The following is a 72,089-nucleotide window of genomic DNA, read 5'->3' on the forward strand; positions in this document are numbered from 1 at the left end:
TTTTCACCTAAATTGTAAGTTATATGAGAATAAGATTTTATTAATGTCAGTATCATTGTTAATAGCACATTGGTAAGCTCCTGATAAGATGATTTAATGATAAAATTAATTTATAAATCTTTAAGCAATCATAAAATATTAGAGAAGCGCTACAATATTTTTATCAATTACTTTCAATTTAACGTCCTGATAGTCTTCTATGGGACTGGTGGAGCGTAAACACAAAGAAGAGAGGTCAACTGCTGTCCTCCATTCTTAGTGTAAAATCCAGGCATTCACATCCCTTGTTATTCTGACAAGGGCACCTTAACTTTTTTTATGTATATATTAATGTTCTGCATACCATTTTAAGAAGTGATTTTGCTACTAGAAAAACAAGATGTAAGATTCTAATTTTAGATGATCAAATGACTCTATTTTGAAAAGCAAAAAATGTATGTTCTAGAACTGCACTGTCCAATATGGTAAACAATAGCCACATGTCTTTACATAAATTTACAATTAAATGATAGTTTAAATTCAGTTCTTCAGTTAAACTAGCTTGATTTCAAGTGCACAATTGCCACAAGGCCTACCAGGTATCATAGTAAACACCATACAGCCTATAATATTTCCATCATCAGAAAAAGTTCTGTTGGACAGCTTTTGCCTAAAACTACTTCTGTTGAGTATAATATCAATTATTGTAAAATCCTAAAAGAATCTAAGAAACAAAATTGGGATAAATTTTTAAGAAGGTGCAAGAGATGTTTGCTTGACTTCTTTAAGAGTCCTGCTTCATACTAATTTTCTAATGTTTTCTAAGTCATAAGATAGAAGACTAGCAGACCAGTTAAAAGTGGGAGGCCTAGAGCGAGAGTTTCCAGGTTAGTAAAGCACTATGTAACTCAACCTACTTAACAATTCTAAGCATTAGTGTGTGCTCCAAAATGTGAGTAATAGCACTTAGTTCATAGGGATGTTCTGAGGATGAAATGAGACAAAGCATGCATGGATTTAGCAAGGTCCCTGATACATTTTAGTAATCAAACTTATAGCATTACCCAATTACTGTTAGTCTAGGCATGAAATTTGATGCCTTGCAGCACAACAAATTGGGGTACTTGAAGATAACTAAGGCAGCACTGTGGATGGCAATATAAACATTTATTTAATTATTTAATGCAACGTGAGAGCAACCATAATCTACCAAATGATTTATAGTCCCCAGATGTTCAGGACCTAATTCTCTCATTACAGGTCCTTGCATTATCCAGTCATCATTTAGAAAACAGACTCAGTCAAAACAGTATGATATTGATACAAAAATAGACACATAAGTCAATGGAACAGAATAGATGACCCAGAAATAAACCCACACTGTGTGGCCAATTAATGTATGACAAAGGAGGCAAGAATATACAATGGGGACAAGACAGTTTCCTCAATAAAATGGTGCTGGGAAAAGGACAGCTATATGCGTACATCAACACAAAAAATAGACTAAAACTGGATTAAAGACCTAAATATAAGACCTGAAACCATAAAACTCCAAGAAGAAAACATATGTGGTAGTCTCTTTGAAATCAGGCTTAGCAACATTTTCCTATATACGTCTCCTTTGGCAAGGGAAACAAAAGCAAAATTAAACTATTTGGACTATACCAAAATAAAAAGCTTTTACACAGTGAAGGCAGCCATCAATTAAACCAAAAAGAGAATCTACTGAATGGCAGAAGATATTTGCAAAGGATATATCTGATAAGGGATTAATATATGAAATATATAAAGAATTTTATATAATTCAACACCAAAACCCCAAATAATCCAATTGAAAGATAGGCAGAAGACATACATAGATATTTTTTCCAAAGAAGAAATACAGATGGCCAGCAGATACATCAAAATATGCTCAATATCATTTATATTCATGGAATTATCTACTGAGAAAGAGACAGAAATAGACAGAGAGATAGAGAGCAGGGGAGCGGCAGAGAGAGAGAGAGGGAGAGAAAGAATCCCAAGCAGGTGCCTGGCTGTCAGTGGCAGAGCCCAAAGCAAGGCTTGATCTCACTAATAGAACCCTAGGATCATGACCTGAGCCAAAATCAAGAGTCAGATGCTCAGATGCATAAGGAACTGAGCCACCCAGGTGCCCCATTGATGTGTTAATGATTTTTTTTTTGTTGTTGGTGATTTTCTTTTTTTTTTCTTTTTTTTCTTTTTTTTTTTTTATTTATATATGAAATTTATTGTCAAATTGGTTTCCATACAACACCCAGTGCTCATCCCAAAAGGTGCCCTCCTCAATACCCATCACCCACCCTCTCCTCCCTCCCACCCACCATCAACCCTTAGTTTGTTCTCAGTTCTCAACAGTCTCTTATGCTTTGGCTCTCTCCCACTCTAACCTCTTTTTTTTTTTTTTTTTCCTTCCCCTCCCCCATGGGTTCCTGTTAAGTTTCTCAGGATCCACATAAGAGTGAAACCATATGGTATCTGTCTTTCTCTGTATGGCTTATTTCACTTAGCATCACACTCTCCAGTTTCATCCACGTTGCTACAAAAGGCCATATTTCATTTTTTCTCATTGCCACGTAGTATTCCATTGTGTATATAAACCACAATTTCTTTATCCATTCATCAGTTGATGGACATTTAGGCTCTTTCCATAATTTGGCTATTGTTGAGAGTGCTGCTATGAACATTGGGGTACAAGTGCCCCTATGCATCAGTACTCCTGTGTCCCTTGGATAAATTCCTAGCAGTGCTATTGCTGGGTCATAGGGTAGGTCTGTTTTTAATTTTCTGAGGAACCTCCACACTGCTTTCCAGAGCGGCTGCACCAATTTGCATTCCCACCAACAGTGCAGGAGGGTTCCCGTTTCTCCACATCCTCTCCAGCATCTATAGTCTCCTGATTTGTTCATTTTGGCCACTCTGACTGGCGTGAGGTGATATCTGAGTGTAGTTTTGATTTGTATTTCCCTGATAAGGAGCGACGCTGAACATCTTTTCATGTGCCTGTTGGCCATCCGGATGTCTTCTTTAGAGAAGTGTCTCTTCATGTTTTCTGCCCATTTCTTCACTGGGTTATTTGCTTTTCGGGTGTGGAGTTTGGTGAGCTCTTTATACATTTTGGATACTAGCCCTTTGTCCGATATGTCATTTGCAAATATCTTTTCCCATTCCGTTGGTTGCCTTTTAGTTTTGTTGGTTGTTTCCTTTGCTGTGCAGAAGCTTTTTATCTTCATAAGGTCCCAGTAATTCACTTTTGCTTTTAATTCCCTTGCCTTTGGGGATGTGTCGAGTAAGAGATTGCTACGGCTGAGGTCAGAGAGGTCTTTTCCTGCTTTCTCCTCTAAGGTTTTGATGGTTTCCTGTCTCACATTCAGGTCCTTTATCCATTTTGAGTTTATTTTTGTGAATGGTGTGAGAAAGTGGTCTAGTTTCAACCTTCTGCATGTTGCTGTCCAGTTCTCCCAGCACCATTTGTTAAAGAGACTGTCTTTTTTCCATTGGATGTTCTTTCCTGCTTTGTCAAAGATGAGTTGGCGGGGCGCCTGGGTGGCGCAGTCGGTTAAGTGTCCGACTTCAGCCAGGTCACGATCTCGCGGTCCGTGAGTTCGAGCCCCGCGTCGGGCTCTGGGCTGATGGCTCAGAGCCTGGAGCCTGTTTCCGATTCTGTGTCTCCCTCTCTCTCTGCCCCTCCCCTGTTCATGCTCTGTCTCTCTCTGTCCCAAAAATAAATAAACGTTGAAAAAAAATTTTTAAAAAGATGAGTTGGCCATACGTTTGTGGGTCTAGTTCTGGGGTTTCTATTCTATTCCATTGGTCTATGTGTCTGTTTTTGTGCCAATACCATGCTGTCTTGATGATGACAGCTTTGTAGTAGAGGCTAAAGTCTGGGATTGTGATGCCTCCTGCTTTGGTCTTCTTCTTCAAAATTACTTTGGCTTTTCGGGGCCTTTTGTGGTTCCATATGAATTTTAGAATTGCTTGTTCTAGTTTCGAGAAGAATGCTGGTGCAATTTTGATTGGGATTGCATTGAATGTGTAGATAGCTTTGGGTAGTATTGACATTTTGATAATATTTATTCTTCCAATCCATGAGCAGGGAATGTCTTTCCATTTCTTTAAATCTTCTTCAATTACCTTCATAAGCTTTCTATAGTTTTCAGCATACAGATCCTTTACATCTTTGGTTAGATTTATTCCTAGGTATTTTATGCTTCTTGGTGCAATTGTGAATGGGATCAGTTTCTTTATTTGTCTTTCTGTTGCTTCATTGTTAGTGTATAAGAATGCAACTGATTTCTGTACATTGATTTTGTATCCTGCAACTTTGCTGAATTCATGTATCAGTTCTAGCAGACTTTTGGTGGAGTCTATCAGATTTTCCATGTATAATATCATGTCATCTGCAAAAAGTGAAAGCTTGACTTCATCTTTGCCAATTTTGATGCCTTTGATTTCCTTTTGTTGTCTGATTGCTGATGCTAGAACTTCCAGCACTATGTTAAACAACAGCGGTGAGAGTGGGCATCCCTGTCGTGTTCCTGATCTCAGGGAAAAAGCTCTCAGTTTTTCCCCGTTGAGGATGATGTTAGCTGTGGGCTTTTCATATGGCTTTTATGATCTTTAAGTATGTTCCTTCTATCCCGACTTTCTCAAGGGTTTTTATTAAGAAAGGGTGCTGGATTTTGTCAAAGGCCTTTTCTGCATCGATTGACAGGATCATATGGTTTTTCTCTTTTTTTTTGTTAATGTGATGTATCACGTTGATTGATTTGCGAATGTTGAACCAGCCTGGCTAGAGGTTTGTCAATTTTGTTTATTTTTTCAAAAAACCAACTCTTGGTTTCGTTGATCTGCTCTACAGTTTTTTTAGATTCTATATTGTTTACTTCTGCTCTGATCTTTTATTATTTCTCTTCTTCTGCTGGGTTTAGGCTGCCTTTGCTGTTCTGCTTCTATTTCCTTTAGGTGTGCTGTTAAATTTTGTATTTGGGATTTTTCTTGTTTCTTGAGATAGGCCTGGATTGCAATGTATTTTCCTCTCAGGACTGGCTTCGCTGCGTCCCAAAGCGTTTGGATTGTTGTATTTTCATTTTCGTTTGTTTCCATATATTTTTTAATTTCTATTCTAATTGCCTGGTTGACCCACTCATTCGTTAGTAGGGTGTTCTTTAACCTCCATGCTTTTAGAGGTTTTCCAGACTTTTTCCTGTGGTTGATTTCAAGCTTCATAGCATTGTGGTCTGAAAGTATGCCTGGTATGATTTCAATTCTTGTAAACTTATGAAGGGCTGTTTTGTGACCCAGTATATGATCTATCTTGGAGAATGTTCCATGTGCACTCGAGAAGAAAGTATATTCTGTTGCTTTGGGATGCAGAGTTCTAAATAGATCTGTCAAGTCCATCTGATCCAATGTCTCATTCAGGGCCCTTGTTTCTTTATTGACCGTGTGTCTAGATGATCTATCCATTTTCTGTAAGTGGGGTGTTAAAGTCCCCTGCAATTACCACATTCTTATCAATAAGGTTGCTTATGTTTATGAGTAATTGTTTTATATATTTGGGCACTCCGGTATTCGGCGCATAGACATTTATAATTGTTAGCTCTTCCTGATGGATAGACCCTGTCACTATTATATCATGTCCTTCTTCATCTCTTGTTACAGCCTTTAATTTAAAGTCTAGTTTGTCTGATATAAGTATGGCTACTCCAGCTTTCTTTTGGCTTCCAGTAGCATGATAAATAGTTCTCCATCCCCTCACTCTCAATCTAAAGGTGTCCTCAGGTCTAAAATGAGTCTCTTGTAGACAGCAAATAGATGGGTCTTGTTTTTTTATCCATTCTGATACCCTATGTCTTTTGGTTGGCGCATTTAATCCATTTACATTCAGTGTTATTATAGAAAGATATGGGTTTAGAGTCATTGTGATGTCTGTATGTTTTATGCTTGTAGTGATGTCTCTGGTACTTTGTCTCACAGGGTCCCCCTTAGGATCTCTTGTAGGGCTGGTTTAGTGGTGACAAATTTCTTCAGTTTTTGTTTGTTTGGGAAGACCTTTATCTCTCCTTCGATTCTAAATGACAGACTTGCTGGATAAAGGATTCTCGGCTGCATATTTTTTCTGTCTAGCACCCTGAAAATCTCGTGCCAATTCTTTCTGGCCTGCCAAGTTTCAAAAGAGAGATCAGTCACGAGTCTTATAGGTCTCCCTTTATATGTGAGGGCACGTTTACCCCTTGCTGCTTTCAGAATTTTCTCTTTATCCTTGTATTTTGCCAGTTTCACTATGATATGTCGTGCAGAAGATCGATTCAAGTTACGTCTGAAGGGAGTTCTCTGTGCCTCTTGGATTTCAATGCCTTTTTCCTTCCCCAGTTCAGGGAAGTTCTCAGCTATTATTTCTTCAAGTACCCCTTCAGCACCTTTCCCTCTCTCTTCCTCCTCTGGGATACCAATGATGCGTATATTATTTCTTTTTAGTGTATCACTTAGTTCTCTAATTTTCCCCTCATACTCCTGGATTTTTTTTATCTCTCTTTTTCTCAGCTTCCTCTTTTTCCATAACTTTATCTTCTAGTTCACCTATTTTCTCCTCTGCCTCTTCAATCCGAGCTGTGGTGGTTTCCATTTTGTTATGCATTTCGTTTAAAGCGTTTTTCAGCTCCTCGTGACTGTTCCTTAGTCCCTTGATCTCTGTAGCAAGAGATTCTCTGCTGTCAGCTATACTGTTTTCAAGCCCAGCGATTAATTTTATGACTATTATTCTAAATTCACTTTCTGTTATATTATTTAAATCCTTTTTGATCAGCTCATTAGCTGTTATTTCCTGGAGATTCTTCTGAGGGGAATTCTTCCGCTTGGTCATTTTGGATAGTCCCTGGCGTGGTGAGGACCTGCAGGGCACTTCCCCTGTGCTGTGGTGTATAACTGGAGTTGGTGGGCGGAGCCGCAGTCAGACCTGATGTCTGCCCCCAGCCCACCGCTGGGGCCACAGTCAGACTGGTGCGTGCCTTCTCTTCCCCTCTCCTAGGGGCGGGATTCACTGTGGGGTGGGGTGGCCCGTCTGGGCTACTTGCACACTGCCAGGCTTGTGATGCTGGGGATCTGGCGTCTTAGCTGGGGTGGGTAGGCAAGGTGCACAGGGGCAGGAGGGGCAGGCTTAGCTTGCTTCTCCTTAGGTGATCCACTTCAGGAGGGGCCCTGTGGCAGCAGGAGGGAGTCAGATCCGCTGCCTGAGGTTTGGCTCCGCAGAAGCGCAGAGTTGGGTGTTTGCGCGGAGCGAGCAAGTTCCCTGGCAGGAACTGGTTCTCTTTGGGATTTTGGCTGGGGGATGGGCGGGGGAGATGGCGCTGGCGAGCGCCTTTGTTCCCCACCAAACTGAGCTCTGTTGTCCGGGGGCTCAGCAGCTCTCCTTCCCTTAGTCCTCCAGCCTTCCCGCTTTCTGAGCAGAGCTGTTAACTTATGACCTCCCAGAGGCTAAGTCGCACTTGCTGTCGGAACACAGTCCGTCAGGCCCCTCCGCTTTTTGCAAGCCAGACTCGGGGGCTCTGCTTGGCCGGCGAGCCGCCCCTCCGCCCCGGCTCCCTCCCGCCAGTCCGTGGAGCGCGCACCGCCTCGCCGCCCTCCTACCCTCTTCCGTGGGCCTCTCGTCTGCGCTTGGCTCCGGAGACTCCGTTCTGCTAATCCTCTGGTGGTTTTCTGGGTTATTTAGGCAGGTGTAGGTGGAATCTAAGTGATCAGCAGGACGCGCGGTGAGCCCAGCGTCCTACGCCACCATCTTCCCTCTCTCTCGATGTGTTCATGATTTTAAGTGCCCCTTTTCTACCTCCGATCTGTGGGTTTCTTATACAGCAACTTTCCAAACAGACCAGCACCTGCTGTTTCGATACTGAGATACTACTTACAGGATGGTAATATGGTGATATGGGACCAAACTCCCGGCACAATTGCCAGAATATGAATCCTGCTCCACCAAAAGGACCAATGCTTTCTCCCTCAACAATAGGATCTTTTGTCCTTCTGTGACCTGCTACACTTAAATAACTATATTTCCACTGTGTTTTGCTATTATGCAAAATCAAATGTGTTTCTCTGTCACTGGCTGGGTTATTTCCATAGACCTGTAGAGGTTATGGCAACAAAGTAATATCTCCTGGTTTCAGTATTTCCTAAAGTGGCGTACAAATTTCATTCTTAATTGAATAATTATCAACTTTTGGAATAACTGCTCTTATTTTCACTAGTAGATTCCAACTGTGAAAATCAAATAGATGCCATATTTTCTCTTGTTTCTGTCAGTGACTTCCCTAGCTTATATTTATGAGGATTTCCAATGAGATATATTCTCAAGTCATTTAATTTCCTGAACATATACCTTTGAAAGGACGAAGAACAAATAAAACTATGGAATATCTTTAAAGAGTCCTAAACTAGTTTCATTTCCATCTTCCAAGTATGTATAAAGTAACAACTATAGACACAATATCTAGGATTTTAATTCCTCCATGGCCTTTTCTTTTTATTTATTTATTTATTTTTAATTTTTTTAAATATATGAAATTTATTGTCAAATTGGTTTCCATACAACACCCAGTGTTCATCCCAACAGATGCCCTCCTCAATACCCATCACCCACTTGCCCCTCCCTCCCACCCCCCATCAGCCCTCAGTTTGTTCTCAGTTTTTAAGAGTCTTTTATGCTTTGGCTGTCTCCCAATCTAACCTCTTTTTTTTTCCTTCCCCTCCTCCATGGGTTCCTGTTAATGTTCTCAGGATCCCACATAAGAGTGAACACCTACCTCCATGGCCTTTTCAAAGCCTTCTAAGGTATCTTTTGTGTAAAATCCAGAAAAATACATGCTGAATTTAGTGAAGGGTTTGCAGTTGGTTAAGCAAACATGCTAGGGGAGTGACAATTAAGCAATTCAGTAAGTTTTCAATGTAATAGGAGATTGTGTTTATAAGGCTCTTCCCCAGACTTCCAGAAGTATATAGCACATAAATAGATTTGATATCAGCAAGGTGCAAGGTATATTCTGATGCCTGATATCATGGGTCTCTAACCTTTATTGAGTGTTTTTGAATGAACACATCAAAAGCTTTCTTATTAAATGTACAAGTGCAAACAATACATAGTACAGGATGAAATTGTGGCTTAAAAAACATTAAAGCCTAAGTACTATCTATAGAAATAAAAGTTAAGACATGTATTCATGTTCATAAAATTAACTACACAAGTATAGTAAAAGAAGGTTCCTGGTTCTGTGGTTGTTTGTGTGAAAATATACACGAGAAGTTTCAGTTACTATAAAAACATGGTTTAAAATAGCAAAGGAATTTAACTCATTAATAGTAGTATATTAGTGAAAACAAGAAACATGCTATTGTATTCTGTATTGACAAATGCACTGGGTCCAGTTGTTGAGTTCTTATTTTGGAAACAGCATTGAAAATATATGACCGCACTGTAAGGGTAAAGTACAGAAGGAGTAGAACATGCAAGCAATACCATCAAAAGAAGGCTTAATTAAAGAAGAAAGTTGAGTCCAGAGAAAAGAAGCCCTACCATAGTCACAATACCTCTTTTATACACTTGAATGATTGCCTTGGTTGTATCTGTTTGTTTGTTTCTCCCACATTTTATAGGGAAAAGTTAGATAAAATGTAAGAAATTTACAAGGAAATATATATGGCTAATTAAAATGATATGCTTCCTTACATTTAGAATTGGCCAACAACGTGAATAATATCTCAATTCCTCATTCATGAAGATGTCCAAGTTAAGCAGGGATGTCGGAGAAAAGAATCTTTATTGGAAACAATGTGTCACTAGATGCTAAATGAGGGTGCAGAACAACCCAGAGAAGAAAACTATAATACCTCAAAACCATGTGCATCATGTCTAATAATTAAGCAGCTGATCTAAACCCTTAAACTATAATTAAATTATTAGATAAGATAACAATGACAGCTATGATATGGGCTGTCAGAAAGTATAAAATACTGTGGGATAAGGTACGATTACTAACGCTTGCCAAATGTTAATCCAGAGTACCGGATGCTAAGCATTTAATACATACATTAGAATTCACCTGACAAAATTTTTGTTTGTTGGTTTAAGTAGACTCTATGCCCAATGTGGAGCTTAAACTCACAACCCTGAGATCAAGAGTTGCACGTTTTACTGACTGAGCAAGCCAGGTGACCCTCACATGACAAATTTAAATAGTCAAGGAAAAAACTCTCAAACCTATTGTGCTGTTTACCTGAAGAAGATATACTCTATAAACCATCAGGAAGATTAACAATTAAAATAATCTCTAAAAGTTTCTATGTAATATATTGCAGGTAAAGAAAGGTTATAAAGTCTAAAATCCAAAAAAAATCCCTTCCCTGATGCTTTAAGTACTGAACGATTTTAACATAAGGTTTTTCGACGCCTTCCACATTGCAATCTTATTCAGCTCTCCTGTGCTAGAAGTCACCCATCTCTAAGTCATCTGTTGTCTCTGATGCGATCGAGTGGTCTATGACAAGAGCATTGCACTTATGTGTCTTATAGCTACCAACCCTGTTCCTACTGGCTTGCTACTAACTAGCAAGTGCCTTTAACTAGCTGTGCTTCTTTGGCATAGAACTTACTCGCCTGTGTTCACTTTCCTATCTGTAAAATTATAGGGTTAGGTTGACTGGCTTTTAAGTATAGTATATTTATCCTCTGAAATTATTTGATTCTCTGCCAGCAAAATCCAAACAGAACCTACTTTCTCGGGGGAATTTTGATGACAGATGGCCTCTACCTTTTATCTACTCTGCAACACCAGAGAGGCTTATGCTAGTCTCTCTTCATCCTGTTATGTATAGGAATCATAGCTTTTCATAGGTACTTACCAGAAAGCCTTTAGTCAGGGATTCTTCTGTTTTGCTTTCCAAGAATTCAAGGAATCTGAAGTCCACAGACAAAAATGGCCCTTTCAACTCAGTTTTGCTTTTTAGCTTTTGCCGGAACCAAATAAGTAAAACTCAAAGGCTAGTGCAGCAGACTGGGTCTTGCCCTGGTTTGATGGCAGTTTTGCCTTATCAGAAAGCACCCAGAATGAGTTTCCTGCATGATCGCCTTGCGTTTTCAATTCTCCACCTGCTTCTTAGGACATGTGTAAAATATATTTTGCGTCTGCTGTCTCCAGTTTTAGCATTTTCCCATTTCCCATTCTTAAGCTCATAGAATTTTAAAGTAGCCAATCCTTTTCCTTAATGAATATTTTTAAATAATTTGAATATTCAAAATAGAGCAAAATAGTTGAAAGAAAAGTTTTTACATAAAAACAAGAACATGTTTTACAGACTTCACACTTGTTCCTTTTTTTTGCTTGCTGTAGTCTAAAATGACTTTTGGGTACAGGCATAAACCTAGCTACCAGCTGCCTGGATTTCTTTCCCTAAATTGCCTAATTAAAATTATTGTTTGATGTCATAAGGCTAACTTCTGATAATTAGTGTTCTGCAGCAATAATTTTTGAAATACTTTCTGAAGAGATTAGAAATTAGGGTAACATTGAAAAAGTCTAATATGTCCCAACAAGTAACTTATAGATCACATTAGTCTAAGTCCAGTCAAAAGGCAGAAATCACACAGTAAAGTCAACAAAGTAAGTTTAATTAAACAATACTAGGTAAACAGAAAAAAAATTGATAACATAACAGACCTGAGACTTTTAGCCTTAGGAAGGCCTGAGTGTAAGGTTGGCCTTTGGCATCTGGGAACTTGGATTTTGCGTTTTTACCATTGCATGGTAACAATAGTGCACTGTACTTAAACTGTTGATACGAACAATATGTTTTAGATTGAACACCTGCTGGAAATCTGGAGTTTTGGCACATATTCGGCAGACAGTGACTATGTGACCAGTCTCTAATGAAATCCCTGGCCACTGAGTTTTTAATGAGCACCCACGTAGACAGTACTTCATACATGTGGTCACTATTTGATGTTAAAGGAATTAAACAAGTCAGTGTGACTCAACCCGATAAATACTCTTGTAACCTTGTGCCTGGTTCCATGCAACTTTTCCCTTGGCTAGTTTTTCGGTGTATCTTTTTCCTGTAATAAATCATAACCATGAATACAACTATATGCTAATTCCTGTGAATCCTTCCAGTTAATCATGGAAATGGGAACGGTCTTGGGAACCCTGACACAGTAGGTTACTATAAAAATATAAAGAGAATTCTGAAGGATATCCTAGGACACAGACAGCATGTCAGAAAAGACAAATTTGGAAGACTGGCCCTGTCCCCAAGGCAGGCGGTTCTGATCTCATTGAAAAAGATACAGTTGCAGCCCAATGGGTGCCAGAAAATTCTGCTGGACTGCCAGAGCTAGATCTAGTCCAGTCACTGGACAAGCAAGAAACAATATCACAGAACAAGACAAGGTTGGTGGGAAGATACACAGAGGAGGTCAGTGGGTCTTGTAGAAGGCTTGGAGCTTACACTCTACAGGACTCGAGCTCTGAGGCTCCATCAAACGGAAGATGATGGGTGGGAATGCAAATGGAGTCTAGGCTATGCAGGCATTTGTTCTGGATCATGCAGTGCCTATAATCAGGGGGCAATGGCTACAAGGTCATTTGGGGACTGCCTGCTCTAGGCTTGGGAGAGAATGTCCTTCATCTTCCCATGACGTGCATGACTGACATTCTATACAGTAGGAACAAGGGAAAGCTCAAGGAGCCCTTTGGGACCAGGACTTTAATCACACCGCTCTGCCTCCCCTTCTCTTTCTTGCAATGCCCCTCCAGCTCCCTCTACTGACAAAGCTTAACATGTTCATTGTGAAGATAATATGCTGAAAGAGCCCAGTTCATGATCTCAGATCAGACACTGAAAGACAAATTTGCATCAGAGAGCCAACATATTGATAACTGGTTAGCACATACAGTGAAAGCATCTAAGAGACCACTGAACAAATTTCCTTTTTAAGATTCTAAATTGCCAATTGATGTAAATCAAACCAAAGCACACATTATTTCTATTCCTAGCAAATAAATGCAAAATACATTTATGTTTTCTCTTTGGTCCAGGTTTAATATCTCAGTATATACTCTTCCTGAAGTCCTCATTATTTTACTAAACATAGTATGCCTTTGACTTGTTCATGTATTTTTAAAACTGCAGAATAATAAATAGACAAGTAATTTAAAATTTAATTTTGTCTAGAAGTCACTAGTCTCTCCTGTTTCACTGTCTATAGTAAGCTAGTACTCAGTGAATGTACAAAAACACAACTAATTTGGTATAAAAAAAAGTGCTACTTAATTTTTAATCTGTATTCTGCTTGTTTACTATTCACATTTTACTCTATTGGATTTTCCCCAATTAGATTTCAGGTTTTTCTCACCTTTTTGTTCTCCCAGGCTACACTGAATGTTTAAATCAGAAAAGGCGCTATTGATTTTTCTTTTTTATCATGAAAATGTTTCTGGTCTTATTAGGTTGGTGAACTTATTTCTAACAGAACTTACATTTCCAACTTAAATTACTTTGTAGTACAACCTAATGTCCCATGCAATGATGTTATACCTGTATTTGTGTCAGATCTAATTATGAAGACTTGATTTGCGTAATGTGCAAGAAATTATTTCCACTTTCTCTACCATGCAAACAGATCAATTTTCTCATTAGCCCTTTCCATCAGTTCTGATTGCTTTAAGCTTATGCTTTTTATATTACTTTGTTGTCTAGCCAAATTTGGCCCTTACCTAGTGTATGGACAGATTGACTACAGTTTAGAGACTTATTCATGTTGACACTACAGCTATATAAATCAGTAACAGTGCAATATTTTTCATTATTTCCTCTATTACTAATTATCTATACTGGTCCATCATAGTCTTTCTACACTTCCTAATAGATTTTTTTTTTGCCATTTTCTTTTATGTCAGAATTTAGAGAAGAACAAATAAGGAAATGAACCACAAAGTAGGTGACAATAAAAGATGAAGAGGAAGTGGGAAGTATAACTCATCGTAGGAGCAAAGCTTTGGATAAAAGACTCTAAGGGGACTTCTTCAGGCTCATGCTCTGACAAAAGGAGTTATGTGGTGGTGCATAATTTTCCCACAGATCTTTTGTTCCTTGATGTGTTTGATGCACAAATAAAAATGTGGGTTGAAAGTTTGCAGAGTGGAGTTGGTGTGTTTACAAAGAGGGCTGTGAAGTGAATATGCTGATGCGTGAAGTCAAACATGCTGGAGATAATGGACACTATTAGGAAGATATGCTCAGAAAAGAGTTTTCAGAATGCCACCTGGTTCTGCGAGTGCCAGGTTTTGTTGATCGTCTGCATGTAACAACCATTCACCAAGTGCATATACAAAACATTTTCTAATAAAATGCTCTATAGGAAGGTTGATTCTGTTTCATCAATGGAAAAATTGAAGTAGTATTTACATAATAAAAAATAGGAGTACCAGTTTGGTGACTGTTTCCTTTATAATTTTGAATCTTCATGACCCTGGTACTCAAACAAGATGATAATAAAATATCTCCATCTTCTTTGTAGTTTCAATAGAAACACTTGTGTAGTTTCTATCAAACTTTCTTCTCTTAGTCTCTTTCTATGTGTATATGTAGGAATTGTATAACTCCTCTCTATATGCAAGGATAGAGTTTTATAACCTAAACCTAAAGTCATTGGGATGAGACCAAAATATCTCCTGTTTAAAGTCCCAACCTACATAATTCCTAGAATTACAGTTCTCTACTTTTTCTTCCAACAAAATCCTTTAATTACATGGCATTAGGATCATGTTAAGGTCAAAAACTCTTCATCCTGACACTGTTATATTTGAGGACCAGCATAGCCCAGTGTGTGGCAATATTTAATACATAAATATTTATTGCATGAAAAAGCAAATACGTGAAAGAATAAACAACCCTACTGTTCCCGCCTTAATGCTGATCCTATTGTTCTCAAATGTCAATGTTCTGATTTTCCAGAGCCTGTCAGGAACAAGCCTATATTTGAAATAAACTTTTTCTAGTCACCTAGTCACTGCTGTCAAGTAGCATTCTGAACCTGGATTTATTCCTATTGAGGCTCAAATGTGGCTAGGGCAAAGACAGCTTTTCTGCTCCATGGAGGCAAATTCAGGAATCAGTCTTGGACTTTTGACAGATGTATGTGAAGGAGAAGCAAGTTCCATCAGTAGTCAGACAGCCAAATTGTCTTTTGGGCCAAAAAGAGTCCCTTCTTTGTCTGAAGCAGTGACCAAATCTGCAACCCTGAACCCCAAAGGTTACCCACAGCAATGAGACACTTTTTAGCTTTATCACAGTTACAGGGTTGAATTTAAAGTGACCGTATCATTTCCCATTCATACCAACATACTACCGAGAGTGGAGGTGATGGGCGTGTTGCTGACACTGGAAAACAGGTGAAAACAAGGACTATGTATGCAAACAAGGATTTATAGTCATTCTCCATGAGAATACCTTTCTCCTCATTCAAGTTTCCCAGGGAAGTCTCCTCTGTGGAAGTAACGTGTCTTCACTCTTTTTGAGATCCTTTATTTCACATGAGAGGGGCCAGGAAGTCATTGACTTTTGATGACATGGTTCTGCTTCTGTTTCAAACAGATTTCACACAGCAATCAATAGATTGGGCCATTTCCCTTTGTTTTGTTCTGTTTGTATTGATAGATTTTTGTCTGTTTCATTCGCAAAATTATCCCAGAGCCCTAGAACTGTGTACTCTAAATAGCTGTTGTTGGATGAATATGGCATGTACACTATATATTTGTATCATCATAATATTTCCATAGCTAAGTGCTATTTTTCCCTATTCTTTAAAGTGTTATTAAAAAAAATTAAAGTGTTATTTTCTCTAATTCACATGAGGAAGGGGAGTTTTCTTACGTTGGTTTTTGCATTTTTCACTTGTAGGCCTCTCCTACAAACTGCATATTCTTTTGCAACCACCATTAATTTCTATTCACATTTATGAAGGACTGAAGATTTCCAATCTCATCTTGGTGAGACTGTGCCATTTTTTCAAGGATTCAGTGGAAAATGGCGGTGATATTGGAGCATGGCTCATTCCCTTTTTATGGCCCCATCCTTTGCTTTCCTTTCACAATACCACAACACAAAGTTGCTTGGTGTTATTAACATTACTGAAAATTTAGAGCAAACTAAAGTTAATTAGGGTGCATTTTTATGTCATATACCTCTCTTATTTGCTGCCTCTATCTACATAACTTCCTAGTGGAAAGAGTAAATAGCCACTTGTTAGGGCTCAGCTAAATTTTTAGGTAAGATTCCTCATAGTCTTCATTTCTAGCGAGATATGTATATGCATTAGAGGGTGTGAGGGTAAGGGGGGAAGGGGATGGAAAGGTAGAAAGAGTATTTCCTTCAGTTAAGAGTTAATACATAAAGTACAGCAGTGCCTGGGTGGCTCAGTCTGTTAAATGTGTGACTTCGGCTCAGGTCATGATCTCACAGTTCTTGAGTTCAAGCCTCACATCGAACTCTATCATCCATGCAGAGCCTGCTACAGATCCTCTGTCTCCCTCTCTCTGCCCCTTCCCTGCTCTGCCCCTCCCACACTCACATGCTTGTACTCTCTCTCTTTCTTTCAAAAATAAATAAACATTTTTTAAAAAAAGAGTTAAAACATACAGTGTAAAATCATCTAATCTTATACACACACATACACACACACATAAAACAAATTTTGCATGATTCTCTTTCTGGTTGGAAGGTATGTTAAATACCAACAAACTAAAATGATGAAGTAAACAGTTTTCTTATTGTTGCTAGACAAATTTTTTTTGGCATTACTATTGAGGTGCATAATAATTAGAACTCCAGCTAAATCACTATACTAATACTGAATCCCTGTTGCACATACGCACACATTAAACATTTACCACTGTAACTAATTTCATCTATCAACCAAGAAGTGGCTACTCTGAGACTAGAAAACACTTTTAGAAGATATAAAGCTTCTGGGTGACTACACTGTGAATGTTCTAAAAAATGAGAAATATAATTACTAATTCTGTCATTTGGGCTTAAATGTTTTTGTTATGATAATCATTCTGAAGAATATATTTGGAAGGTGACCCATGTGGCCATCAATGTCTAGCCAAGGGTTTTCTAAAATTTGGGTAAAATATGTCATGTTACCTCAATTTTACCGATAGCAATATACCTGTCTCCTGTTCATAGATCCCAGAAAAGCCAACACTTATAGCTAAAAGAATGTAGAGTCGGTGCTTAGCAGCAAATTTGGATGACCTTTTTTGTTTCATGAAAAATTTCCCAGGGTCTGGATAGACAGCTGGAGGCAACACTGGAGATCTCATTCCAATGGAAATAGTAGGATGGACACATATTGACGAACAAAGAATGGCATATTGAACAATAAGGAGCTTGTAATTCTTATCATTGTGTGAAACTTAACACCAGCTCTTCAAGGTTTCCTAGCAGCTGAGTCATTTTTTTTTTTCAGGAGGACTCTAATTTGAATGAGGTATCATTCAGAATATTCTTGATTTTAACTGAAGACAAATGCCTATTTACTAAGAGATACAGAAGTTTCTGACAATATGTTCTATAAATTTGTACCTGAACTCCTGTGGTGGGGCATGTTTATTTGCTTTTCTACCTGTTTTCAGGTGAAGAGATCACCATCTGGATAATTCTACTGGTCCCCTTTGTTACCTCTGTCCTTCCCCTTCAGGAAATGAATGGACAGTTTGAAAGAAGGAATTAAGCTTGTTTAGTTTAAACACTTGCTGTGTTGTTTTTGTCTTTGGAATATGCCTGTGTGATGGAAACACAAATTCCCTACTGCTTAGTATAGTAAGTTTTATAAAAGTAGTGTTCTCAGGGAAGGCCAACAATTTTCTAGCTGTGTCCATACCTGGATAGGAGTGTTTTTTCAAGGCTACATTTTGGGCAAGCTCGTTTGCTTAACAGCCTAAATTATGCCATATGATCTAACTTTGATTTTTATAAAAGCAATGGACTGATCTCTTTGGCTGACTACTCTCAATCTTTCAAAGGTTTATTAAGGATGATAATGACAATCATATATATTTGATCCCATAAATTACTAGTACTCAGAAGTTTGTCCCTCTTCCAAAATCCTTAAAGTTTTTTCCAAAATTTAATATAATTTTTATTATCTAATGAGGAAATTTCACGTGAACTACTGTGATATTCTTTACCGCAGAAGAGTACAATGAAGCCTAATGCATTGTTTTTCTTGCAATGCACATTAGTCACAGCAAACATACTATGTATATTTTGTGTGTGTATATAAACATAGGGTGCTGATAAGACTAGCCTGATCAGTCTCGTTATTGTATTTTTTATGCCTGAAATCATCAACTAAATATATTAACCAAAAAAAATTTGTGTGTGACAACTTTACTGAAAGATTCAGGATGACATTTTAAGTTCCTTCAGCTAGACTACTAAGATACATTAAGAGAAAAAAAAAATCAAAACCGGATAAAAGCTTATGAAAGACAGAGTAAATCCTTTAGGATGATTAGTTCACTGAAATGTTAAAAGAATATTTTGTGTGCATGTCAGGTCTCCTGCTATTCTCAAACCAGTAATTTGGATTCACTTCATTATAGCCACTGAAGTACCTTAGCAGAGTCTGGGAAGAGGAGTGAAGAGCCAGAGAGAAAGAGCAATAACACTTAAAGGATGGAGTTGTTCTCATAATTCAGCTCTAGATAACTCAAACAAGCACCTTGCAAATGACAATGCAGGCTGAGCTCCACTCAGTGTGAATGAAAATGCATAAGACACAGGAGCCCTCCAGGAGCTCCCTCAATGAACCTCAAAATGAATATTCCAAAGATGTAACTCATTTCTCTTTGTTTCAAGAGCTGATTCTTCCATTTTAACTCAAGGGTCCTTTTCAAACCAATGATATCTGACACTACGTCTGACTTTTAAGTAATAAAAGTTGTCATATTTTGCTAAAAACACATGGATTTTTACATACTGGTGGCTTGGTTAATGGGAAAATCATACTTTCTTTTTAATGCTCTATTTAGTGCAATTGTGCAATGGCAATATCATAAAGTATGGCATTTTCTGAATGACCTGATTATGTATTCATCTGGTTTTTTTCAAGGAAAACTTGATATTCAAAGAAATACTTTCAATGCTACAAAATAGATTTCAATCAGTTGTTACCAAAACAAGAAAAAGGAAGGGGCTTAGTGTACAGGAGGCTCTGGATTTAGACAGACATGGACATTAAGACTAAATTCTAGATCCGAATCTAATTGTGGGACTGTTGCAAATAAATTAACTTCTCTATGCTTCCATTTTCTGACCTTTAAAATGGGAATCATATGAGTAGTAACTTTGTAAGTTTGTGCGGATATAAATATAAATAACAACAACCCACTATTAAATGGTATTTAATTGCACACCAAACAATATGCCAATTGCATTTTGTGATTTCATTTAATCTTCACAGCAACTATTTGAGAATGTACTAACTTTTCTACCTAGACTACATTTTCATATGTGGTAGGTGTCTCTCCTATGGCCAAATACTCCCAAAGTCTGATTTCTAGTTCAAAACACTCTTCTTGGCTCCAGACCTATATATTTCTGCATTGTTCCCTCTGGCCACCTGCCAAGCACCTTTATAACTATATAAGTCCAACTCTACTCATCATCTTTAATCCCATTCCATTCTTTTGTTATCCTGTTTTCCCTGGTAAATGGCAACATCATCCACACAGTGCTCAAGTCCCGAAGTTATTCAATAACCGTACATGTTGATTTATCTCAAACCCATCCATTCACCCCTTGCAACTGTCCTAATCATCTGACACCTCAACTGTTCTTACAGTCTCATAACTGGCCTTCCTGGTAACAGAGTTGCCTCCCTCCCAGCCATCCTGCAACCTATTACTTATATTGTAGCCAAAGTAATATTTTGAAAATTCACATGTGATTGTGTTGCTGTATTGCACAACCTTTAGATAAAGATGAAAATATTTAACATGATCTATAGGGTCTTGCTGCATCAGGGTTTTGCTGACTTCTACACGTTTGACTGTACTTTATTTGGCACTCACTTGTCTATGCTTCAGTCACACTAGTCACGTTTCATTTCCTCAACTGTATCTTTCCCTCTATTGTTCCAGGATCTCATACTTAGCCACTGCCTGCCATACTCTCCCGTCCTGTCAGGACTGAGCTAATTGATAACTTTTGGGTTAGGAAGTAGGTTATTCTTCACCCTATCCATCCATAGAATTTTGTATTTCTTTGAGCTCTCATCACATTTGAAAATACTGTAATTGTCCATATCATCTTCTAAATTGCAAGCCCCATGATGATAGGAAACATGTCTGCCTCCTCACTGGAAATCCAGCATGGTGCATTGCCCATTGCTCATTGTGGGTACTCAGTTACTGCCTGTAGAATCACCTGAATACCTAAGCAGATATTTGTAGTCTGTTTCCTTTACCCTTTAGGTTCTAGGAATTGGTTTTGAGCTAGAGAGAGAGAGAGAGAGAGAGAGAGAGAGAGAGAGAAAAGGGGTGGGGGAGACAGAGAGAGATAGGTGTATGGAAGAAAATAATGAGAGACAAAATCATGAACATTCAGGGCATGGGCACTGCTGCCTTGAGATCAATGTACAGAAGGGACAGAGAGGTTATTGTCTCACTCGAACCTGCCCCCTTCACTCTACAGTGCAGATCAACTTCAACCCTTCAAGGACATTGCTACTATTATTTCTGGCTTCCATTTACTAAACATTTCCTATGTGTTTACACATATAACCTCATTTAATCCAAACAGACCATGAGGTAGCCTCATTTGTTTTCCTCATTTTATACATGCTATGGTGGAGACAAAAAGGTCTTAAGAAACCCACCCAAAATAATAGAAGAACAGAGATCCAAGCCCAGGAAATTTGACTCCAGAGCTCGTGCACTTAAAAACTATGTCCTCTGCCATAGGGATGCCTGTTGCCAGTGCAGCAGTCAGTGAACACTGGTTAGTAGTATATTCATGAGTAAAAAAGTGGCTGAGGTAATACTGACAATGAGGAACTGAGAGGGAATTCATAGTAGGACGGCCAGCAGGTGAGTGATATATGACAGATAGTCTGATCTTATTCTGAACAAGCCTTTCTGGGGCCAGGGCTCATTTTTGAAAGAATGGTGTTTCTCTCTCTGTGTGTGTGTGTGTGTGTGTGTGTGTGTGTGTGTGTATTAAAAGATAAAATTCACCAAAAATCTGCAAACTATAGAATTTAGGTGACTTTCTTATGAGTTGTCACTTAATTGCACATGGAAGGCATGCATCATCAGCCACTCAGCCCCTGAAATTAGAGATCTATATTAGTCTTCTAGGGCTGCCATAACTAAATACCACAGCCTGGGTGATTTAAACAGCAAAAATTAATCTTCTTACAGTTCCACTGTCCAGAAGTCCAAGATCAAGGTGTCAACATGTATGGTTTCTACTGAGGCTTTCCCCATGGCTTGCAGATGGCCGCCTTCTCACTGTGTCTTCACGTGTTCTTTCCTCTGTGCATGCACATTTCCTGTCACAATCTCTTCTTATAAGGAAACCAGTCATATTAGATTAGAACTCAACCATATGACTTCATATTACCTCGTTAAAGGCTCTGTCTTAAAATCCAGTCTCATTCTTAGGTAGTGGGGATTAGGATTTCAACATGTGAATCTGGAGCAGGGGTGCCCAAAACTTAGCGCATAATACCATCTTTTCCATGAATGTATAAAACTATACTAGGATCTATGGAGATGTTTAACTGTAACTTGTCAGTCTCAACCTATGAAATCTTTATAGAATAAAGGCAGAAAGCAGTAGTAATTGGTTTCTTTGTTTTTCATCAGTGGCAAAAGTGGAGGCAGGAGCATCCATAGTGGCTGTTTTCTGGACTACCTCTGGTGACCGCACTGCTTGAAGCAACTCAGGTAGCCAACATAAGAATTCTAGATGATGTGAAAATTTCTTGGGACTAATAAGGAATTGGCATTTTAGTATCTAAATTTGAAATATGCAGCTGATTTTCTGCTCTTTATGACAAGTATCAACAGGATTGAGTCTTTCACATGTGTAAAGAAGTCATTTTCCAACTCTTCCTTTGTTACAAATGTTCTTTTTTGGGTGGAAAGAACCTTAATTCTGTTCAGAAATGGGTAGTCATGTGCTTTAGTGAAGACTAAATCCTTCATAATCCAGGAATGGAAATCTGCTTAGTATATACCAACCATGGAAATTGTTCTTCCTTCTGGTTGATTAATGGTTTAGAAAGGGTAACCATTTCTTATGAATGAGATATGAAGGAATCTATGCTGGGTGGAACCACTAGAAACAGGCTCCTTATTCTGAAAATGAGACAAGAAATAGAGGTAGTCTTTCTTTTATCTCTGTATCTAGTTATGCTGAGAAGGTGACATCTGCAAAAGCAGCCATTCTGCAAATATGAGGGAACTGATGGAACACCAAGTATAGTGGGCTGAACAATGTCCCCTCAAAATTCACGTCCATCCAGCCTGTGAATGTGAACTTACTTGAACACAACGTTTTCGCAGATGTAAAGCATTAAGATGAGGTCACATTTGAAGAAAACAGGATCTAATCCAATGACTGGTGTCATTATAAGAAGAGGGAAACGCAGACGTATGGAGACACACAGGGACAACACCATGGAGTGGATGTAGCAGAAATAGGGAGTTGCAAGCCAAGGAACATCAAGGACTTCTGGCCACAAGGTTAGGAGAGGCAGGGAAAGTTTCTTCCCTAGAGGGTGCATGTCCCTGTTGTCACCTTGATTTCAGACTTTTAGCCTCCAAAACAGTGAGAAGATAAATTCCCATATTTTTAAGCCACCTAGTTTGTGGTGCATTGTTACGATAGCCCCTGGAAACTAGGACACTAGGGAAGCCCTCATAATGTTAGGGTGAGCAATAAAAGGAAAATGGGTCCTTGATGATGCTAATGAGCCCAAGATGAAATGGCACTACCTCTGGTCTTCTTGTTATTATGATATTTTTTCTTCCTGTTTTAGCCAATTCTGGTTGTTTGTTGCTGTTGTTGTTGTTATTTGTTGTTGAGACATCTCAAAGTGATATGCAATATTTGGGGGCTTGCAAATACTTGGGGAAGAAGAACACTTGGAATAGCCTGGAATTCCCTATGCTAGCCAAACAGGTGGAGGCTCCACGTGTGGAGATTTGGAGGATTAATGTAAATGTGACCTCATGTGTTCCCACAGTCTGGTGAAGCTTTGCACTTATCATTTACATTCTGTTACTTATTGTCACTCCACTGCTATCCCAGACTGGTGTGGCCTGGGGAAATGCTAGCGACATTTGCTTGGTGGCCAAGCAACATACAAGTAAATTCCACTTGCCTCATATCAAGATCCTAGTCCTAGTTTTGATTAAAGATAAAGAGATGCAAAAATACCCAAATCACATGCATGAAAACAAAATGTCTGCTTCTTCAGATAGTTCTATTTTTGTGTCTATAATTCTGTTCACCAACTGCATGTGTAACCTTTCTTTAAATTTGCAAAATAATTCAGAAGTTTTCATGCTGCCAATTGCTAATCAAACCTTCTGCATCAACATCCACGCCCTCTTTCCATTTGTCATCTTACTCATACATCGCAAACAGTGGCTCATGCAGCTCCCTCTTCTCTTTGCCTCAGGAAAACAGGCTGTGTATCCAAGGGGAAGCTTATTAGCAGCTAAAAGCTAATTTTTAATGCTACCTAATTGGGTTGCTGACTCATTTAAATTATGAACTTTAGGGGGAAAAGCCTTATTTAATGATTCAAATATTAGAGTACTTGTCATACAATGCCTTTAATATTGCTTGCTTCCTCTGGACGAGTTCAAGTCCTAATCCTTTGTGAGAATAAATTGGTAAACCTGTTTCTTCCTTAGTGCATATGGTGAAAGCCTAGGAGATCTGTTTGATTTATATAAGTGTATTTGGCTGCTATTTTATATTTCTCCAAACTATATTATAAAGTACAAGTAAGGCTCAGCTCCAAGAATAAGATTTTTTTTTAATATAAAGACTGGACATGTTAGTGAATATGGCACAGGCAGACTTCTCAGTTATGACTGGCTTACTAAATTGAGTTCATTCATTCAACATCATGTCATTTGCTTTCATTATTGATTTATCCTGCAAGTTAATGAATGAAAATGCAGGTGCTTGAAATTTTCATATATTTTAAATATGTTTTTAAAGCTGCAGCATTGTAAAGGTATTTTTATAGTGTTTGGAATTTTTCTAACTCGGCATGTTTTCATTTGTTAAGAAGAGGAAAAACCTGTGGCAACAGTTTGACATTTCTCTGTTTCCCACTGCCACTATGAAGGAACTTATTTGAAACTGAATCACCGGGGCGCCTGGGTGGCGCAGTCGGTTAAGCGTCCGACTTCAGCCAGGTCACGATCTTGCGGTCCGTGAGTTCGAGCCCCGCATCAGGCTCTGGGCTGATGGCTCAGAGCCTGGAGCCTGTTTCCGATTCTGTATCTCCCTCTCTCTCTGCCCCTCCCCCGTTCATGCTCTGTCTCTCCCTGTCCCAAAAATAAATAAACGTTGAAAAAAAAAAAAAAATTTAAAAAAAAAAAAAAAAAAAAAGAAACTGAATCACCAACTAAAGGACACTATCCATTCCAACGTGAATTGGACATGCAAGTAGGTCATGTAAATTTACATATAGTACTATCATGTGGCATGAAGTCCATGACTTTGCTGACTTAGAAGAAATTATTTCAGGAACTATTTCATGGATATCAGTGAGGCATCCAAAAACATTTGTAGAACCAGCATCTGACATCTATGAAGGAAGTCTTGCTCCCTCTAGAAGCTTCACATATTCCAAGTTTACAATGGTTCAATTGATATATTCTTAAACATAAGAGCTATATAATTAATATTAGAGGAGACTTACAACAACCTGCTACCTGAAAACAAAGGATATTTGCACAACATGGAAGATGATTATCTGGCTTCTGACTGAGGACTATAGAAATAAAAATCTTAGTGATCACGATGTACACTTTTAAGGCCCTTCCACTGAGATTAATTTCTTTTCTGCAACATTAAAAGAAAAACCAAGTCCCCCAAATCTTCTACCATCTTCCTTTCTATATGATATTCTTTCAAATATTTGAAAAATGTTATGTCTTCATACACACATTTCCAGGGAAAATAATTTCAGTATCTTCATCCACCTTTGTCCTCTTCTTGACGTTCTTTAATGGTGGTGCTTGGTATTAAATGCAACATTCTAGCTTGATGTGACACACATGGGAAACAGGAATATTATACCTGGTGGCCTGTAGACTGTATATGGAGACATAGAAAGCTGATTTTGAAGGGGAAAATAATCTAATTTGAAAAGAGATTAATCCCTCCTTCCTTTTCTTCTCTCCCTTTATTTCTTCTTACCTACTTTTCTCTCTTCTTTCCTGAATGATTTAGTCTCCAATCATTTATGTTATGCTTACCAAAATAGGTTTGTGTCACCCAAAAAAGAAGTGCAGATCAGTGTGGGTTGTTGGATCCAAGCAAGGGAAGGAGAGAATCTCTGTGTGCACATGAGAGGGGGTAGAGGACACCCACATTGAGGTGGGAGTTTCTGTGTGGCAAACAGAAGATGGCATTATAAATTTATCTCCATTTATTTAAATCTCCTTTTATTTCTTTCAACAATGTTTTATGCTTTTCTTTGTGTAACCTTGATATATTTTTTGTTAAATTTCCCCCTAAGTTTCATTTCTTATGCTATTTTGAATAGAATCATTTTTATAACTTCATTTTGGGGTTGTTCATTTTCAGTATTTTGAAATACAATTTAGTTTGTATTTTGATCTTGTATTCTACAACCTTACTAAACTAATTTTTTACTTCTAAAAAGTGTGTGTGCACAGGTGAGTGTGTATACCTTAAGTTTTTATGTATATAGAATTATGTCATCTGTTATTACAGTTTTACTTCTTCCTTTCTAATCTCTATATGGTGTTAAGTCAGAAAAAAAAATTTTTTTTTTGCTTTATTGCACCAGCTAGAACCTCCAGAACACTGTTGAACAGAAGTGGTAAGAATAGACATTCTTGACCTATTTTTAATCATAAAGAGTATGCATTCAAGCTTTCAGCACTAAGGATGATGTTAGCTGTGAATTTTTCACAGATTATCTAGTTTTTTTTAGGGTCTTTATTATCAATGAATGTTGAAATCTGTGAAGTTTTTAATTATTTGTTGAGCTGAACATGTGATTTTTTGGTCTTTATTTTATTAATGTGATGCGATTAATTAAACAATGGTCCCAAAATATGTCCAGACGCCCACAACTTATCCCTGGAAGCTATGAAGATCTTAAGTAGCAATAGGAAACTAATACAGATATTGGTACTAGAAATGGGATACGGCTCTAACAAATACCTAAAAATGTGGAAGTGGCTTTGGAATTGGGCAGAAGGCAGAGCCTGAAAGAATGATGATGAATGTTAGAAAAATTCTAGATTGCCTTGAATAATCTGGGTGTTAAAGGCACCGTTAGTGAGAACTGAGAAGGAAGTGAGGAACATGGTAGAAAAAAAATCTGTTTTCTTAGACAGCACTTAAATAGTCATAAACAGACTGTTGGCAGAAACAGAAGTATTAAGTATTTTGAATGAGGGCTCAAAAGGAAATGAAGAACATGTTTTTGGAAACTGGAAGACAGGGAATCCTTGTTGCATAGTGGCAAGAAGCTTAGCTGAATTGTGTCTTATAAGCTATGTAAAAAGTAGAACTCCTAAGCAATGAATTTGAATATTTAGCTGAGATTTCCAAGCAGAGTGTTGAAGGTGTGGCCTGTTTTTTTCTTGCTGTTTATAGTAAGCCACAGATGATTGTTCCCAGCCCTTGAAACCAAAGAGTTTGCCTTGTTTGACTGTAATTTTATTGGGCAAGTGATTCCTTTTGTCATTTCATTTTCTCCCTTTATGAATGCGGCTATTTATAACTGTTTCCTACACCTGTCCCAGTACTGTACTTTGGGAGTGGTTAACTTATCTTCTAATTTTACAGGTGCACAGATGGAGAGAAATTTTGCCCCAGAATGGGTTATGCCCAGAGCTTCACCGATAGCTAATTTCAATAACTTAAATGATGAAATCTGGGACTTGTGAAATTTGAGACTTGAATTCATGTTAATATATTAATATTAGCCCTCAAAGTTATAATCCTCAGGCCCTGTGAAAATATTATCTTACATAGCAATAGAAAACTAAGACATGATATATTATGTTAACTTGTGTTTGGATGTGAAATTAACTTTACACTCTTTAATTGGATAACTCCTACTTGGTCATGATGTTTAATGCCTATCTGATCTGGTTTACTAATATTTTGATAAGGATTTGTAATTAACTTTTAAATACTCACAGTGGTACTTTATTTTTCTATCTGTTAAAATTTACCTTATGTATGCCATTTCTACACAACTGAAACTGCCACACTCCAGCCTATCTCAGGGTAGGTTATTAAATATAATCTTGGTACATCAGTATTAACCTTCATTGGATGAACAATAGGTAATACATTTCTATAATTCATTTATTTCTCTTTGGCTTTACTTTAATCTTAAATACTTGCATATTTCTCTGTAAGTCTGGGACTTTTAAAAAATTTTACTTCCTTACTTAACCATCTATGTTATTCATTTGGAACCGAGTATATCCTTGAAATATCATAACGTATAATATGAAGTATACTCATTCAATTGTGTTAAAAATCAACTGTCTTTAAATACTCATTATTTTATCATTAATTTACAGAAATCTGATTTTATACATTCCTCATAGCCCCATTAGGAAAAATTCTTTGAAAAATAGGAAGGGATATCACTGGTTAGGCTGGGTTACTTCTTCAAATTAGCCTGAGTCTCCAGTAAAATGAAGATAACTCAACCTCTGTCTCTTTTGACAAATTGCTCTAAGACAACTTTATTCAGATTTTGACTTGGCTTAATTTTGTTCTTCTTCTTATGTGCTTGGATTTTTCATAATGGGGCTATCTTCTCAGGTTCAATAATCCCAACAAACTTTGTCTTTGTTGCTATTAGTGTATAATTGATTCTGTGTTTTGCCTATGGTTTATTCCTCTTATGTTTGTAGTTTCTCATTTCACGTGTGAATACTCACAAAAAACTCTGAACTCATGGCTTCTGGACATGCTTTCCAGTTCTACTCTAAGAGCCACTAGGTCCACCTGGATCTTCAGCCTCTAGGACCTTCAATTTGTCCACTCTCTTCTGCCCCTATAGTTCCAGTTGGCATTATCTCCACTAACCTCTGGGTTTTTGGGATCTTTATAATAATTGCTCTTTTTATATCACAGATATTAGCCCAGAAAGATTTAAAACTCATTTTAGCTGTGTTTTATTATTATTGTTTCTTAAAATTCAATTTAAAGAGTTCTTGATCACATCACTGAAATAGATCAGAAAAATGTCTCATCTCCTTCAATCAAATGTCATCAGGATTAAAATACAAATATCAAGTGTCATCATTATTAAAACACAGATGTCATTTGTTCAATAGAAACAATTCAGTATCACTATTACTAAGTCACTATTCTAGGCACTGGAATACATAGGGAACTAAGCTTGTTCTGAACTTTCAAGCTGCTCATGGTCTATTATAGGAAACATGATGATAAACTAATAGTTCTTAGTTATGACAAGAAAAAAAGTTATGCTTTTTTAAAAAAAGTTTGATAACACTTGCCAAATAAATGCTCACAAACCATAATGTAAGAGGATATGGGACTTTTCATGTGAATCATGTGTAGATGAGGGAATTTAGAAAAGTGTAATGACATATCCAAAGGCTGATGTGAATGGCAGAGGCTTAGTTTGGGTTCCTCAGAAGTAAAACCTTAGATAATGTCTTGAATACATGCAGTTTACTTGGGAGGCCAACCTAGTAAACAAGGCTGAGGGAAAGAACACAGTGAGAAGGGAAAAGAAGTAAAAACAATACAAGGTTTCATTTTGAATTTTTGTATAAGCAACAAAGGCTCAGTTCTCTCAGTGCCTCTGAAAATAAAGGGAGAGCCTCCAAATTGTTCTCCCAAAAGTCAGAATAATAGAGTATTTATCCATCGCTTCTGGCCATTATTGGTTGAGATTCCCACACGGATAGTGCATTGAGATAGAACTTGTGTAGAACTGTCCACCATAGTAGACTGGAATCAGTGGTAGACAGAAATGTGACACAGGAGCCAAAGGCATTTTCTAACAGGGGACGTTAAAGTTACTTGATACGAATAAGGCATAGGATGTGCGCAATGTTGCTGGGTATAGCAGACTGTGGGCTGTGAGTGGCAGGGCATAGCACTAAAAAATCAGGTGGGAATAAGATTATTAATGGTTGAAGGTGCCAAAGTATGAAATTTGAACTCTCCTTGGGCTAAACATTGGAGAACAGTTGAAAATTCATAAGTAGAAGTAACATGGTAGTATATGTGTTTGAGAAGCATTACACTGAAACAGTTTTGGTAATGACTTGAAAGTCATCTTCTTTGAGAGTAACAAGGCTAAGGAAGATGAAACTAGCTGGAGATGAAAGCAGTGGTTCTTTGGGGGGATGAGTAGTGATACTGAAATTGAAGGTTAAGGACTATATAATGGAGATAACGAATAAGTCATGGAGCAGAAACTAGCATCTAACTAGATATGCAAAGTAAAAGGAAAGAGAGTAAAGAATGGTGACTCACACCTTTGCAGGTCAATAAGGGAGATGGTGGTCCTAGCAATTAGAACTAGGGATGAAGTCCACATATTCAGCCAGTTAAAGGTACCAGGAGGCATTTGGAGCTTGAGCAATAGAAAAGGGTCTGGGTTGGGATATGGATTTGGATTTTTCTATAACTAAGTAGCAGGGCAATCTTCTATTGTGCAAGTGACTGGCCAAAAAGAACATACGCAAAGAGAAGAGATAAGAGCTGAGGACTCTGAGTAATGCCAATATCTAAGAAGCGAGTGGAAAAAAGAGAAACCACAAATGATAGTATAAGGAGCGAGTAAGAAAAGTTAAACCAAGAGAGACTGTAGCCATTAAATCTAAGAGAGCCTAAAATTTAAAGGAGAATATATTAAATTGTTTTAAATTACAACCATTTTATTAGTGCTAGCAATGGTCAATGGTGTTAAATATACTGTACAGTCAAGTAATGTGAGAATAATAAGTGGAAATTGGATTTTGCCGTTAGGCTGTCAGTGATCTTTGTAAGGGTAATTTCTGTGTAGTGGTGAGAAAAATTGTCAGCTCACAAGGAGTTAAGGAGAGAATGGAAGAAAATGCAAAATAACCTGGCTAGGATGGAAGAAAGAGAAATTAGCAGAGGGGATGATGTAAGAATAAATTAGGGCTTTTTTTAATATTAGAGAAGCATGAGCACCTTTACATGCTTAGGAGAAAGGACCAGCTGATATCAGAGAAAGAGAAAAAAATAATGGCACGAGATGGAAGGCGAGAGTAGCGCTTAGAGCATGATGGGTTAGTGTTGCATATAAAAAGGGATGCATCTTTCTCTTAAGCAAAAAAAGAAAAAGAAACAGGAAACATAGTTGAACTTAGGTGCTTAAACATGCTGGACAGCACGTTAAACTAGTCCAGATATTTACAACTGTAATGGCAATAAAATTAAACAAAACAGATTTTGGCTCCAGGATGACACTGGTTATTAAGGAGAACTTTCCCTTAATAGAATTTGTTAATGAATGTGTAGCACTTCCACTCCAGGAGATCTTTAAGGACAGCAGAGATAGCCATCAATCAGGAGTGATTTAGGTGAAGCCTAGTGATGAGGCCCCTGTTGATATCTCCCAGCACTATTCGTTCTGCCAGTAGACTATATCAGATAATGTTCATTTTGGAAGTGGCAGTTCTTAGCTCAGTTGTAGGTAAATGGTACACAGTAAGTACTTAATAAATAGCTATTAACTTAATGACATTACAGCCTCTACATTTTAAAAAGAAAGATATATCAATAATTTAATTAATTATTATCCTTGGACCAGAAACTACTAGCACCACTGGGGTTCTAATTAGGAAAATTATTAATAGAAAGACATTTTGTTTGCAAGATTGGCTTAATTTGTATTTCTGATATAAATTTTACACATTTCTGTAGTGATGTGCTTTTGTGATTTTAGTTCCTGTCTTTGAACACAGAAAGTCCTTGTTTTTTAAACCATCGAAGAAAAGGCACTGCATCTGAAGACCTGTTTTTAGAAGTGCAATATCTAGGGCATCCTTGGGTCAGTTTCTGATATTACTTGAAGCCTCAGTGGAGTTGATCCAAAGAGGGCTATATCATTTGTTCACAATAGGGCTCACACTGTCTCTTAGGTGGGGTCCCCTAAGAGGTAGGAAACTTGAAGAATAATTGCCCAGTCTACAGTCAATAGGCAATTGTTTTCTCAACTGAGAATTATTCACTTGCTTTGACCCAACTTAGGGGTTTTCTCATCACTCTGCAGCTCTAAATGCAACAGAAAACTGCTGTAGGATATGGCTGTCTGCCTGTTTTCTCCTGAAATTAGGTGATTCTTTTCCTGTCAGGAGCACAAATCTGCAGAGTCTGAGAATCAGATCCACAGCCAGTGTGTCTAACCTTCAATATGGAAAACATAACGTGCAGTTTTTATTTCTATAATATTTGGCACTTCTCTAATATTCTGACTGACATATTCTCTTCAGGCCCTTCGCATTTTATTTCAAAGTGGTTATTTGGAAGATGTTCTCCCTTTAAATAAGGAAACTATTTTAAACTATTTTAAACTTTTAACTTATATAGATGGCATACAATATAAAACTATGCTTTCTATAGGAGCTATGATATAATGGCTTCTTTTCTCTGTTTTTTTTTATTATTTATTTTTTTTTTAATTTTTAACGTTTATTTATTTTTGAGACAGAGAGAGACAGAGCATGAACGGGAGAGGGTCAGAGAGAGAGGGAGACACAGAATTGGAAGCAGGCTCCAGGCTCTGGGCCATCATCAGCCCAGAGCCGGACGCGGGGCTTGAACTCACGGACCGTGAGATCGTGACCTGAGCTGAAGTCGGACGCTTAACTGACTGAGCCACCCAGGCGCCCTTCTCTGTTTTTTTTTAATATAAAGGGATAGATCCCTTTAAGTGTATATTGTGGAGCATAAATACATCCTTATGAAGGGAAACAAATAACCTTCCTTCTTGCAAGTTTCAGAAAGAACAAGAATATGCATGAGTCAAGTGTAGTTCACGTAGACAGACCCAAGTCTTGGCTAAGATGTCATTGTCCATTGAGTGCTATTTATCTGGTATAATTACACATTTCAGCTGGATATTCCGAGTCCAGAGGTTCTTTAACTTTTGAATCACGGAAGGCACACCAAAGGCATCTGGAAAATATTGTGCCAACACTAGAGTGAAAACTATTTACAGTTTTCAAAGAAGACTACCCATATGTAATTATCTATACCACAAATTATCCATTTTCTAAAAGTTAGTTTCACAGCCATACTGTCCTGGCTCTTCTTTGATAATTTCAGATAATATTTTCAGTCACTTGTTCGTGTGGTGAAATACCAGGCAACTATTTCTTTAGGAAAATTCTAATCATGTTCAGATACATCTGAAATCCCTTGTTCAAAAGAGGTAGGGTATCCTTTCACAAATTCTGTACAAAAAAACCCAATCACACTTGTTCTTACTTCTAAATCACTAAATTGAAAAGGTGAGTAAGTAGCATAGAATAATAGCACTCTAGGTGCTCATCAGAGAGCATCATTTCAGATGAGTAATTATTTTTCCAGAATTTAGAAAAATCTTATTTTCCTGCAGATAACAGAAGTATTTACTTTGGTTCCTGGGTCACAAATTGGTGTCCCATAGCCCAAACGGGCTTATGTATGGTTTTATTCAGCTCATAGTGTCCAAAACATATCTTTAAATTAGATAACAATATTTCAAAATCAAGAGATTTCACTTAAAATTAGAATATTTGACTTTTCATGGGAAACTGGTAACCTGTGTTGTTACAAGCTTATAATTTACACAGGCTTAAAGAATCCTCATTATACTTCTTTACCCACTTATTACATCTGCAGTCATTTGAGTTAGCTACCCCTGACAACAAATATCTGGTTCAAATTCTAGATCCACTTATTAATTGTGCCAGCTTGAAAAAAAGTTATATAACTTAACTACACCTCAGTTCTCTCATGTATCAAATGGAAATCACAATACCTGTTTTACTGAATAAGTCTTATTAAACTAAGTTCTAGATATCTCAGAGTACAGACAACCCCTACCATTAATGTAATCCTGGGGAAAAGGTAGCGAGCTCATTTTCACTTCAAATTCCTTAGGTCATGAATTTATGAAGTGATCCAGAATCTGTCCTATTTCTTTCAGGCTTCAAAACCTGATTGGTCAGTCTCTGGTACCAGTTCACATTAATCAAGTCTATAATTCTGATGCTAAACATTCAAATGTATGCTATTTGGTGGCATAAATAATTGTTGAGGTATTAGACATTTGAGTCCTATGGCCAACACATTTTCCCTTCAGATAATTTACATGAATTGTCAAATTCCAACCCAGAGGACATTCAGTTACAATTAGAAATATGAGTAGTATATACGCTAGTTAAGTCCTCGGACTAGGTATTCTGTTCTTCAGATACTTGAATGGGAAAATGCAGCTCAGTCAGGAGGTGGCTTGGTGAATATGAAATCACAAAACAACCAAAATTAGCTATAAGATTTGAATAATAGCTGATGGAATTAGATGAAGCTCTAATGTTACAACTAGGCATGAAAAGCCTTTAGCTTATATCCCCCACTTGCTTGGGGTGTCCTTGGATGGATAGTGATTATATTTGACACTGAATTCTACTTATTTTATTTTCATGCTTAACCTACGTTCCTTCTGATTGATATTGATATTTCGTTGGACATGTGAATTCATGCAATCAGGATTCATTCAAGGCTTACTCTTCTGAGAGAATTTTTGTCTTTCTATGATAGGTTGTCTATCCCTGTCCAGATTGATTATGTCTTGATCTTCCTGTTTAACGCTCAAAAGATAATCTTATTTGCAATTTCTTTGTAACTTTTGAGTTACAATTCGGATTGGCTCTTCTCCTTTTAGCTCCTTGTAAGAATTTGCTCCCCAAATTCCACTAATTATCTTTTTAACATTTGTCTCTGTGTATTGTTTGTATGCCTGTATTGTGTGTGTGTGTCCACATGCTTTAGGAAGCATGTTTAATGGAACCTGCTATACACGTCTCTTGAGTTTTAAAGAAAATAATTTATCCTCTCTAGTTCTGTTTTTAAAATCTGCCATATGTGGTGATTAGAATATTTACCTGATATCTGACTGTTACCAGAGGGGAGGTGGGTGGGGGGATAGGTGATATAAGGGATGGGGATTAAAGAGTACACTTATCATGATGAAAAAAATAAAATAATTTAGAAAAATATTTATCTGAGAACTTTTCCATTTTTAGTTCCTCTGATCTCATGATTATCTTGATATTAAAGAAGTCATGATATTGAATCATAAACAGCAGTTCATAGCATTTTTTACCTAAAAGTCTCAAATAACTGTGGCAAAAAAAATCATATACATTTGCTGTAAGTTATAAAATAACTTGAATTTCTCAAGATTTTACTGGCAGATCCAAAAAGACAAAAATATTTACCACAAAACATGTGGTCCTCAACTTTACTTCAATGACTAATACACTTACTTAAGAAAAAAAAAAGCTACAGCTACAGCGTATTTTTGTTTTGTTTTGTTTTGTTTTGTTTTGTTTTGTTTTGTTCCTGTCCCTTTCCTGATTTCAAGATGTCTAAACAAGGCCGTGGCAGGTCCTCCAGTGTGAAATTCTGGATTTCCCTATCTTCCCATAGGAGCCATGACCAACTGTACTGACAACACAAGAGTCAAAAATCTGTATATCATCTCTGTGACAGGGATTGAGGACAACTGAACAGACTTCCTGTTGCTGGTATGAGTGACAGGGTGATGGCCATAGTGAAGAAAGGCAAACCAGAGCTCAGAAAGAAGGTATGTCCAGCAGCGGTAATTCAACAACAAAAGTCATACCAGAGAAAAGATGGCCTGTTTCTCTATTTTGAAGAAAGCGAGGGATAATAAGCATTAAAGAAGAAATGAAAAGTTCTGCTATCATGGGATGAGTTGCAAAGGAGTGTGTAGACTTTTGGCCAAGCTTTCATCCAATGCTGGCTGCATTGCATGATTCTTTGATATATTTGTTAAAAGAAAAAAAAATTGGGGGCGCCTGGGTGGCTCAGTCGGTTGAGTGTCTGACTTAGTCTCAGGTCATGATCTCACCGTTTGCAGGTTCAAGACCCACCTCTGGGACAGCTCAGAGCCTGAAGCCTGCTTCAGATTCTCTGTCTCCCTCTCTGTCTGCCCTCCCTTGCTTGCGCGCGCTCTCTCTCTCTCTCTCAAAAAGAAACAGATACACTTTAAAAAAATTAAAAATTATTTCCCTCCACCCCCAAAATAGAAATTAAAAAAATTTTAAAGGTACAAAACTTATTGACTACATGAATATACTCACATGAAAAAAACCATACCTCATTTTCTGACGTGTAGATTTTAGGTCATCATTTGTGAGGTTTCAACTTTATATTCTAAAGTAGTAGAACACCTCCATGTATATTTTTCACAGTATAATTATTAAGTTTTTAAAAGTTTAAAATTATGTTCAAATATATTTTAATTACATTATTTTATATTGTATAATAGTTATAAAAATAGCACAGAATAAATAACAAGCACTGAAGTCATTATATGTAGGTCACAATTATTTAAAAACTGTAGTATAGAACAATAGTAGATCATAAAAATTCAATTTGATCCTAATTTATTGAAAACAGATGAGCTCTTAATTATTCACTGTGCTTCATAAAACTCAAGGTATGTTTAATATAGGTCAGGTATGCCTTGAAATCTAAAGAAACAAAACAGTCATATAAAAAAGAGAAACTTGACTGAGGGCTAAGCAAAATCTTAGTGAAGGAAAAAAAAGGGAAGGGAACTAAGTTTACTGTACATACATGTTTTTTGGTCCTATGTTTCCTGTGAACACAAGAAAGTCAAGATGTAAAAGAGAAAGTAACTAAGCTGACAGTGAAGCCAATAAATACCATTATTAAACTCCTGCTTAATTTAATTTTCAGAACACATGTAAATTTAAGATAGTTGTCAGTGAGAGGAAATATTTTGAGGGAGTTGCTTTTTTTTCCAAATTTTGTGGCAATAGAAGAAAAAGAGTAGTCGGAAATAAAGTGACACTTTGTTCTCACGTGGCTTATTGTGGAATTTTTATTTTCCAATGTTATTGTTTTCTGTCAGTTGGTATGCCAGAATAACCAGTAACTGAATAGCTGAATTCAGTTATTTATCCAGCAGAAAGATAGTGAATGAGGATCTCAAAGAGGTACCTATATGATAACCAACACATGGAAAAACTGAGGTGTCCATCAATGGATAAATAAATGGATAAAAAAGATGTAAAAGATGTGACCTATAAAATGGAATATTACTCAGCAATGAGAAAGAAAGAAGACTTGTCATTGTGACACAGTGCATGGAACCTGGGGGCATTGTGGTTAGTGAAAGAAGCCAGACAGATAAAGACAAATACTGTGTGGTGTACTTACATGTGGAAGCTAAATGAAAACAGTAGAAAAGTAGATGCCAGGCACTGGAGAGTTGGGAAAATAGGGAGGGTTTGGTAAAAGGGTATAAATTTTCAGCTATCACATGAATAAGGTCGGAGGATCTGATGTATAACATAGTAACCATAGTTGATAATATTGTGCTGTATAATTGAAATTTGCTAAGAGAGTAGAACTTAAATGTTCTCACACATGTGAAGAAGATAAATATGTGAGGAATCCTTTCATGATGTATACATATATCAAATTACCACAATGTATAACTTAAATATCTTACAATTTTATTTGTCAATCTTACCTCATTGATGCTGAAAAAAAAAAAAAAGGTTAGTGAATGGAGGCTGAGGACTAGGCAGAAAGAGGTTCAGTAAGTGGGATGTGGGGTTAGCATGTGAAAGGAGAAACTGAGGACTATATTAAGATGAACTGCTGAGATATCTAGACTAGTCAAATTCATAGAGAATGAAGGTAGGATGGGAGTTGCCAGAGGCCGGAAGGCAACAGGAATGGGGAGTTAGTATTTAATGAGTAAAGAATTACAATTTAGAAAGAAGGAAAAGATCTGCACAAGGATGGTGCTGATGGTTGCACAGCAATGTAAATGTGCTTAATGCCTTAGAACTGTACATTTAAAATGTTTAAAATCCTGGAGTTTGTGTTATCTACAACTTCTCACAACTTTTAAAAATATAATATAAAAATTCAAAAGAAAGATGAATTGGTAATCCAGTAATTGGTGGTCCTACAACAGAGATGCTCTTAATATGATGTGATGAAAATGGCATTTACTTCTGCAATTTTTCTCCTAAAAAAAAAAACCCAAGTCTAATCATGTGAAAAATATCAGAAACGCACAGACTGTGTGATATTCTACAAAATAGCTGACCATTCCTCAAAACTTTCATGAAAAATAAGGTTGTGAAACCGCTTCCACTGTACAGAAGTACAGACACCAGGAATCAAAGAGAAATCCCTTTGTCCACTGATCAACAAAAAGAATACACTCCTTCCTCTTACTTCTATTCAATCCAAGGGGAAAAGAGGACATGAAGCCAGGGGACAGGATCTAATACTCTTGTTTTCTTTCAGGTCTCCTACTTCCAAACTGCACTGGTCTGAGAAGTAGGAAAATTTGATTCTGCTTGGTAATCTCTTAAATTCTGTGAGATCTTTCTGTTCTAATGCCTAAAATAAGCCACTTGTGCTTAGAAGTCAAGAATTGCATGGTTTTTATTTGTCTCTTTTAATTCAGTTCTCCTAAAATAACTCCTCTAAATGCTATGATTAACTCCAATAGGGTAGCCAGTCCGGGGGAAAATTACTAGAGGAAATAAAGCAACTCTCTACTAGAGGAAAATAGACTACAATAATCTCATCATGTCAATAGCTTTCTCAAGAATATGTATGGCTTTCTCATTACCCATAAGTAATATCCACTTGTAATGTGATTTTCAAGGTTTTCCATTTTTCTAGACTGATCTCTAAATACACAGAAGAAATATACAATAAAACCTCACGTCTAAAATTGACTTATCCTCACAATGCTACCCAGCATGTTTACCCCTTCCTCCCTACCTCTACCTGTGCCATCTTCACAACCTGACATATCATCTTTGATATTAAGATCACTAAAATGGTAGGCAGCGAGATTAAGACTAGATCCACAAGCCAACCTGACTCCTGAGTTTGAAGCTTTTTCCTACATAGCATTCTGTATTGTTTTTCAGTCCTTCAAGTTTTTGGTAACTTTTGAAGATCAGATGCTAGGAAACTTTCCAAAGCCATATGGCCTTTTTCATTTCCCTGTCTATCTGTCTATCTCTCTCCCTTTCATGCTCTTGCTCTGACTTGTTTATTCTTTTGGTCTCCTTCTTTTACTGAAATACATAGAATGATTTCTGTTGTTCTTGCATCTGTAGCTGCCTTTCTCACCACTGTATGCAGACAATAAACCAGGACCGTAAGTTATATTAATATGAATCAAAGGCCTATGCCATTAGACTTTCATAGAGACTGATATGATACAAGATGAACAAATTTGCCCCCTACCCGTTTCTTCTCAATCCCAGTTCAGAAAGTCAACTCAATACATTCTGCTTGCTTGCTTGCTTTTTCAGGTCCAAAGAGGTTTTTGGCTACCCAATGGAGATCCTAAGTGTTTGTTATAAAAGTTATTGTTTTAACTCTTCTAGTTATAGCTTAGCAATAGAAAAATTGCATTAATTTGTAATATAAAGATGCATAGCAGTTAGTGTTTTGTGAACATGAACATATCAGAGTGTAAGGGTTATGATCTTTATCTGTGTGCTCCAGAAAGTGTATGATAGTTGTCACGTTTGTTAGCACCAGCCTAGCGCAAGATTAATTCCCAGCATTCTCAGTAGCAACTATTCTCGTGTCATGAGTAGAGCCAAATTACTGATAGTTGATGAAATACTGTATGGCCCACATGTCACAGACAGTCAGCTCTGCTCAGTAAATGACACAGCAAGTAATAGAATTCACTTAAGTTACTTTCTCATTGATATATTTAGTACAAGATTACAATTTCTTATTCATACTGCAGCAATGATGTAAGTATGACTTATGTCACTACAGTTTCTTGCCCAATATCCGTTTTGTCCTCTAGCCTTACTAATACAATGTTAATTTAGTTAGGGGCAAAAAAAGCATTGTTTTCCTGGCTCCTTTGCCTCTAAGGTTTGACCCATGACAAAGTTCTATCCAATGAGCTGTAATCAGAAATTAAATTGGAGTGGGGGGGCACCATGAAAGTTTTTTTTTTTTTTTCTTGAAATAAGGAGCCAAACACAACTGGCATGAGACTGATGACCTCCACCTTTTTTCTTGCAGTTTAGACTCTGATGTGAGGCAGCAGCTTGTGAGTGGGAGGAAGGAAGGAGCTTGGTTAATTCCGTTTTTGCAACATGGACCAATCATGAATGGCTTACTTCCAGATTTCTGTGTTATGTGAAAAAACAATTTGTTTAAGCTGGATAATTGAGTTCTTTCATCTGCAGCCAAACATAATCCCAATTACTATACTCTTTTCAAATAAAATCTAGTATATTCTAAGACAAGTAAGGTACAAGTGTCCTTTTAACCATGAAGACCTGATTTTAGGGGTATTGGTGGTTGTAACTTGTGTGGTAAAGTCTCCTACAGCTGTTACACTGGACAGCACCAAACTCTGACAAAGTCAAAGTCAAAGCCAATGTTACACTTCAGTAAATTTTCCATGCTCTATTGCTTGCCAAGATCTTCCAAATCTGAAATAAGAAGGGGGGAAATTCCCAGGAATAATTGAAAGAATAAAACATTATTTGTTTGCTATTTATTTCTGGAACAGTGACTTATTCCAAGATTTGAAAAACTAAATGACTGATCAGGTCATTCACCAAGAAAAAATAAAATAAATTCTAAATGCAAATAGCGAGCACGCTCAATCCCTCCCTCCCTCTCTCTCTCTCTCTCTCTCTCTCTCTCTATATATATATATACAAAAATACTTCTAGCATGTAGTTGTCTTAAATTTACTTGTGATATGAGGCCTGCATTTATGATTTAATTATCTGAAGCCTCTGAACGTTGAAGTACATTTTGAAACATAACATTTTACTCTTTTCTTTACACTGTAAATAATTTTCTCTCAAGCTTAGACATGTCTAAAACTTGTATTAATTAATTAGCAATAAATAAATCGTTGAGAGTTTATTGTGTGTAGTAGATATTCCCTTAGCCACAGTTGGCTTCCACCAGCTTTTGAAGCCTGCTGTGCTCATCCCTTCCCAATTCTCACTTCAGTGCCATCACATTTTCAGCTTGAAATCTGCTATACTGGGAATGCTTACACCAAAGAAATTGGCTAATGCTGCAAATCAATCCTGTGCGTGTGCGTGTGTGTGTTGGGGCAGGGCTACTCATTATTTTTTTTTTTTAATTTTTTTTTTCAACGTTTATTTATTTTTGGGAGAGAGACAGAGCATGAACGGGGGAGGGGCAGAGAGAGAGAGGGAGACACAGAATCGGAAACAGGCTCCAGGCTCTGAGCCATCAGCCCAGAGCCTGACGCGGGGCTCGAACTCACGGACCGCGAGATCGTGACCTGGCTGAAGTCGGACGCTTAACCAACTGCGCCACCCAGGCGCCCCAGGGCTACTCATTATTAAGTACCACCTACATAGCACCACAAAAGATATAAATGTAACTAAGACACCACTCTACTCTTATTTCTTCAGCAAATATTTAGTATATTTTTTTGTCATTTACTTGTTAGGTTCCACAAATATTACAATGATATTCTGCATGATCCTTCCATTCATTCATGACAAGTTTTAAAATGTCCACTTCGAGTAGACATGCATTGCTGCTATTTGGAGTTTACACTAAAGTAGGCAAGGTCTTCAACTCAAGATGTTTACAATATAGCAGAGGCTATTCCATCTGCCCACACACCACTATGGTGCAAGGCAGTGTGCGATAAGGACTGAGGGAAGGCAAAGTCAATGTGTAATGTCATTCTGAACAGGAGAGAGAACTTGTGTGTGATCTGGTAAACCTTACAATGCTTCACTGAAGTGGTACCATTTGCCCTGCATCTCAACACTTGGAGAAAAAATTCATTGGTTAAAGTGAGTGCAGGTGGCGAGCAGATAGCTTCTTTACTATTTTGAACTTATTTCTGCTATTTTCTCATATTTTATTGAAATTAAGTTTATGTGTCTTTTTTCTCCATTACTCTTTGAGAACTCTTCACAAAGCAGAAGATGAATACTAGCCTGTTGTGTCTCCTGGCACAGAAACTATCACAGTGCAAATCCTTAATAAATGCCTCTGGACTGAATTCAAATGGGAGAAATAAAGAAACATGAAGGTTGTGTTTAGGAAATGGTGAGCACTGTAATTTGGTTGGGTGAAAGATTATGAGAGGTGAAGTGTATAAGACATATAAATAAGAAAATCAGGTGAAATCAGATCATGAATTAATTACATAGACAGAAACTTACCTTTATTTTCAGTGGGCTTTTAAAAAGTATTTAGTAGGGAAAAATAATCACAGCATGTACTAGCAGAATAATATGACAGCTGGGTTCGAAAGTAGATTACCATGTAGAGGCAATAATAAACATTTAGAAAATAATGAAATAATAGGGGTAGCAAATCACAATGGCCTGAACTACCAAGGGGACAAAAAGGAATGAAATGATAGAATATAGTAGACTTCGAGGTAGATTAAACAGGAGAATTTGTTCTCATATTGTATAAGACAGATGAGTTAGAGGAAAGAAATATAGATGACCTTGGAAGTTCTGAGCCAAAGTGACTGGGAACATGAATCTATTTGAAGAACCAGAGAATTTCAAGATACCTTTCTTTTTGTCTGTTTATATTTTGAAGGATGTAAATTTTTGTACATGTTGAACTGGACTATTACATGGTTTATAAATATGTGAGATATTCATTAAGAAAAGTAAATTGTTCAATATATATGCTTACGTATGTAGTTACAGTTATTTGAAGAATAGTATGGCTCATATTTAAAAGAAACTCTTATTTATAACATAATGAACTATCACTGAAAATACATAGCATACACCAGATGTAGTGCCTAATTTATCTTTATTCTTAATCAAAATATCTATGTTCTCCCAAACCAGTAAAGTTGAAATAAATTATCTATATTCCAATAACTCATAAATTTTTGATGAATTTTTCTAAGTATACTTTGGGGTTGGTTAGTAGTTGTCACTCGTTAATATGAAGAAAATGACATGGCTAATCAAATGTATTTGTCATTTACTAAGAGACTATAACATAACTGATCTATTCCTAAAGTTCCATTGAGCTTATGTGAATTTCACATATAGCATAATGACTTTATTTTTTCCCAGTTTTATTGAGATATAATTGACATACATCATTCTATAAGTGTATAGCATATTCATCTGACTTCAGATGTGTGACCTAGAAGTACACCTTATGCTATAGAAGTTCATATTTAATGAGATTGAAGATTTTATTTAAATAACAATGGAACACAAAGTCCAGTTTTATTTGCAAAACTTGGCTTTAGTGTGAAATGGGTACACTGACTCTTTCTGGATGGCATGTTAACCTTTCTTTTGCCACTAGCTACTTAGTAAAAGTAAACTATTTTCATGTTCTGTGTTAAAATAAGGCTTGTGTCTATAAAACCATCTATGAATGCACTTTTTCCGTTAAGTAAAGGAAGCAGAATATTTGAGTCTTTTGACCTCAGAAGAACATTTTTGAGAAAGAATAATAGATTTAAATGCTTTGACTTGTTAAGCGGAGAAATTCTGTTCAATACTTCCAAAGTATTATTATAATGATGAATATATGAAAACAATAATATGAACAATATTTTTAAGTTTATTTATTTTTGAGGGAGAGAGAGACATCAGGGGAGGGACAGAGAGAGAGAGGGAGGGAGGGAGGGAGAGAGACAGACAGGCAGACAGAGAATCCCAAGCTCCATGTTGTCAGCACAGAACCTGATACAGGGCTGGATCTCACAAATCATGAGATCATGACCTGAGTCAAGATCAAGAGTTGGATGCTCCGCTGACTGAGCCACCCATGTGCCCCTGAACAGTAATTTTTTTTTTTTAGACGGAAATACCAGCAGAGACCTCAGAGTTAAGAGACTAAAGCTGGTAAGTGGTATGATATGAGATTTACTTTAACTGCCATCAGTTCTCCAGGGCCCTAGATATGTTAAGATGCAGATTTACTATTCTTTGGCTTCTTGTGGGAAGAAAACGACAACATATCTAATTTTCATAAGTTGCTTTCCTATTTTGAATTCTTAAAATATTCACTTCAGGAAAGTATAACTAAGGTATGTGAGAGTGTGTATATGTATATGTGGTTGCTAGGTATGATTTTTTAAAATATGTATGAATATAAAGAATTATGAACCTAACTTAATTCCCTGACAGCAGCAAACATCAACAAGGCAAAAATTGACTATCAAGGGGATACGCAAGATAATATTGGACTATGGTTGAAACATAATGAAAATAATAAATTAGGAAATATTTCAACTGTCTCTTTCTTGCCATGTGCATTTAGTAATATACAAATGAGAAAGCTTAGAATATCACATAGAAAAGCAGTCTAAGTTTTTTTTTAATGCATAACATATGATTTAAGATCAGTTTGGGAGTTAAAAACAGTTGTGTGGAGGTGTGTAGGGCATGTTTATTGCATTGAATGTTTATTCCTGACTGATTAATAGCCCCCAAATTTTTTAGATTCTACTCAAAGTGAACATGCAAGTCACGTTTTACTTAATTTTTTCCTCATAGTAGATTCATGCTTTTTGATGAACTTAAATTCTGAGTTGGTCACATTGATAAGTTACTCCCTCTTCCAATGTGACTAATTGCCTTTTTTTTTTTTTAACGTTTATTTATTTTTGAGACAGAGAGAGACAGAGCATGAACGGGGGAGGGTCAGAGAGAGAGGGAGACACAGAATTGGAAGCAGGCTCCAGGCTCTGAGCCGTCAGCACAGAGCCCGACGCGGGGCTCAAACTCATGGACCGCGAGATCATGACCTGAGCTGAAGTCCGACGTTTAACCGACCGAGCCACCCAGGTGCCCCACTAATTGCCTTCTTTTGTGAGGAACTGAACATGCACTTTATTGAATAAGCAAGTGGAGGTTAATAGAATATAGCTTTTAGGGGCACCTGGGTGGTTCAGCCAGTTAAGTGTCTGACACCTGATTTTGGCTCTAGTCATGATCTCACAGTTTGTGAGATAGAGCCCGAGTCTGGCTTGTGCTTGGGATTCTCTCTCCCTCTCTCTATGCCCCTCCCCTACTCACACTCTCTGTCTCTCTCAAAATAAATAAATAAACTAAAAAAAAGAGAACAGACTAGTTTTCCCACCAGAAACAAATACTTTCATGGTAGCTGGGCATAGTCACTGATGATGTAGTTTGCGAATGGAGAATATTTTTCCCATTGTGCAGAGGAGGGTAGTTATGTGTATTTAAAAACCGGTAGTGGGTTCCAAATTCTTATCAGAATTTTACTCTATCATGGAACTTAATAAATTATGCTGATGTATCAAGGAAAAGCAAATGATAGAGCAAAAATATAATTCTTAGAATAATCAATAACTCTGACTCATTAACTATGTCCTAAGGTCTGATTTTTTTTAAACTTTCAATGATGCCAAATTTATATTAAGAATCTGAGAAACTTGCTACCACTCTGCTCCAAATTCATTAATATCTGTGGCCACAATTCTGGTAATGACCCCCAATGGGTCTCCCCACCCCTACTCTTCATCCCTACAAGATATTCTCAACACAGTATCCAGAGTATTCCTTTTAATAGAAGTCAGATCACTCCTATTTTCAAAACCCCGAGTAAAAGCAAAATTGCTTATTATGGTCAAAATCCCTAAGTTAGGTACCCTGAATCCCAAAGTCATCTTTCTAACCTTATCTTTTGCTATTCTATTGTTTCACACCATTCCAACTGAACTGATAGAGCTTTCTATCATCATCCTTAACATGCTTCCACATTACTGTGTTCCACACTAATTATTCTGTCTGCTTGAACATTGTTTCCCCATATATCCATATGTCTATTTCTCTTATGCACTTCAAATCGCCTCTTCATCAAGGCTATCCAGACCACCCTACTTTTTAAAAATAAAACTCCCCATGCAATATGGTCCTCCTTACCCTTCTTTACTTTACTTTATGGTATTTATTGCCTTCTAACCTACATATAATTTAATTGCTTATTATGTTTATTATGTGTTTCCTTGTTGGACAGGGCTTTTTTTCTTGCTTTGATCACTGATAAATCCCAAAACCTAGAAGTGGAGTATAGTGGGTTCTCAACAAATATTTGTTGCATGAATGAGTGAAGGCTTTACTATAGTTAAAGAGTTGAGAAAAAGTAATAATCTCTTACTATTTCAAGAAAAATAACCCGCAATAAAGCTTAGAATGCAATTAGTCAGGAAGTATAAATAATTAAACTGCCACTGAAAAACAAGACAAGTACTTATTAAATGTCTACTTTCCTTTATATGATTTAAATGTCTCTTCTATTTCTAGGCAGATTGTAATGAAAGCTACTGAGAAGTCATTGTGTACATAGAGATCTTGATTGACCATAATCAGCGAATTACTTAGAGGAAAAAACTACATAAATATTTTCTTAAAAGTTAAATTCAGTGTAATATCATACCAGTGTATTTTAAATAATATTAAAACAGTATATATTAGACAATAAAATAATTTGAACTCCAAGTATACTAAAAATATACGTTCATCTCTTAAAGTCGTTCACTATAGGAACATGGAACGTCTGATGGTGTAGAAAGTGTGTAGAGTTCTAGTGTCTTTAAGAGGTTCTTATAGGGGCGTCTGGGTGGCTCAGTCTGTTAAGCGTCCAACTTCAGCTCAGGTCATGATCTCGCGGTCCGTGAGTTCGAGCCCCTGCGTCGGGCTCTGGGCTGATGGCTCAGAGCCTGAAGCCTGCTTCCGATTCTGTGTCTCCCTCTCTCTCTGACCCTCCCCCATTCATGCTCTGTCCCTCTCTGTCTCAAAAATAAATAAACGTTAAAAAAAAAAAAAACTCAAAAAAAAGAGGTTTTTATAATGTCATGAAAAATCAGTATTGGCTTAGATTTCAAATGTTCTATAAACTCATTCAGATTAAATGTCTCTCAGCTTCTGTTGTTCAAAGATTTTTTTTTTTGTTTTTTGTGTTTTTTTTGTTTTTTGTGTTTTTTTTTTTGTAGCATGAATAAGCCTCTTCAAAAAAAAACAAACAAAAAAACCAGCTTACCCCTGTGAGTCCCTTTCTGTTAAGCAGGACAGGGGGATATACTTCTTTGCCAGATTCCACAGAAATGGATGGAAGAAACTTTCTGAGCTTAAAGTGCATCATTCTAATAAAAGCAAATGAAATTAGATAAAACCTGCATTTGTTGAAACATTGTTTCATTTTGAATATGAGATAAATTCATACCAGCTCTTTTAAGCAGTACAACTGTACATTTGGCCCAAGGTCAGGACGTAGCAACTTAGGTTTCCTTTGAAAAAAAAAATGTAGAAAATATTTCAGCTCTTTTTTTTAATTAAAAAAGAGAAGTGAAAAAGTGAATACTGCTTTTCAAACTTTATCTAACTAAGCACAAAGCACATGGAAAGATGCATAAATGTAAAATTAACTTTTTGCTGTTCAGAAAAAGAATTTGGATTTGAGAGCAAGTGAGCTAAAATAAAAACATGCATAATTTACACTACAGATGGGTATATTCTCTGCATTAAATGATACCTAGCAATTTCAGGGAGAAAGAAACTAAAGTGACAATCAACATTAAGAAGGTGGCAGAAGTAATCAAACACATGCCATGTGTAAGAAAAGGCATAATGAAGTTTCCATAAGAATCTTTTTTTCATGACTCAGACACCAAATAACTATTTCCGAAGCTTCAGCAGAAGTTCCCAGTGCACTTATCAATAATGCATCCAGCCACAGCTTTAGATATTAAACAAGAGGAAGTTGACTATATCAAAGATCCAAAGTTCAAACATATTATACTATGGAGCTTAAAACCAGACAAGGAAAATGTGTGGGTGAGGGAGGTGGATTGTGTGCAGATACAAAAAAAAATTACTTTTGTTGAAGGTTGAGAATAAATTAGTAATGAGATACAGGGCCTTAAATCTTACAAATCAGAGTTATATCAAAGATCCCATAGGTGTGAACAAAGTGTTCACCATTTAAACAATATCTATTAGGCAATGGAAAGATGGAGATCATTGTAATTTAAAGTGTTTGCATTGCATGAGATAATTCCATTGGCAGCCACTATTGTTGCTGAAAATCTCAGCAGCAAGACAAAGAACTATAATGCGGACCTTTACATTCAGAATTGAAGCACATTAACAAGCAACAAAATGAAGTTTGTATTGCCAGGTTTGATAATTATAGTTGCATAATTACAGATAGAGATTTAATGTGGCCCTAAGCATAATTAATAAACAAAGGGTCATGGGGAAAAAATCCAACATTATAAGAATAACAGAATGTTGTTTGCTGCACTTTATCAAATATTATAGCAAGCACATGGTACTTTAATTTACTTGGCCCTTATCATTTTGTATTGCTTTTTTGTTTACTATTATGTTGCTGAGACATTCTGGGAATATTTCAGTTTATTCAGTCTGCAAAATCCATATATTTTATGGCACTAAAAGTTTCTGATACATATCTGAAAATTATCTCTTGATTAATAGGGCAAGGAATTAACTAATAGGGCAAGTAAATAAAATAAGCATTCTTTGCTTTATGTTTGGTGCTATGGAAGCCAACCAAACGAACTTCAAGACTAGACAGAGCTATTAGGTAGCAAAAATTCAGATTTACCAAGTAGCAATCACATATGTAAAATGCATGTTTTTAGAGTGCCAAAACTTTTAATTTGGGTGAATTTTAGAACTTTGCTTTTGAAGTTAAAGCAATTAGAGCACCAGTTTGTAGCTTGGTATCTTAAAAATTTTGCTTGTGTCATGGCTATAGTTTCTGTGCTTGGGAGCCTAACTTAAAGATGTTAAATCAGATAGAGCCTATATCTGGATCATTCCCAGGCTTCATTGATGCAGATTATACTGTAGTTGAGTTGCAAAGAAGTCATGTGCTTCTACCTAACTTCTTCATTACAACAACTTAGAAATCTTAACTACAATAAAATTTAAGGCAGAAAAATATGTATCAAGATAAAACTAAAAAAAAAAATAAAGGTGTGAATATTTTTGTGTCCATCTAAAAGTCCCCTTAAAATAAGAATTAATGTATGTATCCCCCTTTAACTGTCAATACAGAGTTTCTCAGTGCAACAGTGACTTAGTTTTCCAATAGGAAAACAACTCAAACTCATAAATAATTTCTCAGTGTAAACATGTTTTAACTGCTAAATCAGCAGCTGTAGGCTTCTGTTCTAGAGCCAAATAGCACATTTTAAGGTGTTGTATTTTTAAAAAATGAGATGTTTCTCTCAATCAACAGCATATCCATTAAAAATTCAAGGGGAGTGAAATTGAAGAAAATATGTTCTGTTCTGCTTCACAGTGCTCAGAATATACCTCGTAATTTTAATATGTGGGTTCAATCCACTTTAGAAAGAATGTTTGGTGTCATTGACAAAGATAGAACTTATAATGGGACTTTCATAGAGACTATTTCTACTTCACATGGTCTCCCTGCTATCACGACCACGCAGAGGTGCACAGGTTATAGACATCAAGTTAGCAATGCCATAGGCAGGTATATGTGAAATTAAATAAAATGCCACTTCTAGGTGTTTTAATTTTTATTTTCCTGTTAATTATGCCAACTAAATGATTATAAATTACTATGTTGTATTCATATTGCAATCTAAAAACAAGTACAAATTTGGGAAAGGAAGTAAAAATTAAGAAAAGAAAATTCAGAAATATTGATTTTGATTGCTTTTATCTATAACCTAACTTCACTTCATGAACCTGACTTCATAACCTAACTTCAGATTTTTACTTCAAATTCTGCTTCAAGCAACGAAGCATGCCCTAAACTTCTTCCCCCAAAATGTGACCAGTGTAAGCGGCTTATGATACAGTTAAAAAATAGTTATTTCACACAGCTGTCTTCAAAAATGCTTTCTGAGAGGTGCCTGGGTGGCTCAGTTGGTTGAGTAACCAACCATTGACTTTGGCTCACGTTATGATCCCAGTGTCATGGGATCAAGCCCAGCCTCAGGCTCTGTGCTTAGCACAGAACCTGATTAAGATTCTCTCTCTCTCTCTCTCTCTCTTCCTCTACCCCTCTCACCCACTAGCACACGCTCTCTCTCTCTAAAATAAATTTTAAATAAATGTTAGTTACTACTACTGTTAAAAAGTCTTTTTATTCTTCTTCAGACATAAATTCTTAAGAGAGCTGAGCTATTATTTTTGTATTGAAAAATTAAAGCATGTTTCAAGCAAAGTATATTTTAAGTTTCTGAACATAGCCATTGAGTACTTTTAGGACTCCATGAACACATAAGTTATATGGGTCAAATAGTTAAAACATTGCCATACTTTGTTACTAATATGTTAAACTGTTTTTGCAACAATGTCATGCTTTCAGGTTTGTTTTTGCAATTTTTGTATAATTTTTATTTTTCTAGAATGATGCTCAGGAGCAAGGCAGAATAATCAGATTAAGACAAAAGCTTTCAAAATGATAGGACAAACACAAAAATTACCACTCTGCTGATAGATTACCAAAAAATTGAGGCTAGGCGTGTGTAGTGAGCAGACTGTACTTTAAAATTCAAACTTGCCATTTAATTATTTTTTCTGATAGCCTATTTGATTAATGCAGGTGATATTAATGCAAATTGGGAAAGTAACTGTTGCAGGTATAAACAATACTACTTCAATGCTCTATTTAGCTAAATAAAAACTAAAGCTACACTGATTACAAGTAGCCTGGATTGTCTTTTGCAACATGGTCATTTTTCTGATTACTACTATGAGCTAGTTTTTCTCTATAAGATTTCACTATTATGTAGAGTTCTTTGTGCAAAGATATTATCTCTTCCAAGTGATTAAATAGGCTCTTGTACATAAAGAGTATTTCCCCAGTATCTAGCAATTCTTTGTTTCAAAATTGAAGTGAGTGAAAACAATCAAGTACCCAGGGAAAGAAAAAAAAAAAAAAAAAAGAATCAAATGGAACTCTTGCAGCCAGAAGTTCAGAAATCCTTGAAAAATAGCATTTCACAATAATCAGTAGAATTGTTCAAAAATAGATCTAATCTATTTAAATTTGAACAATATGCCACAGCTCATTTTAATATAAACAGAAAATGAGCATTCCACTAGGTTGAACAAAAGAAGTTTTCTGATAATTTTTCAAAATGTTTATAGTTTTTCAACAGATGTTATTAGGCAACTTGAAAGATCTTGTATACTCATTCAGTTGCCTCTAATGATTCTACTATCTCATTGTGTATATATTTCCAAGCATGAAAACAAATGATCGTGCTAAAAGATAGTCTATGTAGTGAAGTATGTGGTATTATCACAGATTTCAAATGAAAGCAATTAATAAACTGTAAACATAAGAAGAAAATATCTTTCAAAATGATATTTAGCTTATCCATTAAATATAACCTTTTCTCTGTATTCATGTGAAATTCAAGATTGATTACAACAGTGCAATAATGCAGGGATTATTTTTTAAAAATTTCATGGATTTCAGTGGATTCTTTAAAAGGGAGTTGAATTATCAATGAAAGAAGAGAAAACATAGGAGTGGATATGTACAATACTTTGCTCTAATAATCCAATTACTTTCCATAGTCCAGAAATAACATGCAATTTCCACATATGGGAATACGGTAGGATATTATTTACACAGTTTGATTCTGAATATATAGTAAACTTTTTTTTTTTCTGGGACTGTTTTTTTCCTCCTTCTCTATCCCTAAGTTAAAAGTGATGTTTCTTTCAGCCTGTGGTTTGGCTTGGCAAACAACATCATTCTTTCTTCTCCTGGGACAGACTTGATTGAAGGAGATACATCAAATAGGGGAGGAAAAGTTTGTTTCCCTGTTGTTCTGGTATTGCCTGCTGCTGACTTCCCATAAGGGAGATGACAGCAGTTTTGTAGGGTCTTTGCAATTTCATATTTGCCTGAAAAGGGACATAAAATTTAAACCACTTATAGGAGCAATACACAATCTGGATTGGAAGGAGAAGTGATTCTATTTAAACTGAATCCCCCCCCCCCTTTCAATTTGGCAACTCTCCCACTGAAAAATGTTAACATTTGAAACTTACTATATAGGAAAGAACCTATGTTGTTTTGATGAAGGGAGAAAATTTTTCATATTTTACCATTTGCCTGCAACAAAAATACTTTGATTTGGTGGTTAAATTCTTAGTCCTTAGAAACACTAAACTGACTTTATTTATTCAAATATTTATGCTCTTTATATTGTTTTTAGAAATGGAGAGATTATAATTGTTTCTGGAAAATGTTTATTATGAAGTCCATGAATTAAATAGAGAAATAGCAAAAAAAAAAAGCCAATTGTTTTTCTTATTTTTTAAAGTCTATTTATTTATTTTGAAAGAGAAACAGAGACAGAGAGGGAGGGAGGGAGAGGGAGAGGGAGAGGGGGAAAGAGAGAGAGAACACAAGCAGAGAAGGGGCAGAGAAGGAGAAACAGAATCCCAAGCAGGTTCTGTGACATCAGCACAGATTCGGATGCAGAGCTCGAACTCTTGAACTGTGAGATCCTGACCTGAGCTGAGCTCCAAAGTCAGAGGCTTAACCAACAGAGCTATCCAGGCATCCCCAAAAAAGCCACTTTTGAGAAAACAGTAAAATAGTATTTTGATAGGCAGAGATGTTTTTCTGTCAAATCACTTGATTTAAAGTAATTACCTTCATATACATACAAATGAGATATACTTATAACTAAAAGGGTTTTAGCGTGTTAAAGTGAACACTAAGAAAGTAAACACTAATAAATCTTTCATTCCTTATTTCTACAACTCTTTAATTTTGATTTATCATTTAAGCCAAAACAGGTACAATTATTGGACTCATTGTGATTTCTGTCATCTGCTTTTTAAGTGCCCAGATATTTTCCAAAAGTATTGTCTGGTCATATGGTGTTGTGACATTTTGGCAAACACTGAGTGGGTGAACACTCTTATCCCATCCTCAAGAACACCAGAAATATATCTTCCAATACTGGGGTTAATATAATGTTATATTATAAACTAAGAGAGATCTCAAATCAATAACCTCAGCCACCACTTTAAGACACTAGAATAAGAGGAAGCTAAACCCAAGGTACATAAAAGAAAGAAAATAGTAAAGATTAGCTTGGAAATAAATGACACAGAGGACAAAAACAATTGAGAAAAATCAACAAAACCAATGGTTGGCTCTTTGAAAAGTTTTTTTTTTATGACTAAACCTTTAGCTAGACTGATCAGGAAAAAAAGAGGAAAGACTTAAATCACTAACAGCAGAGATTAATAAGAAACATATGGATTGTAATGGACTACAATTAACAAAGATATGCCAACATATTACATAACCTACATATAATGGACAGAGAAACGCAAAGTATTGAAACTGACTCAAGAAGAAGTAGAACATCTGAATAGATATATAACAACTAAAGAGTTTGAATTAGTAATAAAAGAATCTGCCGCAAAGAAAATACCATCACCAAATGATTTGACTAGTGAATTCTTCCAGAATGGCAGTAATAAAAAAGGCAGGTAATAGTATGGCAAGGATGTAGAAAAATTGGAGCCCTCAGATATGAGTGAGATTATAAATGGTCACAACTACTTTGGAAAACACATAATGAAAAATAAATATCTGAGAATCACAAACTATTGAAAATTTAAAATTTATCATTGGTTCCATTTCATTACCCAATCTGAAGTGTGTTGTCTTCTGAATTTCCTTACTGACTCTTGTCTTTCCAAATCACACATATATTATCATAAATTTAAGCTTTTATTGAAAATAATATCATCAAAATAAATGTTAAATTACCTTAAACATTGTAGAAACAGTCTCTAAGTCTTTATACCTCCTTAAATATTATAGAGGATCAATTAATATATGTAGATTTGTTTTTTATAATTGGCACCACAACATTTCTTTTTTTTTTTAATGTTTATTCATTTTTGAGAGAGAGACAGACAGAATAGTAGTGGGGCAGGGGCAAAGAAAGAGGGAGACACAGAATCTGAAGCAGGCTTCCAGCTCTGAGCTGTCAGCACAGAGCCTGACATGGGGCTCAAACCCACAAACCACGAGATCATGACCTGAAGCAAAGCTGGATGCTTAACCAATTCAGCCACCCAGGTGCCCTGTCACTACAACATTTCAGCTAGCTGTCTGAGGCTGGCCCCATATCTAAACCAGATTGAATAAAGGTAATTTCCATTTTAAACATTTTGTGTAATTATACATATTCTAATTCATTAAACCAGTCATTAAATTATATTTCATTTCACACTATCTTACTTAACCAATTTCTTTACTTTTTCCATTTTTGGTAAATCACTTTAACCTCCAAATTAACATTTCTGTAAAAGGTTATCTACAAAATATTCTGACTGATAAACTACTGTTCCTCCTGGGTAGAATATTCTGCTTCTAACTCTCTAAGATCTGCAGCTAATGCTCATTTTTGGTTCTTTATCTTTGAAGCTCTATGTTTTTTTTTTTTTTTTGTCTCATTAGATGAATCAGAAGGATATCATAGTGTTCTTTGTTGAATCGGAAAGAATTGTTCATGGCAAATTTTCATATTGAAGCTATATCCATGCACAAATGCACATGCCCAGATTGTACTTTTAAACCCTTTTATTTTGAAATGTAAATTGTGGTTCTGTAAGGAGAGTCTCTGACAGCTTTCACTGTGCTTGAGATTCTGAAGTGAATTTAAGTTTATGTAATCTCATATTAAAGCAAAGGGAAATAAGGTAGAAAAAACATACTTTCCTCAAGACTTAGATTTCTGAGGTCAGTTTGATGTCTCATCCTCAGTAACCTCAGGTGTCATAGAAACAAAATATTCTTTATGATTGAGAAAAATTGTCATCCACCTGCCAGATATGCTGCTGATTTAATGGATCATGGCCAGGGAAGTGAAGTAAGGTGATCTCCCCACAATCTCTAAGATCCATAGATCCTTGATAGCTGCCTGCTACCTCATCCTTTGCATTCAACAATGTATTTCTCAAACTTATTGTGATGTCTTCTCTGAGAGAAAGAGATGCCAGGTCATTTTGGATGATTTTTAAAACTGAGCATCTACTGTGTGGCAGGCTGGGTCAGGAGTCCAGCACAAATATTTTGCTACCTTCTCAATCTGGAACTCCAACTTGGAAAGGATTTACGTAAAAGCAATAAAAAAGAAACCATTTTTACTTCTACACGATATAAACTTTATGCTTTCAAAATATCTTCAGTGATTCACATAGTCATGTTTAAATGTTATATATAAACTGTTGTGTCGGGTAAAATAATGGCTCTGAAAGATACCATGCCATACTCACAGAACCTGTGAATACATTGCCTCACATGGCCAAAGGAACTTTGCAGATGTAAGTTAAGCATATCGCGATGCAATATTATCCTGGATATCCAGATTGGTCTCATGTAATCACAAGAGTTTTATAAAAGGGAGGCAGATATGATGATTAAATCAGAAGATGGAATGATGTAGGCTGGGAGCCAAGGAAGGAGGACAAACTCTAGACACTGGAAAAAGCCAGGAAATGAATTCTCTCCTCCTGCCTCCAGAAGGAATGCAGCCCTGACAACACCTTGGTTTTAGCCAAGAAAAGCCCATTTTGATTTCATATCCCAGAATTACAAAACAATAAGTTTGTGTTGGATTCAGTCACTAAATTTGTGGTAATTTGTTACAGCAGCAATAGAAAACTAATACACCCATAATCTTACAAGTCTGTTTGTTTCTCTCCTATAGTTGTCATTAAGAGATAATACATCCTGGGAGGCTTTGCAAAAAAATTATAGCCCTATAGACTGTCCCTAAATTCATCTACCCATACCTTCCAGGAGAAATAGAAGAAATAATTTAAATGCTCCTTACATTTAGCTTTTTAGCTGTGATGCTGCTCTTGCACTCAAACATAAGCTAAGTAGAATGATTTTAATATGTGCTTAGTAATAAAACCTGTGTAATTTTTATGGTTTGCTCTTAAAATAGAGATCATCTCATAACCATTTTTTTTAGCGTAGACAGGACAATAAAAGGATGGGAAATCATTTTTTAAAAAATCTTTGCAACATATCTATTTATCACTCCACCATGCAAAAACCATTATCAGTTTTTAGGAATGTCAGTTCTGAGAGCAAGAGAATAAACACTTAAAAGTACATTTGTGTCTACACACACACACACACACACACACACACACACACACACATACAGCTTTCTTAGCAACCAGATATAAATTAGGCGTCAGAAGCCACCCAAAGGATTTTTTGTGTGCCTCACTTCCATGGAATACAGCTAGACCAACACTAAAACATCCTGCACACCTAGAAAACTGATTTAAGGATTAACACAACAATCTGCACAACCTGAACCACAGAATTCAGCAGGTGCATGGCATGGAGAGGTGCACTTGGGGAGCAAGAAGCCCCGGAGGGCAAGGAGCCACTTTTGCAGGTGGAGAGAGGGTGGAGATGGGGGGGGTGCGGAGACTACGGGAAAAGCACCCTTCCCCAAAAGCAGCTGTAGAGAAAGTGGAAAATTGGAAACAGCCGCAGGGAATCCCTAAAAAGGGAGAGAGGAGAAAGGAGAGGGTTTAAATTCCATTAAGACTGTAAACAAGGGGAGCACAGCGTCTGCAACTCTGCAGCTCCATACCTGGCAGTGCTCTGGTGGGAAGGGCGAATCCCCAGGAGCAGAGTGGGGTCCGGGAGGTTCTTGGGCCACACAGGGAAAAGCAGTTCCACTGCTGGAAGGACATTTGGTAGAGACTTTTGAAGCCACCTGGTCCCAGCAGACCCCAGAAAATGGCCACATTCGCTGGTGCTGGAACAAGGTCCTTAAGGGTGAAGCCTGGTGCCAGATGTGTGTTATGATTTTCCATAATCCCTGAAATGCTGCTGCTACACTATCTCGCGAACTTTTTCTGAGGAGGGCTGGCATCTTGCTGCAGTCTCAGGGCACCGGCAGCAGCAGGGTCCAGCAAGCGTTCCTGGGTGCAGCTGACATTCGGTCATTGCTCAGTGAGACCCTCCCACAGAGGGGCAGAACAGGTCAAAGCCGCAGTCCTTTATAAGTAAGGGGCCGGGGAAAACAGCTGCATCTGAGACAAAATCAGGAGAGAGGTACTGCCTGGGGGTTGGTCACAGACAGTGAAAAAGCAGGGAGTGGACCAAAGCTGAAGACAGAGGACGGGCGCATGATTGCTGATGGGGGAGAACAGAGTTCCAATACTAGACACTGGGCAGCTGGGTGACACCATTTTCACCGATCCCGTGCATGCGCATATGTACCTATGAACGCTGCAACAATCCACCCCAGTAGGCTAGTAGCGCCATCTAGTGGAGGACGGAGCCCTTACACTAAGCCCCGACCAACTGAGCAAACCTCCCTCTTCAAGAACACAAGTCTCACCGCTGGCTTAGTTTATGGACTATAAAGCGCTTCATAGTCCGAATTCTAGGGGAAAATGAAGTAATTTCAGCCCTATTTCAATCTGTTTAGCAGGTACATCTATTCAATTTTCTTTCTTTTTTTTCCTTTTTCACTTCTTTTTCTTGAATACAGAAAGAGAAAAAATTCATTTTTATTTTCAGTTTTTATTAAAATATTTTTATTTATTTTTTTACTATATTTTTACTATTGTGTAAATTTTTTCAAATTCTATTTTATTTCTATCATTTTATTTTAGTTTACTTCAGTGTATTCACATTTTCAAATTTTCAAACAATTTCCCTTTTTTCTTTTTTTCTCTTTTTCATTTCTTTTCATTTTCATGAATACATAAAAGAAAAAAATCATTTTTATTTTTAATTTTTCTTAAAATATTTTCTCTAATTTTTTTCTACTATAATCTTTAATTTTGTGTAAATTTCTTCAAATTCTATTTTAATTCCATTATTTCATTTTAATCTACTCCAGTGTATTCATTTTTTCAAATTCCCAATTGATTTCCTTTTTCCCCCCTTTTTTCTCTAATCTATCAAACCATTTTCAACACCCAGATCAAAACACACCTGGGATCTAACATCATTTATTCGATTTTGTGTGTGTGTGTGTGTGTGTGTGTGTGTGTGTGTGTTTAATTTTTTAACTTTAATGTTTTTTCATTTTAATTTTTTTATTCTAAATATTCTACCTCATTAATTCCTTTTCTCCCTTCAAAATGACGAAATAAAGGAATTCACCCCAAAAGAAAGAGCATGAAGAAATGACAGCAAGGATTTAACCAACACAGATACAAGCAAGATGTCTGAACCAGAATTTAGAATCATGATAATAAGAATACTAGCTGGGGTCGAAAATATACTAGAATCCCTTTCTGCAGAGATAAAAGAAGTAAAAACTAGCCAGGATGAAAAAAAAAATGCTATAACTGACTGCAATCATAGATGGATGCCGTGGTGGCAAGGATGGATGAGACAGAACAGAGAATCAAGCAATATAGAAAACAAACTTATGGAGAATAATGAAGCAGGAAAAAAGAGGGAGATTAAGGCAAAAGAGTACGATTTAAGAATTAGAGAAATCAATGACTCATTACAAAGGAACAACATCAGAATCATAGGGGTCTCAGAAGAGGAAGAGAGAGAAATAGGGGTGGAAGTGTTATGTGAGGATATCATAGCAGAAAATTTTCCTATCCTGGGAAAAGACACAGAAATCAAACTCCAGGAAGCACAGAGGACCCCCATTAGATTCAACAAAAACTGAACATCAACAAGGCATATCATAGTCAAATTCACAAAATACCCAGACAAGGAGAGAATCATGAAAGCAGAAAGGGAAAAAAAGTCCCTAACCTACAAAGGAAGACAGATCAGGTTTGCAGCAGACCTATCCACAGAAACTTGGCAGGCCAGAAAGGAGTGGCAAGATATATTCAGTGTGCTGAATCAGAAAAATATGCAGCCAAGAATTCTTTATCCAGCAAGGCTGTCATTCAAAATAAAAGGAGAGATAAAAAGTTTCCCAGACAAAAATTAAAGGAGTTTGCGACCACTAAACTAGTCCTGCAAGAAATTTTAAGGGGCACTCTCCAAGGGGAGAAAATATGAAAATATATAAAAATAAATAAATACCAAGACCATCAAAGATTAGAAAGGACCAGAGAACACTATCAGAAACTCCAACTCTACAAACATCATAATGGCAATAAATTCATATCTTTCAGTACTCACTCTAAACGTCAATGGACTCAATGCTCCAATCAAAAGATGTAGTATAACAGAATGGATAAGAAAACAAGATCCGTCTATATGCTGTTTACCAGAGACCCACTTCAGACCTAAAGACACCTTCAGATTGAAAGTAAGGGAATGGAGAACCATCTACCATGCTAATGGTCAACAAAAGAAAGCTTGAGTAGCCATACTTACATCAGACAATCTGGACTTTAAAATAAAAACTGTCTCAGGAGATGCAGAAGGGCATTATATCATAATCAAGGGGTCTATCCACCAAGAAGACCTAACAATTGTAAACATTTATGTGCCAAATGTGGGAGAACCCAAATATATAAATCAATTAATCACAAACATGAAGAAACTCATCGATACTAATACCAAAATAGTAGGAGACTTCAACACCACACTCACAGCAATGGGGAGATCATCTAATCAAAAACTCAAAAGGAAACAATGGCTTTGAATGACACCCTGGACCAGATGGACTTAACAGATATATTCAGAACATTTCATACTAAAGTAGCAGAAGATACATTCTTCTCCAGTGCACATGGAATGTTCTGCAGAATAGACCACATACTGGGACACAAATCAGCTCTCAGCAAGTCCAAAAAGATCGAGATCATACCATGCATATTTTCAGACCACAATGCTATGAAACTCAAAATCAACTACACGAAAAAATTTGGAAAGGTAACAAATACTTGGAGATTGAAGAACATCCTATGAAAGAATGCATGGGCTAACCAAGAAGTTAAAGAGGAATTTAAAAAGTTCATGGAAGCCAATGAAAATGGTAATACCACAACCCAAAACCTCTGGGATGCAGCAAAGGCAGTCATAAGAGGAAAGTATATAGCAATCCAGGCCTTCCTAAAGAAGGAAGAAAGATCTCAGATACACAACCTAAACTTATGCCTTAAGGAGATGGAAAAAGAATAGCAAATAAAACCCAAAACCAGTAGAAGACAGGAAATAATAAAGATTAGAACAGAAATTAATACTATTGCAACCAAAAAAAAACCCACAAACAAAACAAAACAAAACAGTAGAACATATCAATGAAACCAGAAGCTGGTTCTTTGAAAGAATTATCAAAATTGATAAACTACTAGCCAGTTTGATCAAAAAGAAAAAGGAAAGGACCCAAATAAACAAAATCAAGAATGAAAGAGGAGAGATCTCAACGAACACAGCAGAAATAAAAACAATAATAAGAGAATATTATGAGCAATTATATGCCAATAAAACTGGTAATCTGGAAGAAATGGACAATTCCTAGAAACATATACACTACCAAAACTGAAACAGGAAGAAATAGAAAAGTTGAACAGACCCATAACCAGTAAAGAAATTGAATAAGCAGTCTAAAATCTCCCAAAAAACAAGAGTCCAGGACAAGATGGCTTTCCAGGGGAATTTTACCAAACATTTAAGGAAGAGTTAACACCTATTCTCTTGAAGCTGTTCCAAAAAATAGAAATGGAAGGAAAACTTCCAAACTCTTTCTCTGAAGCCAGCATTACCTTGATTCCAAAACCAGACAGAGACCCCACTTAAAAGGAGAACTACAGACCAATTACCTGATGAACATGGATGCAAAAATCCTCAACAAGATATTAGCCAACTGGATCCAAGAATACATTAAAAAAATTATTCACCACGACCAAGTGAGATTTATGCTTGGGATGCAGGGCTGGTTCAATATCCACAAAACAATTAACATGATTCATCACATCAATAAAATAAAGGATAAGAACCATATAATCCTCTCGATAGATGCAGAGAAAGCATTGGACAAAATACAGTAACCTTTCTTGATAAAAACTCTCAAGAAACTAGGGATAGAAGGAACATACCTAGAGATCATAAAAGTCATATATGAATGACACAATAGTAATATCCTCAATGGGGAAAAACTGAGAGCTTTCCCCCTAAGGTCAGGAAGAAGACAGGGATGACCAGTCTCGCCACTGTTATTCAACATAGTATTGGAAGTCTTAGCTTCTGTAATCAGACAACACAAAGAAATAAAAGGCATCCAAATGGGCCAGGAGGAGGTCAAACTTTCACTCTTTGCAGATGACATGATACTGTATATGGAAAACCCTAAAGATTCCACAAAAAAACTGCTAGAACTGATTCATGAATTCAGCAAAGTGGCAGGATATAAAACCAACGCACAGAAATTGGTTGCTATCCTATAAACCAACAATGAAGTAACAGAAAGAGAAATCAAGGAATAGATCCCATTTACAATTGCAACAAAAGCCATAAAATACCTAGGAATAAATCTAACCAAAGAGGTGAAAAATCTACACTGAAAACTACAGAAAGCTTATGAAAGCAATTGAAGAAGACACAAAGAAATGGAAAAAGATTCCATGCTCCTGGATCGGAAGAACAAATATTATTAAAATGTCGATAGTACCCAAATCAATTACATATTCAATGCAGTCCCTATCAAAGTAACACCAGCATTCTTCACAGAGCTAGAACAAATAATTCTAAAATTTGTATGGAACCAGAAAATACCCCAAATAACCAAAGCAATCTTGAAAAAGAAAACCAAAGCTGGAGGTATCACAATCCCGAACATCAAGCTATACTACAAAGCTGTAATCCTCACAACAGTATGGTACTGGAACAAGAACAGACACTCAGATCAATGGAACAGAACAGAGAACCCAGAAATGGACCCACAAATGTATGGCCAACTAATAATCTTTGACAAAGCAGGAAAGAATATCCAATGGAATAAAGACAATCTCGTCAGCAAGTGATGCTGGGAAAACTGGACAGTGACATGCAGAAGAATGAACCTGGACCACTTTCTTATACCATACACAAAAATAAACTCAAAATGGATAAGAGACCTAAAAGTAAGACAGGAAGCCATCAAAATCCTTGAGGAGAAAGCAGGCAAAAATCTCTTTGACCTTGGCTGCAGCAACTTCTTACTCAACACATCTTCAGAGGCAAGGGAAACAAAAGCAAAAATGAACTATTGGGACCTCCCTCATCAAAATAAAAAGCTTCTGCACAGCAAAGGGAACAATCAGCAAAACTAAAAGGCAACCGACAGAATGGGAGAAGATATTTGCAATTGACATATCAGATAAAGAGTTAGTATACAAAATCTATAAAGAACGTATCAAACTCAACACCCAAAATTAAAAAAAAAATCATCCAGTGAAGAAATGGGCAAAAGACATGAATAGACACTTCTCCAAAGAAGACATCCAGATGGCTAACAGACACATGAAAAAATGCTCAACATCACTCATCATCAGGGAAATACAAATCAAAACCACAATAAGAAAAAAACTCACACTAGTTAAAAAAAAATTTTTTTTTCAACGTTTATTTATTTTTGGGACAGAGAAAGACATAGCATGAATGGGGGAGAGGCAGAGAGAGAGGGAGACACAGAATCGGAAACAGGCTCCAGGCTCTGAGCTATCAGCCCAGAGCCCGACGCAGGGCTCGAACTCACGGACCGCGAGATCGTGACCTGGCTGAAGTCGGACGCTTAACCAACTGCGCCACCCAGGCGCCCCTCACACTAGTTAGAATGGCAAAAATTAACACCTCAGGCAACAACAGATGTGGCGAGGATGCAGAGAAAGGAGAACCCTTTTACACTGCTGGTGGGAATGAAAACTGGTGCAGCCACCCTGGAAAATAGTATGGAGGTTCCTCAAAAAACTTAAAATAGAACTACCCTACCACCCAGCAATTTCACTACTAGTTATTTATCCAAGGGATACAGGTGTGCTGTTTTGAAGGGACACATGCACCCCAATGTTTATTGCAGCACTATCAACAATAGCCAAAGAATGGAAAGAGCCCAAATGTTCATCGATGGATGAATGGATAATGGAGTATTACTTGGCAATCAAAAAGAATGAAATCTTGCCATATGCAACTATGTGGATGGAACAAGAGGGCACTATGCTAAGTGAAATTAATCAGTCAGAGCAAGACAAATATCATATTACTTCACTCATATGATGACTTTAAGAGACAAAACAGATGAACATAAGGGAAGGGAAACAAAAATATATAAAAACGGAAGGAGACAAAACAGAAGAGACTCATAAATATGGAGAACAAACTGAGGGTTACTGGACGGGTTGTGGGAGGGGGGATGGACTAAATGGGTAAAGGGCACTAAGGAATCTACTCCTGAAATCATTGTTGCACCATATGTTAACTATTTGGATGTAAATTTAAAAAAATAAAAATAAAAATAAAATAAAATAAAATAAAATAAAATAAAAATAAAATAAAATAGAAGCCACCCAAAGGAAAACGTATTTTTCTCGCCGAATCTGAAAACACATTTTCAGAACACCTCAAATGCCTTTTGTATCAAAACTGGAAGAGACTTTAAAACAATATGTAAGATAGCAGAAAAGGAGGCAAGAATGACCCTAAGTATTTTTGCTTTACAAATCATTTAGCTAAATATCTTGTAGTAGGTTTGACTAATGTCACTTCCATTATTTTTTCATTCAAATAAAGTAACTAAGAATGAGTAGACAAGTGAGTAAAAATATATGAAATGTAATGGCTAAGGGTGTTGGTGAAAGCAGGAGATTCAGAATTTCAGGATATGTTCTTTTCCTAATGTAACTTTATGTTCTCTCATTTCTGAGTGAGCTATTGAGTTCATCTTGTAAGCCTCATCTACTTTCCTCATACTATTCTTAATTTCCTCTGTGTACTTTGTCTCCCACTTCTTTTGCAATCCAGCTTGACTTCATTTTGCAAAATTAAAATCCAAATACAGGTTCCATCAGTGATTATAGTTGTAAAGAGCAAACTAAAGTGTTCCTGTTAAAATTGTATATCATTTGTCCCCAATTCAAATGGAGGTACAAGGGAAGAAAATTTTGCATATCAAAACGAGAAAGAATGAGAAAAGATTTAATTAAACATCAATTAATTCACCCATGCAACGAACTTTTAAAAAAATATTTTAAGGGACCTCTACACCCAACATGGGAACTCACAACCCCGAGATCAAGAGTCACATGTTCTACCGACTGAGTCAGACAGGCTCCCCAACAAATATTTTTTGAGCATCAATTGTATACCAGATACTAAAGCTAAAAAAAAACACATTGACTCAAGTTTGTCCTTATGGAGCTTAAATAGTGTTCAGAATATTAAAAATGCTGCCCAGATATCTCCTCTGACTTCTGATAGTAATATTTTTTATCTAAATCACTGTGTTGCTCTTAAAAATTCTATGTAATCCCTCCATGGCTAATCAAAAATAGGAAATGAGACTTTCTTTCCAAAGTTCCAAACAACAACTGACTTGGTATATCTTCACTCCTCCCTGAAATGCTTATGCTTTAAACAACCTCTTTTTGTTTTGTTTTTTGTTTTTTTTTTTGGGGGGGGGCTGTATTGTTTTGCTTTGTTTTACAGCTTAGCCTTCTGTAAGTATATGAGAGCCATAGCTTTGATCATTTATCCCCTTAAGGTTATACCTGCCTTCTCTAAACTTTGCTGAAAGAATGTGAAGTGGAATCACTTGGCCACACTCTCCAGGTGCCACACAATTACACGGATTCCTCTTCATTTCCCTTGCAAGAGGTATTAAAGCTCATTTCCAAATAACTTGTTCTCATAGAAAACCAAGAACTTCCAATAGATATTATTGATCACAGAACTAATCTGGCACATGTTAACTGTCAGTTACTAATTCTTAATGTAATCCTTCAAACTCTGGAATATAATGGTCCCAACCCTTTAAAACTTTAAGAGGTCTTTCAAAATGAAAATTGTACCTTCTCTTGATCAGATATTTGTAAATATTTTCTTAATTTTATTTTTATGTTCCTAGGCTACTTCTTCTATCGACATGTTCTTTCCTTTGTGTGTTTAAGACAGTAAATCTTTATAAATTTAAAAATATATACTTTTTTGTTATATAGTTTAACATGTATAAAATAATTTATAATTTAATAATTTTTGAGGTTTCCCTTTTCATTTAACTTGATTTACATAGTTTAGATCAATATAATTTTATTGGCATTGCATTCAATTCACTGAAAAATTTAGGGGGAATTGACAAAATGTAATTGAGTATATATACACAGCAAGTTGATATGATTCATACTTTCATGAATTTATGACCTTTCAGAGATGTTTAATATTTTCTTGATAAAAATCTGCACTTTTCTCATTCATTTCATTCCTTAATATTTAAAATTATTGCTTGCTATTATGCTTGGGATTATTTAAACCAATATATTTTTGGGGCGCCTGAGTGGCTCAGTTGGTTAAGTGTTTGACTTTGGTCCAGGTTATGATCTCATAGTTCATGAGTTCGAGCCCCGCGTTGAGCTCTGTGCTGACAGCTCAGAGCCTGGAGCCTGCTTCAGATTCTGTGTCTTCCTCTCTCTCTGCCCTTTTCCCACTCATGTACTCTCTGTCTCGCAAAAAATAAATAAATGCTAAAAAAATTAAATCAATATATTTTAAATGAAATTTGTAAATATATATTACATCCTTTTGAGTTTATGTACATATTTTATAATTGGTGACTTTATTTAGCTAGTAAGCCATTTTTGTCTAGCATTTAATATTGAAACATTTAATACTATGATTTCAGTTAGAACAAATTTATTTATGTAGGAAGAAAAAGGTAGGGAAACTTACATGTGCTAGATTCTATCCTCAATCTTGAGATTCAACATTTTTGGATGCATCTGGATATTGGTTACATTTCATAAACTTTGCAAAATTGTGAGCTCTTTTTTCCTACATGTCCATAGAAGGTGTAAAGAATAGAGTTGGCCTTCCAATACAGTAGCCATTAGCCACATGTTCTTAAATTTTAGTTAATTGGAATCAGTTGCTCAATTATCTCACATTAGATACATTTAGGTTGTTCAAATCTTAGAGGTAAAAGTTATTTTGCAGGAGTTAGAAAATTTGAAAAAAAAAATTCCCACAAACCGAGTGGTTAAAAATAACAGCAATTTGCTCCCTAACGGCTAGAAGTCCAAAATTGGTGGCTATTGGAAAGGATCTATTCCATGCATTTCTCTTAGCTTCTGATATCACTGGCAATCCTTGGCATTCCTTGGTTTATAGATGCATCACTCCAATCTCTGCCTCTGTTATCACATGACATTCTCCCCTTTGTCTCTGTCTCTGTGTCTTCTTCTTTCCTTACAAGGAGACATGTCATATTGGATTAAAATCTCATCCTATTCCAGCATGACCTCATCTTAACTGCAATGTCCCTATTTCCAAATGAAGTCACATTCTGAGGTTCTGGGAAGAATATAAATTTTGGAAAGAAGACTATCTAATCCAGTACTGTACCCAACTATTCTCTACTAGGAGTTGTGAAAGTGTTTCTCCAGTTATGAATAGTCTGGCCACATTAATCCACCAGCCGATAGACCAGCTTCTGAAAATTGTTCATCTTAGGTGGCGTATGGTTCTGATTAGAGTGCTCTTTGCCTCTTCCCTGGGCAATACTCGCCTCAAATCCTTGCCCCTCATTTTACATTGGATTCCTTCAACTTCATGAGATCTCTTCACTGTGCTACTGTTGCAAGTCTAGTTTGGAAAGGTCCGCTCTTCATATATACATAACATATATTTCCTCTTCCACTTCTGATTTGGTTGCTTTGAAATTCTACTAATTCATGACAGTTAAAAGGGTAATTTATTTTAAATATGTGTATGTCTAACTAATGTCTTCTAATAGAGAAGGGCATTTGCCAGCTTACCTTTAGGTAAGTAAAGCTGGTCCTTCCACTGGGAAAGCCATCTTGTTTTTCTTGAATGAGGGATGGGTGAGCATGATAAAAAAAAGAATAAGTCTCCTGTCTAACCACCTAAAGAAGGAGATTATATCTTGGGAATTTTTTGGCTTGTCTTTGTCTGAGTTGGATTGATTTCATATATTTGTTCCACTAGGCACTTACTTTAAGTGTCAGAAAAGGCCAAAGTGAAATTCTCCCTCATTGATTTTATAAATACTAATGACAATATAAGCACCTAAAAAAAAATCAGATATTAATTTAAAGATGAAAGGTTAATTATGTGAAATACTCAGAGAATCCTAGTAAATGGGAAATAAATCAAGACAAATTACAAAGAATGGAGAATGGAGAAAATTAATACATAATTTTGGTAACTAAAGACAGATGAGTAAAAAATAACTAACTTATCAGAAGGGAGAAATTTGCCAGCAAGGAAAGCACTATGTTATTCAAAATCACTCAAAGGGGTATGGATTGGTGGCAAAAAGCTATCACTGAAGAGGGATTGGATGTGGGGTTGAAATAGGAGACCTGGTTGCAAGTTCATGTAAAAAGTCTTTAGAATTCCATATCTCCTCCACAGTAATGGCAGAAGATTGGAGAGATTAACAGAGGGTTTATGGATTGAAGGACATCAGGCCCATTGTAGCATGACATATTATACTCATAAGAGGATGAGTATATAGTATTCTAGTATCATGTCTAGAATGTTATCAGACTGGTTTATTATTCAAGAGAAATTCCCTTCTCAAGGGGCACCTGGGTGGCTCAGTCAGTTAAGCGTCCGACTTCAACTCAGGTCATGATCTCACAGTCTGTGGGTTCGGGCCCCATGTCAGGCTCTGTGCTGACAGCTCAGAGCCTGGAGGTGGCTTTGGATTCTGTTTCTCCTCCTCTCTCTGCCCCTCCCATGCTTATGCTCTGTCTCTCTGCCTCTCAATAATAAATAAACATTAAAAAAATTAAGAAAAAAATTCCCCTCTCAAAATCTAGCCATTGCAAGGAAAGATATTCACATTAGTGGTCACCAGTGAAACAGTCCAGTCAGATTAGCCAAAAATGAAGTTCACATTTGGTGCATTGCACCTGCACTCATAGTTTCCAAAAATGTTTTAGTCCTTCCTTCTCAACACTGAGCAGTCAAGAATTGCAAGTTACCTAAGAAATAACCTGAAAGATAAAGACAGGAAGGAAGGAAGGAAGGAAGGAAGGAAAGAAGGAAGGAAGGAAGGAAACTCAAGAAAACTAAGAGAAAAGGTATTTTGTAGGAGGGAGAGAATTTGGAAAAAAACAGTAAAAATAAAATTATTATTATTCTCATAATAATAAATGAAAATATATCATCCTTAAAATAAAATAAGACAAGCTGCTATAAAAAGTTTTGTGAGATCAAGCCTCAGCTCTCAGAAATTAAAGCATAGTAGCAAAAAATTTAAAAACTTAATAGAAAGATTGGAAGATAAACCTGTTGTCTTCCTGAAAATCGAGTAAAAATGTAAAAGGATGAAAAATTATTTACACGATGATTTGGACACTGAATTTCAACCCAGGTTTTACCAAGATAAAAATACTCTGGAAGTACATCAGTGAGAACATATATAACTAAATTAAAAAAAAAAGTTCTTGGTATCAAACATTAGGACTATTTTAATTAAAAACAAAAAGGACAATGTAAACAGTTGATATTTAAACCCTTATAACAATTATGGAAATCGCACAATTAGCTTGGCAACATCCTGAAAGGGGTAATGGGAACTTGCTTGAGACTGAGGAAAAGAAGACTATGTCCATTTCTATCCCTAACCAGTAACAAATAAACTGCTTACCTCTTTGTCACTCAATTTCCTCATATTGGGTTATTGCTCTTTGAATCCCTCTAAAGTTTGAACGTCCTATGATTTGATACTAAATCTTCACTAAAGGTGTAGAATGTGTGTACATACATATATATATTTTATGTATCTGCTTTTCCTCGCCACAGATAGACATGCTCATCATAGTGCTGTCATTAGATTGCTTCTGAGTTCTTCAAACTGGACACTGTTTTCTAGTTTAACTACTTGCTTCTGGGTCTTGCCAGTTCTGTCTTGTTTTAGGCTTGCTGTGCTGTTGCCAACTACTCAGTGGGACATCAAAGTGACAGTGAATTGGTAGAAAAGTTGATAAATGATATGGAGTGAGGGCCACTTTGAAGTCCTGCAGAGTCACCAAAAATGCCACAGTGAAACCAAAACAAAAAGAAGTAGGGGGCTTAGCATGAACAACCACACACACACACACACACACACACACACACACACACACACACAAATGGCCCTTAGCACATAGAAAACAGTTCCCAGGAAAAATTTTAACAGGGAAAGGAGATGGTAGCATAAGAGAAAATATTAAAAATAATATAGAATATATAAATATTTTCATTTTATTCATATTTTCTAATTCATAAGTTAGCCTCAGAGACTTTTCATTTAGGATTTTTCTGTTTCATTTAGGGCTGCTGTTTCAATACGTCCACCTATAAATTGTGAGATTATAGGGCTGATAGAAACTCATTATATGGACTTTTATTCTGAACATTGTCCCCTCTGTTTCATCATCTGTTTCATTTTTGAAAAGTACACTTGACTACTGAAGAAAGGGTCAGAAAAAGTAAAGGGCACAGTGATGATATAGATCTATTCAGTGATATGTGAATCCACTTGATGTGAAATTCTCAAAAGTAGAAGTGAAAAAACGTGATCTACTCATAAGGAAACACCAAGAGTATCAGGTGCAAGTGTATTAGGCAACACACCTTGGTGGAAACAGACCTCATTAGGACAGCCTCTGCTTATTGGTTTTTTTTTTCCCCCACTCTAGGCTCCAGAATCAATGTTAGAATCAGGTAAGATCTAAAGTCTAAGTTTCAGATACCTTTTACAGAGTCTGTAGGAATTCTTTACAGACTTTATGAGGACAACAAATTACTTTTGAAGAAAATTAAATGTGCACTTTAAAAAGAAAACAACTTTGGCTTAAAAGGAAAAATATATACATATATGATAAAAACTTAATCAGCTGATAGCGAGCTAGCTGGCTAGCTTATGATATGTAATATAAACTAGGGAAGTAAAATATATATGGAGGTAAGGGGGCCAAGATGGCAGAAGAGCATGGAAGTTCTCTGCTTCTCTCATCCCTGAAATGCAGCTAGATCAGCACCAAACCATTTTGCACACCTAGAAAATTGACCAGAGGATTAACACAACAATCTTTATAACGTGAGTCACAGAATTTGACAGGTACATGGCATGGAGACATGAACCAGGGGAGAGAGAAGCTGCCGAGGGTAGAGAGCAGTATTTGTGGAGAGAAGACAGAGGAAGTGGGGGAGAGTATAGGAAAAACACTCCCCCTGAAAGTAGGTGGAGAGAAAGAGAAAGAGTGGCCCCACAAGTGACTGAACAAGAAAGGAAGAAAGGAGAGGATTCCAATACCATTAGAACTCTATAAACAGGGGAAAGCAGAGTAGGAAATTCTGCAGCTCAATACCTGGAAGTGCTCTGGTGGGAAGGGAGAATCCTCAGAGGCAGTGAGGTCTGAGGGGTCTGAGGGCCATGTAGAGAAAAGTGGTTCCCCTTGTAGGAGGGCATTTGGTAGAGGCCAATGGCCTCCCCACAAGCAAAGGACCAGTGGACCCCAGAGAACAGCCACATTTCCTGGTATTGGAACAAGGCTCCAGGGTGTGGGTGGTGAAACCTGACAGCAGCTGTGTGTTGTTTTGCCATATTCTCAGAATCTCTGCTACCACGTAATCTCACAAACTTTTTCTGGGGCAAGCAGACACCCAGCCAGAATTCCTGAACCTCTGCAACAACGTGACCTCACAAATGTTCCCAGGGGCAAGCCAGCACCAGGTCATTGTCTGGAGAGACCCTCCCCCAGAGGGTCAGAGCAGGTCCAAGCTACAGGACTCTCAGAAGTGAGGAGTTTGGAAATATATATCCATATGAGATATAATTCAAGAGGGAAGTGCTGCCTGGTAGGTTGACAGCTTGGATGTGGACAGTGTAGAAGCAGGGAGTGGACAAAAGCTGGAGACAAAGGAGGGGTGCTTGATTGCTGGTCGGTGAGAGCACAGAGTTCTGGTGCCAGAGACTGGGAAGCTGGGTGACACCATTTTCACCTCTCCCACACATACACATACATGTGCACACATGCCACACCAATCCACCCCAGTAAGCTAAGCAGCACCACCTAGTGGAGAAAGGAGCCATTATACCAAGCTCCATCCAACTGTGCCAACCAAGTTCAGGCCTTAGAGGACCACAAGTCTCTCCGCCTGCTTAGTGTATGGACTATAAAGTGCTTCATAGAATTCTAGGGGAAACTGGATGTAACTTCATTTGGATTTCATTCTGTTTGCTGGTCCATCTATTCATTTCTTTTCTTTTTCTTTTTTTTTCATATTTTGGATACAGAAAGAGAAAAATTTATTTTCATTTTCTGATTTTTAAAAAAAACATTTAAAAAATTTTAGTATATTTTTTATTTTTTTGTTAATTTTTTAATGTATTTTACACTCTTGATTTCATTTTATTCTATTTTATTGTATACATTTTTTAAAATTTTAAATATTTTCTTTTTTTTCCTTTATTTTCTTTCCCTTTTTTCTCTATTCTATCAAGTTTCTTTCAACAATAAGACCAAAACACATCTAGGATCTAACTTCCTTTATTTAATTTTCTTGTGTTTTTTAAAAAAGTTTTTAAAATTTATTTGCTTATTTTATTAATTCTTTTTTTCCTCTAAAATGACAAAATGAAGGAATTCACCCCAAAAGAAAGGACAGTGGAAATGACAGCCGGAGACCTAATCAACACAGATATAAGCAAGATATCTGAACTAGAATTTAGAATCACGGTAATAAGAATACTAGCTGGGATTAAAACAAAAAAACATAGAATCCCTTTCTGCAGAGATAAAAGAAGTAAAATCTAGTCAGGATGAAATTAAAAATGCTATAACCGAGATGTAATTTTGAATGGATGCCATGGCGGCAAGGATGCGTGAAGTAGAGCAGTGAATCAGCTTTATAGAATACAAAATTTTGGGAAATAATGAAGCAGGAAAAAAGAGGGAAACTAAGGCAAAAGAGCATGATATAAGAATTAGAGAACTCAGTGACTCACTGAAAAGGAATAACATCTGAATCAGGAATCCCAGAAAATGAAGAGAGAGAAAAAAGGGTAAGTTTACGTGAGCAAATCGTAGTGGAAAACTTTCTTAACCTGGGGAAAGACACAGACAATAAATACGAAAAAGCACAGAGAACTCCCATTAGACTAAAAACAAAACAAAAAAACAAAACCAAAGCCAAAACAAACAAACAGATACCCAAGCATCAACAAGGCATATCACAGTCAAATTCACAAAATACACAGACAAAGAAAGAATTATGAAAGCAACAAGGGAAAAAAAGTCCTTAACTTATAAGGG

General features: G+C 36.6%; 1 pseudogene; it reads left to right on the forward strand.

The window, feature by feature from the left end:
* Nucleotides 1–34,951: 34,951 nt before the first annotated feature.
* LOC112862296 (large ribosomal subunit protein uL14 pseudogene) lies at nucleotides 34,952–35,366 on the forward strand (annotated as a pseudogene).
* Nucleotides 35,367–72,089: the final 36,723 nt, after the last annotated feature.

This window comes from Puma concolor, chromosome B2 (assembly GCF_028749965.1).
Source record: "Puma concolor isolate L17-30 chromosome B2, mPumCon1.1.hap2, whole genome shotgun sequence".
NCBI classification, from domain to species: domain Eukaryota; kingdom Metazoa; phylum Chordata; class Mammalia; order Carnivora; family Felidae; genus Puma; species Puma concolor.